The 71,361-nt window shown below is 46.2% G+C and overlaps 2 protein-coding genes across 3 annotated transcripts; both read left to right on the top strand.

The window, feature by feature from the left end:
- Positions 1 to 312: 312 nt before the first annotated feature.
- On the top strand, positions 313 to 1,215 carry LOC123371815 (vomeronasal type-1 receptor 47-like). The gene has a single exon (XM_045019672.1). The coding sequence runs from the start codon at positions 313 to 315 to the stop codon at positions 1,213 to 1,215; it is 903 nt and encodes a 300-aa protein (XP_044875607.1).
- A 13,976-nt stretch (positions 1,216 to 15,191) lies between these two features.
- On the top strand, positions 15,192 to 69,654 carry DDRGK1 (DDRGK domain containing 1). 2 transcript variants are annotated; one of them, XM_045019046.1, is made up of 9 exons: positions 15,193 to 15,411; positions 29,747 to 29,902; positions 41,112 to 41,218; positions 44,760 to 44,861; positions 57,013 to 57,135; positions 59,565 to 59,603; positions 64,429 to 64,485; positions 65,803 to 65,851; positions 67,797 to 69,654. In XM_045019046.1, exons 1-9 carry the CDS (start codon positions 15,324 to 15,326, stop codon positions 67,967 to 67,969), a joined length of 894 nt encoding a protein of 297 aa, XP_044874981.1. In that variant the 5' UTR covers positions 15,193 to 15,323; the 3' UTR covers positions 67,970 to 69,654. The 2 variants fall into 2 exon arrangements, with proteins under 2 accessions (XP_044874983.1, XP_044874981.1); XM_045019048.1 differs by lacking the exon at positions 59,565 to 59,603 and having other exon boundaries at positions 15,192 to 15,411.
- The last annotated feature ends 1,707 nt before the right edge of the window (positions 69,655 to 71,361 follow it).

The raw sequence follows: 71,361 nt of genomic DNA, 5'->3' as shown, positions 1-71,361 counted from the left end.
GAGCCTTTCATGAGAGGGACTATAAAACCGCTCGTCCATCGCCTGGGATGCGGGGGGTGGGGGGCGGGAGGAAATAGGCCTGCTGAAAAAATAGAGACTTGGTAGAATTGCTGTATTGTGAACACACTGCAGAGGGCCAGAGGCAGAGGTGATATGTTAAAGCAGCCTCGACAAGAAGGAGAAGGGAAACAGGAGAAGTTAAGAAACAAGCTGGGAAACTCAAAGTGAACTCCTCTCTCTATTGGTATTGTTAGGATGTGTAACCCTACGTATGTTGCATCCATCCTCATTTATCTAGCGGCATTTATCGGCATGATTGGCAACCTCACTGTTGTCTTTGCCTTCGTCAGTAATGCTGTCCGGCACAGAGCCCTTCTACCCTTGGACAGAATCATCGTCAACATGGCCCTGGTGAACCTCTTACTCTGCTGCTACCAGGTAATCCCTGGGCTCATCTTCTTTGTTAATGCCAAGGCTTTTGGAAAGCTGAGCTGCAAGATCCTCCTCTACACTTACCACACGCTGAGGCTGATCAGCATCTGGTCAGTGGAGAATTTAAGCTTCCTTCACCTGATCAAGATCCGAAGACCTAACCACTGCTGGTCAAAGTTTGTCTCCAGGCACCAGGGGCAGTATGTAAATAGCGTCCTTGTGGGATGTTGGATCTTTACCATCGTTTTCCATATCCCTTACCTTCAACAGGACGGAACAGCAGAGAAGACTAACAAGACCATAGAGTATCTGGCAATTACAACCTGCTTAAGTTACACAGGGACTTTCATCATGAAGTTCACCACCTATGCGTCAGTCAGTTTGGACCTCATCTTCATTGTCCTTGTGATTGTCTTAAATGGCTTCATCATCGACCTGCTCTGCAAGCACCGGAGAAAAGTCAGGGCCACGTGGACTACCGATAGCAGCTGGAACAAGCACACAGCCCAAGCCACAAAAATCTTGCTCTCGTTGCTGTCCATATATGTGGTTTGCTGGATCTCTAATGACATGGTCTGGATTGCCATCATTTCTGGGTTAATTGAAAGCGATTTTGAAAACAGTGTCCTCAATGGTGTCTATGGAATTCTGTCCTCCATATATTACTCCGCTAGCTCCTACGTTGTGGTGTTTGGCTACAGAAAGGTCAGAGAATATCTGGCTGAAGCCTGCTGGTGCCTGAAATGTGAGAAGCCCACAATCATTCAGAGCATGGAGCTGTAGCCTAGATGTGGTATGAACCAGCTGCTGGCTCCTTCATCCTCCAGAACATAAACATAGTTCTGCAACCCTGGCTTTCTTTGGACTTTACAATAGCCCTCGGACCATGCTTCTGAAATCCTGCCTTGGATAATTGCTTGAAATTCAGAAGGTTCCCATTTGCTTTCCCCGCCTCCCCACCTTTATAGCAATATTCATACTGAAGCAGTGTAAAGCAGGGTAGGGAACTATTCAGATAGCAGGCCTAACAGACACTACACAATGGATACAGCAAGGAGATCTGCCACCGAAAACACTCAGCAGAAAGCGTATTTCAAAAGGCAAGCAGCAGGTAAACATTTGCCTTCAGTCAGCTGAAAGCAAATGGAAATATGCCAATCTTTACCAACCCACAGCGGCATTGATCTTAAACAAAAGACTGAGCGCACACATGACCCATCAGGTGTTTGATGTTCATTATCTTTTACAGCTGCAAAGGTGGCAGGGGGAGAAAGTATTGTTTTTTAATATTGTCACTGTCTCCGAAGCAGTCTCTTTTCTGCAATAGATCATTGAAACAACAAATGCTCGCTGATGTTCCAAGCAGTCTCCGTGTACATGTTTAGCAAATGAAATAATTAAGGAATCTGGGAAAATTAACTGAAGAATTCTCTTCTAAACAGGTTCTTATACTGTGCGTATCAATGTAGTATCTTGAGCACCTTCTAGTATCGCATTAAGCAACATGACTAACATCTGTTATGTGTTCGTTCTCTCATCCTCTCCCCAGGTGGAGAAACGTGTGCAGTTGTGTGTCTTGTTTTGATAGGGGTTTCTTTTTGAATGGGTGGAGAGTTTTGGGGGGTAGATTTTAAGTGGTGGTTGGTTTTATAAATATACCTGTTGCTCTGTATTTATGTTAGTGAAGGCAGGTGAAAGCAATGCGCCTTGCACTTGGTGGTGAAGTCTATGATGGTCCTTAGTTTCTGGGGGAGTTTGTTCCACGGTCTCAGATTGGCCCTTGGGAAAGCTGTGTCTTCTACACAGATGAACTTGACTTTTATTGTACAGAGCATCATTGTGTCAGAGTAGTGGAGCTGTCAACCATGGTCTTCACCCCGGAGCTTTCGGGTACGTCTACACTACAATTACACCCCCATGGCTGGCCCGTGTCAGCCGACTCGCACTTGTGCAGTCTAGACGTTCGGGCTCAGGCTGGAGCCCAGGCTCTGGGAACATCCCCCCATTATGGGGGTCCCAGAGCTCGGGCTCCACGCCGAGCCCAAACATCTACACTGCAGTTTTACAGTGCCACAGCACAAGCCTCATTAGTCCAAGTCAGTGACACGGGCCAGTGCAGATGTTTAATTCTAGTGTAGACATACCCTAGGGGCAGGCCATGGAGCACCTCGAAGATAAGTGAACCTGGTATCAGATGATGCTTTTACACTTGAGAAAGCTAGTGTGCAAACTAGTAAAAAAAATTTATTTCCCCAAAGAATATAAAATGTGAAATTGCATCAAGTGTATTTTGTGCTTTTCTTCATTTCCGTGCTACATACGGACTAGAACCTTTAAATCCAAACCCTCACTCCCCTTCGCGCTCCATATCTAATCCTGGCCCTGATGTTTTATATCTGAGATGGATCCCAAACTGGAAGGGGCCTGTTTTCTGTATGTGTTTAGTCATGGTCCAAAATGGCTCAAATCTCCTGAGAAGAGGGGAATGTGTGGGGTTTCCTTCACTCAAATCCTTTCTAAAGACACCCTTCTCCAATGGTGTACCCGAGAGTCAACATACAATCACAAAATAAAAATCCACAGCTGAGTGATATTGTGGTACATCCTGTCTGCTCAGTGTCTGTCTAGATTTATGTGAGACTGCCCATGTATTTTTGTCTGAACAATTCTCATCTCTTCATAAGTAATCAAATCATAATGATAATCAGCTGATCTCTCAAGAGTTCTGCCCATTTGAGGCCAAACTTGAGAAGAGCTCACGAGCTCAGCACCATCAAATCCAAACCCGACTTGTAACCCCGCTTGGTTCTCAAACCCAAAACTTGCCCTACACCTCAATCTGGATAAAGTTCTGGATTCAAATTCTGCTGCCCCAAGACCTCTCTCCCATTCTAACCCAGTGGGGCAAAATGCCCAAAATTAAGCTTGTTGGTGGTTAACAATCTGTTTGTGCCTATGTAAACATAGGCTTATAGTAGTCATTAGTTGTGTACAGTCACAGTCTTGCCTTTGAACAGATAAGGTTCTGTCCACAGGGCTTATTTCTGTAGATGACAGTGACTTGTCCTGGGTGAACTACATGCACAATCTAAATTCACCCTTGTGCAGAATGCTAGCATGAGCCCACTTAAGCCCTCGTGCCACTCTAGGAATCTTTTACAAAAGATCAGGGGGAGGATCCTCTTTTGGAAAGTTATACCATCTTTAGGACATCTTTCTGCAGTGGGAGCTGTACCCTAACCCAGCCCAGGGTCCAGCCACATATGTTGATTTCTCTCAGACTTCTTGATTCTGGCCTGCAGATTCAAGATAGTATCAGCATCAGGGCCGGTGCAACCATTTAGGCGACCTAGGCGGTCACCTAGGGCACTAGGATTTGGGGGGCGCCATTTTCTTCAGCAGCAACCGCGGCGGCCGGATCTTCGGCCGCCCTGGTTGCTGCCGGCATTTAGGCAGAGGGAACTGGGGCAGAGGGGCGTGGGGAGGGCAGCCTGCAGCAACTAAGGGGGGGGCACGCAGGGGAACTCCCTGCCCCAGCTCACCCCTGTCCCGCCTCCTCCCCGAGCACGCCATCGCTGCTTCACTTCTCCCGCATCCCAGGCTTGCGGCACCTAAGCTGATTGGTGCCGCAAGCCTGGGAGGCGGGAGAAGTGAAGCAGCGATGGCGTGCTCGGGGAGGAGGCGGGGCAGGGGTGAGCTGGGGCGGGGGGGTGCCTCAGGGTGGGGGGTGGGGAGCTGCCACAAGGGGGGTGCCTCAGGGCAGAGGGGGGAGCTGCTGCGGGGGAGGGAGGAGTACCTCAGGGCGGAGGCGGGGGGGGCGCAAGGTGGAAGTTTCGCCTAGGGCGCGAAACATCCTTGCACCAGCCCTGATCAGCATTCTCTCCTCCTGCTACATAATTTCATCTCCACCGATCTTCTCAGCTAGGTCAGCCGCTTCTCTCTTTAAGGACCAGCATCTTGGAGTGAATAGACGTTCTGAGTGCCCTGATCACTGCTAGAAGCTCTTTTATGTCAGCATTTGTAGATGGAAGGATTTTTTCCCTTGTTTTGGAGGCCTGAGCTCCATGTTTTCTCCAGTAGGGAGTGGAGACATGACATAGCTCTTGACTTGGATGGTTTGGTGACTGGATTCTTGTGAGATGATTTCTGAGGATCATATGTTGACATTGGCGGCCGAAGTAGAGGTGAATTCTGCAGCTGCCCACTCAGTGATGGAGGATCAAACTGCCACCCCCAGCAGTGCCCCCTAGGGCCTTGTGTGATGGTGCTGCCCGTGGGAGCCAGCTGAGGTCACTCAATTAGGGTGAACGGCAAACGGAACGGGGTAGACAAACACCAAAAGCTGGTGGATATTCCAATACTTAGATTTATAAAGCCAGCACAAAACAGCTTCTAAAGTACCTCACTGGTTACTCAGAAGTCCAAATAATGCAGTCCCCTTAAAGTACCCAGCCTCCGGCCTCCATCCAAACACACATGTCAAACATATGATGATAAGTTCTGAAAATCTTATTTCATCATATAACAGAAAAGGTTCTCCTGATCCCAAAGGACCAAGCCCCAGACCCAGGTCAAATGATAACTTAGATTTTACCCAAAATACTTGCTTATAGTCAATTCTTGTTAACTAAACTAAAATTTATTTTAAAAGAAAAGAGACAGAGTGTTGGTTAAAAGATCAATATACATACAGACTTGAATTCAATTCTTGAGGTTTAGATACATAGCAGAGATGAGTTTGTAGTTGCCAAAAGTCCTTTTAGAAATAGACATTGGACTATAACCTATGGCTATGTTCAGGGTGACTCCAGACAATGATTGCAGATCTCAATTCTTATGGCTTAGGGTTTCCCCTTCTTGAAACCCAAAGCAAATCTGAGATGAAGAACTGTGTACCGGGTTTTTATATATTTCCAGCAGCCTTTTGGCCTGAGAAAACAATAGGCTTAACTTTCCTTCTCCCAAACATCATGGCAGTTAGCACAGGGTACTTTATCCATTAAACAGTTCAGATACAGGTTACCACAACCTTCAAAGAGACATATAGACAATAATACTGTTTCACTCAAGTGTCTTCCTAAATGCTAATAATCCTTTTTTGATCTGTGAATCAAAGCTATAGCAATAGACAAGACTTGTTTGCTTACATCACAAGACCTGAGCAAACATCAACCCTTCTATCTCTAACAATGCATTTATATATCCTCCTAACCAATCTTTAAAGTTCGGCCATGGGTCAGGTCCGTCTGTGAGTTAATTAACTCTTTCTGGCCCTGTGTCCCTTTCAATGAGATATTATATTACACTCATAATGTCACACCTTGTTCTTACTTTTTAATGACTTGATCCACCACTGAAAATGTACAGTAAATGTCACAGTCACCTGGTTTCAATATTCCATATGCTGTATGAATCTCTCCTAGAAGATGGCTTGAGAAGATTTCCTGTTGCTTGTGAAAGATACCAGATTGACAGCGTTGGAAATGGAAGGAGGACAGTTATGCTGGGGGACAGAATACCCCACATCTCCCTCTTGCAGGGTGCTAACTCTGTCCTTAGAAGCATCAGGTGCTGGTCTCTGTTAGAAAGGCTATTGGGCTAGACCAGGGGTTGTCAAACTTCATTGTACCACGACCCTCTTCTGACAAGGAAAATTACTACACGACTCTAGGAGGGGGGACTGAAGCCTGAGCCCTCCCCAAATCCCGCTGTCCCAGATCGGGGGGCCAAAGCCGAATCCCCAGGGCTTCAGCCCCAGGCAGGGGGCCTATAACCTGAAGCTCTCAGGCTTCGGCCCTGAGCAGTGTGGCTTGGGCTAACGCCAGCCCTAGCAACCCCATTAAAACAGGCTCATGACCCACTCTGGGGTCCCGACCCACAGTTTGAGAACCGCGGGGCTAGATGGATCTTGGGTCTGAGCCAGTCTGGCAACTCCTATGTTCCTCTAGTTTTCCACAGATCAGGTAACACACAGGCAGCTGCTGTGTAAACTTCCGCACAGTGCCGGGTTCCTGTGCCTCACTTTAGGAGCGAGGAGGTGATTCCACCTCACTGGCCAATTCAGTGCTGGCCTTCTCTGCTGAGCCACCTAACAAAGGTGCTAGGTAAAGCATTGGCAACACCATGTTCTAATTCTAGGGCCTGCTAGAGGTCAACCCGCTCCAGCTTTTCAGTATTTTTACCGTCTTTTAACCAAAAAAACCACAAGAGCAAAGCTTCCCCCGACTCCCCTCTTAAAACCAAAATAATGGGTTTGGCTCACATCCAGGCCAACGAAAGCAGCCTTCCTGCTCTCAGATCTATCTGCAAGCCCTGTGCCGTTCAAGCTGAAATGCAAACACACCTCGTGGGTAATGCAGTTTGCTTAGCTGTTGGTAAGTTTAGCCTTCTCAGTGGCAACTATGCATGCAGCAGGCAATGAGGTGCTCTCTAGAAACGGACTGATCGTTTTCTAAAGCCAGTCTTGGGCGTGGATGCAGCTCGGAGTCCAGCTTGATCTGTCCATAATATTTTTCAGGCTCTTTGCTGTAAATAGGGTAGAACCCATCTTGTTAACAGGAAAATACCTGGAAGTTGCCCCTACGTTCAAAACAGAGGCTGGATAAGCATACGCAAACCCTTGGGTGGCTTTTCCATTCATGATGAGGAACACACTCTTTCTTTCTCCCAGACTCTGACGTATGAGCTGAGGCTGTGCCACAATCCAAATCTCCACCTCATCCCTAACTTCTGGGGATCAGAAAAAAGTGGGACCCAGATACAAAGCACACCTGGCTTTGATTCTACAAAAATCATACTTGTGCTTACCTCTTACACAGATTGCAGCTCAGGTTGGCATACCCGCTGTGATGGTTTTCTGGGTACCCATCCAGGACGGCGTCACCTTGTTACTCCCTGCCTCCAGAGTGAGGGAGTCCTTCTTGTGGTAGCTGGACGTCCGTTCCCTGATGCTACGAGCCTTTCAGGCACTCATGCACTCTCCTCAGGGCTATGCCAGCCCTAACTTTGCCTTGCAGGTTAGCAATAGATGCACCCTGTGTCCCTTTGAATTGTTCCCCTTTAATATCGAATCCCTGACACTGGCTAATCTCAGAAATTCCAGCTCCTCTACCTCCAAAGGGTCAGTGTGCCCCAGTTTACGAGTTTCACTTTCAAGCACCGCTCCTGTAACCCATACAGCACTTGTGAGCACTTATAATAAACCAAAAGGTTTCTTTAAGCATAAGGATTTCACTAGCAATTAGGGAGTAGTGGAAACAAATGGTTACAACAAAAACAAAATCATAAAATACGAACCTGGGTCTACGCTCATTAACAGCTACCTCCTAGCTCTCCACCCACGGAAGTTCCATCTACTGCAGAGCTTGCTGGTTTCCCAAGAACCAAGATCCAGAGGTTCATGGAAAGCTCCCCACTCTGCCAGGGGTTTTCCCGAGGCCACGTCTTCACTACAGACCTATATCGCTATAACTAGGTTACTCGGGGATGTGAAAAATCCGCACCCCTGAGTGACGTAGTTATACCACCTAACCCCCCATGCAGATAGCGCTGTGTCGACAGGAGAGCTTCTCCCACCAACATAGCTACCACCTCTTGAGGAGGTGGATTAACAATGTCGATGGGAGAAGTTCTCCTGACGGTGTAGTTGTCTCTTCACTGAAGTATCACTGGTGCAGCTGCGCCACTGTAGTGCGGTATGTGAAGACAAGCCCTCAGTGAATGGACCTAAAGCGCTTTCTCATACATTCTTTTATACAAAAAACAGTGCTCTATTCAGAGCCAGGGCGATCTCCCACCTGCTATCATGTTCCTTATACCAAGTGGTTTTGATCATTGATGGTTTTCCATTGACTCTTTCTGGGATATGGCACGGGCAGACAATAGAACCTTGCACTACCTTGCCATTTGACTAGAGAAGCGGCTCAAACAGGACATCACCAAGATGCATTATCCCTGGTGACTAATTTTTACTCCAAGTCCATGAAGCATACTTTCACTATCAATACGTTGTTCCTTAAACATTATCCAGACCTCTCTCTTTCAATGATTATGAGTCTTGCCAAGTTAGAAGCTTTCTGTAGATACCATACATGTTACTGTTTATGGATCAATAACCTTCAAGTCATGGGTATAGTGCAGTGAGTTTGTCAGGTCTGGGGTGAGATGTTTGCAAAGAACGGGGACCCTTTGCCAGGTGGACTCTGTGGCACACCCACACTAGCTTTAATTGAACTAGTGCAGCTAAAAATAGCAGTAAAGATGCATTGGCCCAGCTTAGCAATGCTAGTACATACCCACAGTCCCAGGGGGTTTGTACAGCCCATGCCACTGCATCTTCACTGTTATTTTTAGTTGCATTAGCTAGATTAACCCAGGCGATAACGATCTCTCTACTTGCAGCATAGACATAGCCTCTGAGAGACTGCAGCGGCACATCCAAACCAATACATTCTATGGATCTGATTCTCTGCCCACTTGCAGTAGGGTAACACGACCAGCTACAAGGGAATTTATTCCTGATTTCCATTGGTGTGAATGGAAAATCAGGCCCATCTGGGTCTTGGTTGCTTCTTGCGTGTGTTGTCTGACTCAGACAGCACTGCCCTGGTTTATTTCAAATGTAGATGATTGTGCCAAGAACGAGATAACAGCTTTAATTAAGAAGGTTTTAATGGAAGCGAGTGGGTGGGCAGGTGAAATTAAAAGGGGGTTGAAAGTGACAAGGCTCTTGACTAATGCTTTCTAAAATGGGTACAACTCACATTTTGAAAAGATAAAGGAAGCTCATTACCGTGCTGTATAAACAGCTCGGAAGGCCTTACTGCTATCAAAGCACGATAATGATAATCATTAATGATACCTCGCTCTTACATAACGCTTTTCATCCTAGATCTCAAAGCACGTTGCAAAGGAGGGTAGTGTCATTATCTCCATTTTACAGATGGGGACACTGAGGCACAAAGAAATGAAGTGATTTGCCCAAGGCTGGTAGCAGCAGCTGGAATAGAAACTGGTCTCCTGAAAGATTGATAACTAAGTGCTCTGATGAAAGCCCCAGAATGTCCAGCTTAGAGATTTCACTTCTGGGCCATTTCTCCTTCACCCCCCACTAGGATAGCCCCATACAGCCCAAAAAATCCCAAGTAATTCTTAAATTGTGCTCACTGGCAATACAAACTCTATGCTTCGTCTCTGTATCATGCAAAGCTGGCATCAATGCAATGTCAGAGTTGAGACATAATACACTCAGCTCAAGAAATTCAGAAAAGTAGGGTCTCTATCACTGTTAACTCAGCTGCATTATATCCCCTGTAATATAAATATATAGCATGAAATATTATATATTGTAACGGGCTCTCCAAACTTTCCAGAGCCTGGGCCACATTGTAACAGGAAGATTGTCTCGGGGACTATCTTCCCTCCGATCAGCTATCATCCAGTCCCACCTCTCCTCCCATTTGCGATCGCATGGACCACCATTTGCGATCACATAGTCTGCCATCTGGCTTCCAATTTACCATCACCCAGCTCCACCGCCCAGGCACAATCCTACAACACCCCAGCGACTGCTACAGCAAACCCTCAGGTGGAAAAGTCATTTATGGAAATCTGTATTCTGAATTGTGTTTTGTCTTTTGTGCAACAGGTTAAGAACAATGGGTTTGATTCCTCGTTGCTGTCGATCACACCAGTGCTGAAGGGGTGGGTGAAGCGCTACCAGATCGCAATGGTTGGATTTTACCTTAGCACTGGGGAGAAGGATTGCACAAGGTAGAGGCAATAGGGAATTAGGTCCAGTGTCTCTTTTTGCTGTTTGTCACAGTTCAAGGTAACTGCACCTGTATTCCTTCTCGTGGTCCAGCCAGAGCACCCACTCTAGACTCTCATTTCCTCCGCCATCACCTGTCTTGGGCAGAGACCCGCATCTCTCCCCCCTCCTGACCGGGGTAGTTGCAGACTGCACAGCTCCCTGCCTACACTATCACCTCCCCAGCAAAGTCAGGCTGCGTAAGCCGGCCTGCTTTGCTTTTCTCCTCTCAGACAGAAAACAGTGTAATGCCCTAGTTAAGCGATCACACAGCTCTGTCTAAGTGTAAGCGGGGGAGTGGTCCCACTATTGTGGGGAACTTTCCTCGCTTCTGCACTACCCCGGTGAGGTGGGCTAGCGGAAGGATCTGAGTCCTCGCTCCTACTTCCGTTACCCAGAGGCCTCCCTGCCCTCGCAGACTCCCCTTCCACTCTCCTGTCTGGCAGGGTCCTTGTAACCCCAGCAAGGCTGGGCCCAGGATTCCTGGGGGGCTTGACCCCCAACCCTGCTGTAGTCACCTAGGACAGAGGCTAGGGTGTCCCTACTCCGGGGTACTTTCTCTGCACTGGACACTTCCCTGACCCACTGATCATTACATACAATTTAAAGCAAATACAATTTATTTAATCAGCAATTAATTTAAAAAAAGAATAAGGAAAAATGGGAAAGGTTAAAGGAAAACACATCACCCTGCTCCGTGGCAGGGAACATCACAAACAGTGTCTCTGGAACATCAGGGCAGTTCACAGTCTGTTCCTTGTAGGTCCCAGGCCTCCTTCTCAGGCCCTGGCTGTGCTGCAGGGATGCTGCGGGTTGGACACTTGCAATGGTGGTGGCCATACACCTCTGGGCTTTGGATGGTGGGACCCTTCTTCCCAGCATCAGCCCCCCGTTGGGTTAAGATCCCCCTCCCAGTATGGCCTGCAATGATCCTTGGCTGGGGGTGTCTTTCTGCACTGGACCCTTTGCCCAGGGTCCCCCCTTGGCTGGCCCCAGTTGCTCACCGCACCCAGCTCCAGACTGCTCCAGCGCCAGCTCCACTGTTCTAGCTCCGGCTCCACTCAGCCTCAGCACTGATGCTGCTGCTCTGCCTCCAGCCCTCTGGGCTGCTTCTCTGGCCCCTCTGGCTCTGTGGCTACAGCCCTGCTCCCAGCACAGGGTCTGCTCTCCCTGGGCCGTGTCTCTGGCTGACCCAGCCCTGTTCCCAGCACAGGATCTGCTCTCTCTGGGCTGTGTCTCCAGCTGGCGCAGCCCTACTCCCAGCACAGGATCTGCTCTCCCTGAGCTGTGTCTCTGGCTGGCCCAGCCCTGCTCCCAGCACAGGATCTGCTCTCCCTGGGCCGTGTCTCTGGCTGACCCAGCCCTGTTCCCAGCATAGGATCTGCTCTCTCTGGGCCGTGTCTCTGGCTGGCCCAGCCCTGCTCCCAGCACAGGATCTGCTCTCCCTGGGCCGTGTCTCTGGCTGGCCCAGCCCTGCTTCCAGCACAGGATCTGCTCTCCCTGAGCTGTGTCTCTGGTTGGCCCAGCCCTGCTCCCAGCACAGGGTCTGCTCTCCCTGAGCTGTGTCTCTGGCTGACCCAGACCTGTTCCCAGCACAGGATCTGCTCTCTCTGGGCTGTTCCCTGGCTCTGTGGCTGCAACTCTGCTCCTCAGCTCAGCTTGGGCCCCTGCTCTCTCCTTAGCTCAGTCCCATTCTGTCTGACCCAGGCAATTCCAGCTCACATGGAGGATGGGACCCCACCACCCCTGGCCTCCTGATTCCCTGGTGGTGGGGGGAGTCATTCTCCACCAGAGCCACATGGGGACTGCAGGTAACTACGGCATTAAGAGGATTATGAGAGTGAATCCTCCCCCACCACCCCAAAAATCCATCAGCATCCTTCATCCCCCATTAAAATCCTCACAAAGGTCCACCAGCAGCCACAAAACACACTTGGTTCCTTGCTGCGAGCTCAATCCCCACTTTCTTTGAAATTTAATTAGTTAGAAACCACAGCTAGTTTGGGGAGGTCCAAAATGGGAAGCGGTTGAGCACCACTGGAATACAGTCCAACAGATCTTAAAATAGCAGGAGACTTGCATTGTGTTTCCAGACAGGAAGAGACGTGCTAGCCAAACTGAACTGAAGCATCCAATGCACCTTTATTTATCTTGTGTAAATTTTATCTCCTCTTTTCCACTTGTGTTAATGTGGAACAAGAGTGACACCTAGTGGTACGAGTAGACATTCATGAGTATATAACTTAGACAGGGTCTGATCCTGGTAATGAATACACATCTGTGTAGTCCCTCCCTGTGCACGAGTAATCTTATTAACTTCACTGAAGGCTGCAGGGATTGTTCCAGTGGATGCAAATTGCTCATGTGGGTACGGCTTGCAGGGTCAGGCCCAGAATCTGGGCTATCCAAGGGTATTTGTTCTGTTTCATAAGGGTTAAAGCGAATTTGACAGTGGTTCTGCTACCGTACTGTGCCTTCTTTGCACAGTAGTCTAAAGGGCCAGAGGAAAGTACAAATGATAAATAGGCAACTACCGGATCATAAAAATAATACAAAGTTCTATAAATCTCCTGCCAAATTAAAATTTCTACTTTGATAAAATAATGAGGTAGATAAAAAAATGTGTGGAGTCCCTAGTTTCTCTCTCCTATTTAATGTTTAGTATCTTATATCCAGAGCAAACATAATTGACTAAAAATATTTGATGGATGTAGACACCGGGAAAGGAGGGCATTCATGAGGGGGATTCGAGCAGTTACAGGATGACATTCAGGAAAGGAATGATTAGGCTGAATAAAATGGAAAACATTCCGACACGGAGATCTCTTACTCATGAAATATTCTCCTAAGGGAAGTGGCAGAAGCCGCATTGCATTTGATTCCTTCACATACCGTACAGTCAAGCTGTGGAACTTATTGCCAGGGGATGTTGTGAAGGCCAAAAGTATAACTGGGTTTAAAAAAGAATTAGAGTTGTTCATGGAGGATTAGTCCATTAATGGTTATTAGCCAAGATGGTCTGGGATCCAACCCCATGCTCTGAGTGTCCTTAGCCTCTGACTGCCAGAAGCTGGGAGTGGATAACGAGATGGATCACTCGACAGTTGCCCTCTTCTGTTCATTCCCTCTGAAGCATGTGACATTGGCCACGGTCAGAAGACATGATACTGAACTAGACTGACCATTGGTCTGACCCAGTATGGCTGTTCTAATTTAAAATTAGGTTGGTTAATCATTAGCAAATATAGTGCAGGGAAGGGAAGCAATCTGCATGGGTAAGGCCTTCCAAGGACACCCCTCACAAGCTCTTCCACTAGATGGGCGTGTAGGAGCTGGACATGCCATCCACTTCCAGGAGCCGTCTGAGGTAAGCACCGCCTGGCTGGAGCCTGCACCCCATACCCCCTCCTGCACCCCAACCCCCTGCCCCAGCTCTGAGCCATCTCCTGTACCTCAAACTCCTCATCCTCAGGCCCACCCCAGAGCCCACCCCCCCCAGCTGAACACCCCCCCGCACCCAACCCCCTGCCCCAGCCTTAAGCCTCCTCCTGTACCTCAAACTCCTCTTCCCTGGCCCCACCCGTGGCCCACACACCCAGCCAGAGCCCTCACCCCCTCCGGCACCCCAACCCCAACCTCCTGCCCTAGCCTGGTGAAAGTGAGTGAGGGTGGGGGAGAGTGAGCGATGGAGGGAGGGGGAATGGAGTGAGCAGGGGCAGGGCTTCTAAGAAGGGGCAGGGCAGGGGCGGGGCCTCGGGGCAGGGGTGTTCGGTTTTGTGCAATTAGGAAGTTGGCAACCTGAGTTTAGTGTTTGGACTTTATGAAATACTTGGTAGGTTGCTGCATGCATTGATCTCATTTATTATAGCTGTATCCTACATTATAAGGTAATAGTATTTGCTCTGTAACTATAGAAGTGTTTGCTATGAAACTGGAAAAGCTCAGAGTCAGGAGAGAGACATTGCCAAGTGTGACATACTACTTTATCACGAGAGGTGGTGTCTCCTGCTAAACAAAAGAAGGCCTATAAACATCAGACATGCCATTGTGGGACATCATTGCTGATGGCTCCCCCATCACCCATGAAGAGGAGACATGCATGAACATTCATCCCAGCAGTTTGAACTCTAGGAGAAGGGACTAAAAATGCCTGACCAGAAGGAACTTTATCTCTATATGATGCTTGAACTCTGTGGGGCAAAGACACCTAAGCATAAGCAAGAGATTCCCCAGCTGGTTAGCCTGGGTTAGCCCTAAAGGACACACAGGGCTTGCTAACTATAGAAACTTCGAACTATAGAATGTAAGACTGTAACTTATTTGTGTGTATGTTTACCTGCTTTAACCTTACAAATATCTCTCACTTCTCTTGCTCAGCGAATAAATGTTTAGCTAGTTTACTATAGGAGTGGCTAGAAGCATTGTCTTTGGTTTGAGATCTACAGTGCAAAGGGGGTAAGTGACTGGTCCTTTGGGACTGGGAGTAACCTGAATATTATTGTGATTTTTGGTGTAAGGGACCATCCGCCACAAAGGCAAGACAGGTCGGAGTACCCAAAGGGGTCTGTCTGTGACTGCATGCTGAGGCTGGCTTCCTGCCTAAGGCGTTCACACTTGATGATCGCCACCCGGAGCGGGGGCGTTGGGAAAGTCAAGGAAAGCGAGCCGGGAACCAGCCTAGGAGACACCCGTTACAGCTGGTGTCCAGGCCAGCCTCTGCCATGGCCCCACCCACGCACCCCGGGCCAGGCATGGGGCCCTGCAGGCTGTGGGGCCCCTGATGCAGCCCGGGACAGCTGTCACTGCCATTGCAGGCAGCTCCTTAGCCACCCCGTGCCCGCCACGCTGTTGGAACAGGCACCGAAAGGGCCACCCCTGATTTGGGGCCCTCACTCACAGCCGCCACCCCCCCCACACACACACTTCCGGGATCGGAGGCGGAACGTACCAAGCCGCCTCACTCGCCCGCCCCCCTGAGCTGAGTCGCTGTGGAACCGGCCGCGGCGGCGTTCGGGAAGGAGGCGCCTGGCCTGAGGGGGCGTGGCCAGGCCGCCGGGCGGGGGAGGGGCAGTCACGTGGGAAGATGGACCCGGTGCTGTACGTGTTGGCCGCCGCGCTGCTGGCCGCCCTCATCGTCTTCGCCAGCCGGTTCCGGGGCCAGGCGCGGGCAGGTAAGGGGGAGGGGCAGTTCTCTCCCCGGTCCGCCCCTCGGGGGGGCCTGTCCTCACCTCGGTCTGGCGCCCAGCCCGGGGGGCGGGGCAAGCGTGTTACCTGCGGGGGCTGAGAGGAGCTGGGAGCCTCCCCCCCACCCCCGGCTGTGTCCTCCGGGGGCCCCGCCACATGCCTGGGGGCAGCCAGGCCCCTGGGGGGAACAGGTGCCTGTGGGGGAGGATGGGGGGCCTGGCCCCACTGGGGGCAGGCAGGAGGGGGCAGCCAGGCCCCTGAGGGGAACAGGTGCCTGTGGGGGAGGATGGGGGGCCTGGCCCCACTGGGGGCAGGCAGGAGGGGGCAGCCAGGCCCCTGAGGGGAACAGGTGCCTGTGGGGGAGGATGGGGGGCCTGGCCCCATTGGGGGCAGGCAGGAGGGGGCAGCCAGGCCCCTGGGGGGAACAGGTACTTCTGGGGGAGGATGGGGGGCCTGGCCCCCCTGGGGGCAGGCAGGAGGGGGCAGCCAGGCCCCTGGCTCACTGATGGGGAACCCGGGGGTGGTAGAGGCTGGGGGCATTAGGGAGGAATTTGGGGCAGGCCAGTGGTCAGGTCCCCATGAGGACGATGTAATGTGGCGTTTCCACAGCCTGCTGCGCTGTGACACTGTTGTGGGGGTGCGTTGCCTGGCACCTGGTTTATATCAGCCGCGGTGATCAGTGAAATGTGACTTTTTTTTATATTAGGGGGGCATCATTAGTGCTTCACTTCTTCGCTCTCCATTTTATTAGCGTCATTGGTATTGCCATAGCAACTGCAGGCCGTGCTCGGGAATCAGGGCCCTGGTGCTGTACACATGCACAGAACCAAGCCGGTTCCTGCCTCGAAGAGGTTATGCTCAGAGTAGCTGCTGACTGTTTTCTGCAAGAATATGCGAAGAAAAAAATCCTGGCTGGTCTTCTGCTATCAGGCTGGATGTATTGATTGAAATTGACTTTTGTGGGCATTTCTGCTGCCCCATCTGTTAGGAATATAACTTTTCCCATGGCAGACACATTTACTGATCAGTTTCCTCAAATACCCTGCTTCAGCTGTTGATCATACTGGATGCTCCAGATCCTGAAGAAAGCAGAATCTGTTTCCCCCCGGTGAAGCACTTGGGCCCCAATGGTGAAATGCTCTTTGTGGGTATTCCTCATGCCCTGGACTGTGAGATTTGGTTATATGTGGAGTCGGGCGATTCCTCAGACTGTTAGAAAGCAATTCCCACCCCAGGTCCTCTCCTAGGAGAATCTTGTGAACACAACTTAGAAAGTCTATAAAGAGGACAGAGTTCAAAGCCTTAAGTCTGGTCTACATAGAAAATTAGGTTGGCCAAATCAGGGATGTGAAAAATCCTCCTCTGAGTGGTGTAGTAAAGCCATCCAGTGTAGACAGCATTAGGTCGACAGAATGATTCTATCGTTCTAGCTCAGGGGTGGGCAAACTTTTTGGGGCGAGGGCCACATCTGGGTGAGGAAATTGTATGCAGGGCCGGGGCAGGGGGGGTGGAGTGCGGGATGTGGAGGAAGGGGCTCAGGACAAGGGATTGGGGCAGAGAAGGGGTGCAGAGTGTAAGAGGGGGCTCAGGGAAGGGGGTTGGGGTACAGGAGGGGTACGGAGTGCAGGATGGGGCTCAGGGCAGGGAGTTGGGGTGCACGGGGTGCAGGGTGCAGCAGGGAGCTCAGGGCAGGTGGTTGGAATGCACAGGAGTGCAGAAAGGGGCTCAGGGCAGGGAGTTGGGTGCAGGAGGGGTGCGAGGTACAGGCAGAGGGCTTAGGGCAGGAAGTTGGGGGGCGGGGGGCAGGAGGGGTTTGAGCTCCAGCCCGGTGCCGCTTACCTAAAGTGGCTCCGGGGTGGCAGTGGCGCACACCAGGGCCAGGGCAGGCTCCCTGCATGCCTGCCCTGTCCCCACGCCACTCCAGGAAGTGCTGCGGCCCCTGGGGGGGGGGGCAGAGGGCTCTGCATGCGCACATGGAGCCCTTTGCCTCCCGGCCCGGGGGCTGCTTCTGAGAGCAGCGCCGGGCCCGCAGCACCACCAGGGGTAATCCCGCGGGCCGGATCCAAAGCCCTGAAGGGCCGGATCCGGCCCGCGGGCCATAGTTTGCCCATCCCTGTTCTAGCTACTGCCTCTCAGGGATGGGGATTACCTACTCCGATGGGAGAAACGCTCCTGTCAGCATAGGTAGTGTCTACAGTGAAGTGCTGTAATGGCACAGCTGTGCCACTATAGCATTTCAAATATAGACAGGCCCTTAAGGTTTAACCCCCACCCCTCCCCACACACACATGACTGGCCCCTGCTTTTGGCCTTGTCTATAGCAGGAAGTTTTCACACAAAATTCCCACTGTTGCTACCACCAGGTCAGCTTGATCGGTGGTAGCATCAGGGAAGATGAGATGCTGGTAGCTAGCAGTGTTTTAGGCACCGTGTTATGCAGCCCTGCTCTGAGAAGGGGTTTGGTGACACAGCGCCTTAAAATGGTGTTGGCTGCCTGTGGATGCAATAGTGTAAAACTGCTGCGGCAGTTTCCTTGCAGCCCAAATGTCATTAGCAAAAGCCAAATGGAGCCATAAACTGTCCGGATCATAATTAAGAAGCCTCTCCCTTCACTTTTAAAATGCACTGAAGACCCAAAGTTGAGGTCTATACTAGAGACTTTTGCCAGGATAGTAATGTTAGTTAAGGTATGTAAGTGACATTTTTCTGTCAACAAAAGCACTAGTGCTTTCGCTGGTATAGCTTATGTCACTTTTTTGCTGGCATAAACTCTATCCACAACAGAAGGGTTTGCTGGTATGGCCATACCTTTTCTAGTGTAGACCTAGCCTTAGCGTTTCTTCCACAGCAGCTCAGGACCTTGCTGATACCTAAGGCAGAGCAGGCAGCTGCCTTGTCCCTACCTTAGATGTTGACACATCGGTAACTCTTGCGGGAGAAATACCACTTCCTGAACTCAAGACTTGCAAGCCAGGGTGAAGCAAGAACTGTGTTTTATCTTGGTTTTTGGTGGGGAGAGAGGAAGGGGGAACAACTTACTTGGAGCCCATGCATCTATTTATTAATGATCTGGAATCTCAAATAGCCTTTCTTTAAAAGGCGTTTGTTTCAAATCAGTTTATATTCAGAATGTTTTAATTGTGTTGAAGCTTTCTTTAATGGCATTTTGTGACACCACCTGACTTGTCTTTGTCCTCAAACAGAAATGTTTTATTATTTATATTGACTTCTGTAGCCTCAAAGAACTTTACAGAATTGCAACCCTGGGCTTGATCATGGCTTCCTTGCACACCAAAAGGTTGTTTTCAAAACCACTGGGACTCCCATGCATTTGATGGCAGGATGCAATCTGCCACAGGGGTCATTTCACTGCACTCTCTTCTTGGGTGGAAGGCAGCAGCTGTTACAATTATGTTAGTAATTCTACATCCTGCTGTGAAAGGTGCTTTAGGCCAGGCGTCTTCAGCATGGGGGCTTGCAAATAGGTTTAGGGCGTTGTGATAACCTCACAAAGAGAGTTCTGTATGTCTGAATAGAGGTCCCAAAACTTCTCTGATGTGATGAGAGGTCACAGTAAGGAAAAAGTTGAGAACCGCTGTTTTAGTCAAGTGTGTAGTGAGAACAGGTGCTCAGTGTCACTGTTTAAAGGTAACTGCATCTATATTTCTTACTCTGTGGGTGTCCTTCATGCACTTAAAGGTTTCCAGCACCCAGCCATCACCTCTCATGGATGGAGACCTGTGTCTCACTTCCTTGTGAGTAGGGGTTTTAATGCTGCACAGCTCCCTGATCTACACGGTACTAACCCCAGCAAGCCAATCTGCCATCACCTCTGCTTTGCTTTCTCTCCGAGGTATTGCCTGCATTCACAAGTTACCACACAGCTCTTTCTAAGCAAGCATGTTTATTCATAAGTAAGGCTAAGATTTAGTCATAGGCATTTTTAGTAAAAGTCATGGACAGGTCACGGGCAATAAATAAAAATTCATGGCCCTGTAACCTGTCCATGACTTGTACTATATACCCCTGACTAAATCTTTAGTGTTCTGGGAGGCTCTGGGGGTGCAGCTGCAGCTCTGGAGGAGGGGCTCTGAGGCACCTGCTGGTTCTGGTGGGGACGGGGGGTGGCTCCGGGCTGCCCACTGCTGCTCAGGGTGGGGACTCTGGGGTGCCCACTGGTTCTGGGGGGAGGCTCCGGGGCATCCGCTGGTGCTCGGGGGAGGGAGGGTGGCACGGGACCACCACTGCTGGCAGGGGACGGCCCCGCCAGCCCGTGACCGCTGCGCTGCTGCTGGGGTGAGGCGGCTCAGGACTGTCGTGTTACGAAGGTGTGGGATGGGGTGGCTGCCCCTGGGGCTGCCCGAGATGCTCAAGTGACCCCGGGGTCAACCACACCTGCCAGCTGCAGAAGTCACAGAATCCCAGAAAGTCACGGAATCAGTGACCTCTGTGACAGACTCTCGGCCTTATTCATAAGGGAAAACATTACAGTGAATGTATATAAAAACTATAAAAGAACTTACATACATGCTTAAAAGGTCACTCCCACCCCACACCCCCGCTCCAACATAGGTGTCAGGCCTTCAATCCCACAAGTGGGTTTTCCCTGTGGTTACAAGTTCTCATCAGTCTTTAGATCAGCCACCAGATTGAAGGCCCTGAGTCAGTTTAAGGTCAGGCTGTTTATCTAGATGTTCGGTTTGTTTGTTTGTTTTTTTTCCAGTGGTCTCTGAAGAATCCAGTTTAAAGCAGACTATGCACTTTCCCAGGAGGTGGTACCTCTCTGGAGGTGTTATAACCTGAATGATTTGCCTACTCATCCCTTTCTGTTCGCACTTCCCGCAAGAGCTGCGATAACCCTCCTCCTATGGAATGTGTACAGTCCCTAGCCCAGAACGATCCATGCCCTTAATGCCATATGGTCTCCCAAAGACATTGCAGAAAGCTGCCCATCTGTCACAGTCAGGACCTTGACTTTGTGTCTCCTTGGAAGAGCAGTGCCTGCAGCAGCACAGTTTTATCCTGCTGGGACACTAGTGCAGTCCCACTGAGAGTAAAGAGTGCTGCCTATTTATGAAAACCAGAAATTACCCTATATCACTTTCTAGTGTTTGGAAAATTGAAACTTGGGAGTGGGGGATCAAAGATCCTTTCTGGGCTATATCATTCTATCCATCAGAGATGGCAGACAGCGAGAAGCATCCTGCGGGTTTGCAGGATTTTTTTTTTAAAAGACATGAAAATTATGGGATATGGATGGCATTATAGGATGAGGACAGTTGCATGATGGGAACTTGTCTCGTAGCTCCCAGAATTCCCTGTGTGACTCATTTCTACCCCACAACACATTGGGTAAGTCTCCCAAAAGGCTTTGCACTGGAGAATGGCTTATGGCACACTGGGATACCTGTCTACCCATGATACACCACACCTGGCATTGACACAGACACTCCTGGTGAGTACACACCGTGCCAGCACAAGGAGCCAAGCATGCGCATGAATGAGCCGTCTACTAACTGCGGCGACTCTATGCCAACGTAACTGGTGTTAGACGGTTTGTAGTGCAGACATGGCCTTGTTCTGTATGCCAAGACTGCTATGCAGTGTCGTACACCACATTGGTAAAACTGTGTGTGCAACGTATGTATGGCTTTTTTTTAATGGTACGCCTTGGCCATGCTAATTTGTGCTACTAGCTCCTTGGATGTCACAAGCTGAATTAGTGTGTGGATAGGAGAGAGAGGGTCTTGCAGGAAGTGGTGTGGGGATGGCTTATTTGAAATATATTCATAAGGCAGTTGCTGCAGTAGTGCTTATCTCTACGCTAATGTATAAATAAAAGCAGTAGGTGGTGCTCGTTCGTCTGAGTCAGTACAGAGCTAGTGACCCAGGATACCAGTAGGGCAGTGTTGCAAAACTGTCACGAAAATCTGCCAGCCCAGGCACAATGTTGACTTGCTGACTTACCATGCTATTAAAGATGCTAATGTTATATGAGGAGAGAGCATATTTTACATGCTGATCAAAAAAAATAAAAATTCTTTGCTGTGGGCAAGTAACATTGTGTAAAGTTGTGTTAGGGAGCAGTCTTGGAGGTACCTTATTTGAAATTAGATGTAAAACTGCCGCTCTAAGCGTTTTGGGACATGAAAGAACCCCTGGCGCTCTGGGAATGGGTGCCAGGGAATGGATCACTTGAGGATTCCCTGTTCTGTTCATTCCCTCTGTGACACCGGCATTGGCCACTGTCGGAAGACAGGATACTGGGCTAGATGGACTTTGGTCCTACCCAGTATGGCCATTCTTATGTTGTATAACATTATAACCCCAATGCCTTTGCTAAATTCCAGTTTGGAAAACTGTTCTGCTTTCAGTGGGTGGTTTGTATTCTTCTTTCCTCGTTTAGCTTCGTCTAGTGTCGCTTTGCATGTTATTTGCTGTGGATCCAGGTGAAGTGATCCATATATGAACACTTCTGGTTTTAAACGGCTTTAGGCTCTTTCCGGATTTCTTGTCTTGCCCCATTCCGCTGGTGGGTTTCAGAATCCCAAATGAAGCTGATCTTGCCGCCCACACATAGGAAAATCCAGTTTCCCCCTGAACCGAACTGGAGCTATGAAAAACTTGGATAAAATTAAACATGCACATCCAAGGTATCTGTTTTCCTGTTCTGCTTTTTCATTTCTTTGTTTTGGTGTTGTCCGTTAATTGGGGCAGGTTGTTATGCATTATTATATTTTGCTCAGGGTTTATAGTGTGCTCTGTTCTGAACAAAGCTCGGATTGATAAGGCCCCATCTGGCCATCTAAATAGACAAGCAATACGGGTCAGTGACTCTGGGCATTAGTTTCCTGGTTTTTGGGTTTTTTTAAATATACTAAATACTGCTTTCTTTGCTGGATTAATACTGATAGATTTGGGGACTAGCCATGTGATTTGAGTCAAGGTGATGCGGTCACTCGGTTCACACATTTGTCCTTGTGAGGGCTGAGAGACGGGTTTGAAATGAACACGCACTTTATAAATAGATTTGTTTCTCATGAAATGTGTAACGGTCCCTGCTTCTCAGGAATTGTGTGCTGGGTATTTTTTTAGTTACACAAAATAAATGAGCACTAAAATTTCCCAACTGATGCGCTATGCGGGGATGTCTTTAAAGTTTGACAGGCATGTTGAATCCATTTAGATTAAAGGATACCAAGCCTTGAAGGGTGCGATGTTTTTTAAGAGGCTAAGAAATACCATATATGTATTTTGTATAGGGCCTCCATACGCACTGTATCCCAAAACACTTCTCAGAGTTTTTACTAATAGTTACAAAGCGCCATAATAAATATTTGTGGTATACTGTATCTCATTGAATTACTTTATAGCTCTCAGAAGCATGCTAGGCATGTCACAGAAGATAAGATGCATTCCCTGCCCTAATGAGCTTACTCTCAAAATTTTAGACGTGATACAATAAACGAGGGTGCCAAACAGAAGGAGATGAATGGGTGAGGAGGATGAGGGTTACTGCCTGAACATATGGTAGTGACTTCCTCAAGGATTTTGTAGTGAATATTCTCCTATGGTGGCACCACAATAGAAGTGAGTTTTTTTAGTATGCGTTTCACAGAGGAGGGGGTAGTGACATGGCAGAGCAGTGTGTGGAGGGCACTCTGAGCTCAATCCTGCAAGCTGCTGGCCACACTGACCCCAAGCCAACCAAGAACTTATGCACATGCTTAACTTAAGCATGTGAGTAGTCCCCTCACATGCTTAAAGTTAAGACTTCAGTGAGACCATTCTCACGGCAAAGTGAACCATGTTCTTAAGTGCTTTACTGGCTCAGGTCCAGAGTGCTCCATGCCTTTCAGGATTGAGCCTGCCATACGTAGGTGGCAGCATGCAGAAAAACATGGAGACGCTTAGGGGACAAGTGGATGAAGCTGGTCATGAAGGGTGGCATTGCTGGAGCAGCAGAGGGGATGGGATAGGATGAGATGTGTGTCTGGATGAGTAGGTAGGGGTGGAATTATATAGGTGACACAAGTATAAATTTGATGCTGTGGATACTTGACAAATCAGCCAACAGGGGACAGGAAGGTTGTGGGGGGACTGGAGAAAGCTGCATCACTCTGTTACATACTCTTCATCCGTGATTTGTAACCTTTATGAGTAGATAGGTGGACTCAAGCATGGTTGTATGTATCCTTGAAACATAATATAGGTAGCTTGTACCTCTTGCTAACTTTGATCCACCAGCACCCACTTCCGTACTTGTCTATTCTGAGGAGCATAGAATATCAGGGTTGGAAGGGACCTCAGGAGGTCATCTAGTCCAACCCCCTATTCAAAGCAGGACCAATTCCCAACTAAATCATACCAGCCAGGGCTTTGTCAAGCCTGACCTTAAAAACCTCTAAGGAAGGACATTCCACCACCTACCTAGGTAATGCATTCACCGCCTTCCTAGTGAAATTTTTTTTCCTAATATCCAACCTAAACCTTCCCCGCTGCAACTTGAGACCATTACTCCTTTTCTGTCATCTAGTACCACTGAGAACAGTCTAGATCCATCCTCTTTGTTAGCTGCTTTCAACTACCTGAAAGGGGGTTATCAGATCCCCCCTCATTCTTCTCTTCTGCAGACTAAACAATCCCAGTTCCTTCAGCCTCTCCTCATAAGTCATGTGTTCCAGCCCCCTAATCATTTTTGTTGCCCTCTGCTGGACTCTTTCCAATTTTTCCACATCCTTGTAGTGTGGGGCCCAAAACTGGACACAGTACTCCAGATGAGGCCTCACCAATGTCGAATAGAGGGGAATGATCACGTCCCTCGATCTGCTGGCCGTGCCCCTACTTATATAGCCCCAAATGCCATTAGCCTTCTTGGCAACAAGGGCACACCGTTGACTCATATCCAGCTTCTCATCCACTGTATCCCCTAGGTCCTTTTCTGCAGAACTGCTTCCTAGCCATTCGGTTCCTAGTCTGTAACAGTGAATGGGATTCTTCCGTCCTAAGTGTGGGATTCTGCACTTGTCCTTGTTGAACTTCATCAGGTTTCTTTTGGCCAATCCTCTAATTTGTCTAGGTCCCTCTGTATCCTGTCCCTACTCTCAAGCATATCTACCACTCCTCCCAGTTTAGTGTCATCTGCAAACTTGCTGAGAGTGCAGTCCACACCTTCCTCCAGATCATTAATGAAGATATTGAACAAAACCGGCCCCAGGACCGACCCTTGGGGTGTCCGCTTGAAACCGGCTGCCAACTAGGCATGGAGCCATTGATCACTACCCGTTGAGCCCAACGATCTAGCCAACTTTCTATCCTCCTTCCAGTCCATTCATCCAGCCCATACTTCTTTAACTTGCTAGCAAGAATACTGTGGGAGGCCGTATCAAAACCTTTGCTAAAGTCAAGGAATAACAAATCCACTGCTTTCCCCTCATCCACAGACCAGTTATCGCCTCCTAGAAGGCAGTTAGGTTAGTCAGGCATGACTTCCCCTTGGTGGATCCATGGTGGATCCATGGCATGACTTCCCCTTGGTGGATTCCGGATCACTTTCCTCTCCTCTAAGTGCTTCAGAATTGATTCCTTGAGGACCTGCTCCATGATTTTTCAAGGGACTGAGGTGAGGCTGACTGGCCTGTAATTCCCCAGATCCTCTTCCTTCCCTTTTTTTAAAGATAGGCACTATATTAGCCTTTTCCCAGTCATCCGGGACCTCCCCCGTTCACCATGAGTTTTCAAAGATAATGGCCAATGGCTCTGCAATCACATCCACCAACTCCTTTAGCACCCTCAGATGCAGAGCATCCGGCCCTATGGACTTGTGCTCATCCAGTTTTTCTAAATAGTCCAGAACCACTTCTTTCTCCACAGGGCTTGGCTACACTTGCAAGTTGCAGCGCTGGTAGAGGCTTTCCAGCGCTGCAATTAGTAACCGTCCACACCTGCAAGGCACATCCAGCGCTGCAACTCCCTGGCTGCAGCGCTGGCTGTACACCTGGCCAGGTTGGGGTGTAGCGATTGCAGCGCTGGTGATCCAGCGCTGCTCATCAAGTGTGGACACACACCAGCGCTTTTATTGGCCTCCAGGGAATAAGGAGATATCCCAGAAAGCTTTTAACTAAATTACTCTTTGTTTTGTTATGCAGCCTCTCTTTGTTTTGTTGTGAACTCCGATCGGAGCTCCGTTGAACTGCTTATCTAAAAAACAAACACTGATCACAGCAAACAGGAGCTATCTGTACCTGGCTGTGAACGATCAAATGAGAGGCAGGGAGTGAATGTTTGCTTGACAGAGAAACAGCGTTGGAGGCAGGCTGTTTGCAATTAAGACCAAGGGTTCGCGAACATTTTGTGATTTTTCAATCCAGGAAGCTAAACTGTTGGCTCCAAAAATCCACTCTCTCTCTCTTCCCCGCTCCCTGTCACAGTACACCACCCTCCACCCCCCTCTTTTGAAAAGCACGTTGTTGCCACTTGAATGCTGGGATAGCTGCCCATAATGCAGCACTCCCAACAGTACTGCAAATGTTGCAAATGTGGCCACACACCAGCGCTGGTAGCTGTGAGTGTGGCCACACACCAGCGCTGCTCCTACACAGCTGGATGACCAGCGCTGCAAACTACCAGCGCTGCAAACCGTAAGTGTAGCCAAGCCCACAGAGGGCTGGTCACCTCCTCCCCATACTCTGCTGCCCAGTGCAGCAGTCTGGGAGCTGACCTTGTTCGTGAAGACAGAGGCAAAAAGAGCATTGAGTACATTAGCTTTTTCCACATCCTCTGTCATAAGTTGCCTCCCTCGTTCAGTAAGGGGCCCATACTTTCATTGACTTTCTTCTTGTTGCTAACATACCTGAAGAAACCCTTCTTGTTACTCTTAACATCTCTTGCTAGCTGCAGCTCCAAGTATGATTTGGCCTTCCTGTTTTCACTTCTGCATGCCTGAGCAATATTTTTATACTCCTTCCTGGTCATTTGTCCAAGCTTCCACTTCTTGTAAGCTGCTTTTTTGCGTTTAAGATCAGCAAGGATTTCACTGTTCAGCCAAGCTGATCGCCTGCCATATTTACTATTCTTTCTACACATCGGGATGGTTTGTTTCTGCAACCTCAATAAGGATTCTTTAAAATACAGCCAGCTCTCCTGGACTCCTTTCCCCCTCATGTTATTCTCCCAGGGGATCCTGCCCATCAGTTCCCTGAGGGAGTCAAAGTCTGCTTTTCTGAAGTCCAGGGTCCATATTCTGCTGCTCTCCTTTCTTCCTTGTGTCAGGATCCTTAACTCAACCATCTCATGGTCACTGCCTCCCAGGTTCCCATCCACTTTTGCTTCCCATACTAACTCTTCCTGGTTTGTGAGCAGCAGGTCTAGAAGAGCTCTGCCCCTTGTTGGTTCCTCCAGCACTTGCACCAGGAAATTGTCCCCTACACTTTCCAGAAACGTCCTGGATTGTCTGTGCGCCGCTGTATTGCTCTCCCAGCAGATATCAGGGTTATTAAAGTCTCCCATGAGAACCAGGACCTGCGATCTAGTAACTTCTGCTAGTTGCCGGAAGAAAGCCTCGTCCACGTCATCCCCCTGGTCTGGTGGTCTATAGCAGACTCCCACCACGACATCACCCTTGTTGCTCATACTTCTAAACTTAATCCAGAGACTCTCAGGTGTTTCTGCAGTTTCATACCGGAGCTCTGAGCAGTCATACTGCTCTCTTACGTACAACGCAACTCCCCCACCTTTTCTGCCCTGCCTATCCTTCCTGAACAGTTTATAGCCATCCATGACAGTACTCCAGTCATGTGAGTTATCCCACCAAGTCTCTGTTATTCCAATCACATCATAGTTCCTTGACTGTGCCAGGACTTCCAGTTCTCCCTGCTTGTTTCCCAGGCTTCTTGCGTTTGTGTATAGGCACTTAAGATAACTCGCTGATTGTCCCGCTTTCTCAGTCTGAGACAGGAGTCCTCCCCTCTTGCGCTCTCCTGCTCGTGCGTCCTCCTGGTATCCCATTTCCCCACTTACCTTAGGCCTTTGGTCTCCTTCCCCCGGTGAACCTAGTTTAAAGCCCTCCTCACTAGGTTAGCCAGCCTGCTTGCGAAGATGCTGTTCCCTCTCTTCGTTAGGTGGAGCCCGTCTCTGCCTAGCACTCCTCTTTCTTGGAACACCATCCCGTGGTCGAAGAATCCAAAGCCTTCTCTCTGACACCACCTGCGTAGCCATTGGTTGACTTCCACAATTCGACGATCCCTACCCAGGCCTTTTCCCTACACAGGGAGGATGGACGAGAACACCACTTGTGCCTCAAACTCCTTTATCCATCTTCCCAGAGCCACGTAGTCTGCAGTGATCTGCTCAAGGTCATTCTTGGCAGTATCATTGGTGCCCACCTGGAGAAGCAGGAAGGGTTAGCAATCCGAGGGCTTGATGAGTCTCGGCAGTCTCTCCGTCACATCGTGAATCCTAGCTCCTGGCAAGCAGCAGACCTCTCGGTTTTCTCGCTCGGGGTGGCAGATAGATGACTCGGTCCCCCTAAGGAGGGAGTCCCTGACGACCACCATCCACCTCTTTCTCTTGGGAGCGGTGGTTGTGGAACCCCCATCCCTAGGACAGTGCATCTCACACCTTCCAATCGGTGGAGTCTCCTTCTGCTCCCTTCCCATAGATGTATCTAGTCCACTCTCCGCATTAGTACCTGTGGAGAGAACATGAAAACGATTGCTCACCTGTATCTCCATTGCTGGTACATGGGCGCTCCTCTTTCTTCTTCTGGAGGTCACATGCTGCCAAATTTCTTCACCGTCCCTCCGTCCCCTCTGCGCAGCCTGCTCCGATTCTTCAGAACATTGTACCCATAGAAGCATATCCTGACGTCTTTCCAGGAAATCTTCATTTCTCTTACGCAACGCAGGGTCGATAAATGTTTCTCCAGAGCTCGAACCTTCTCTTCCAATATAGAGACCAGCTTGCACTTTGTACCGACAAATTCGCTTCTGTCCCGTGGAAGAAACACAAACATGGCACCACCTGTGCAGGTTACAACAGCTTAACGCTCACCTTCCATAATTTCTTCCTTCTAAGAGCTTCCTCAGCTGTTGCAACAACTCGCAGAAGCCTGCAAGATGAAACTGCACTGAAGTCTGCATGGGAAAATGAGGCAACACTGTATGCACAGATTGTGATCTGTAGTCCTTATTTGTCTACAGAGTTTTCCAAGTGTAGCAAGAAGTGAAAAATACACACACGTTCGCAGGTTTGAACAGGCCAGATGACGTCAGGTCTGAATAGCTGAAGTGCAAAAAAACCAAAAAGATCTGAATCATCTGAAAAGAAGAAAAACACTTTTGGGTCTCACATTCTGCTTACCAGATGCGAGGAGAAAAGAATATATATTTTTAAAAAATCACTTATAGGGCTGAAAAATGGAAATTCAGCACAAAGGGTCCTTTTTTGGGGGGTAAGTTCCAAGAGCCATGGGCCCATGATAGAATGACAGAGCCGCCTCATCTAGAGCTAGTTCATGGTCACAACAGTCTTTGAAGTGCCTGTCCATAGACACTTCTTATGCCATTTTCCACTCTATTAACAGTAGTGCCTAGAGACCACAATCAACATTGGAGGGGCATTGTGTTAGGCACCCCCTCACTCCCAAGGAGACAGTCCCCGCCCCTAAGAGACTAGCGTCTAAATAAACAAGACAGATAAGAATCATCCCTGTTTTACTGGTGGGGAACTGAGACCCAGAAGGCCAGTTTTTTAAAGGCACTTAGGGCCCTGATACTCCAAAGTATTCTGACTCCTAACTTGCATTGATGGACCTTAGGTGCCTAAATACCAAAAAGTGCAGAGAGGTGTCTGGTGGGATCAATGAGAGCCTTAGATGCTTTTGAAAATCGCACTGGGCACCCAAGCACCTTTAAAAATCGAACCCAGCAAGTTTAAAGGTGGGGTTTTCCAAATGCTCAGTGTTTGCCTACCTCCTGCATAGATTAATCATGTTGATTTAGATGTAATTTGCCTATTGTTGTTTCTGCTCCTTTTCTCCCTACCTCTGCCTGATTGTCAGATCCTTGGGCCACCCTTCTTGACTGTCGGGGAAGATCCAGCATGTAGTAGGTGCTACCATACAGAAACATCATCATTATAAGGGGGCGGCGGGAAGGAATGATGTTCTCTCTGTGTGAAAGATACCTGATCTAAACATTGCAAACCACCCCAACTGCTAGTGTATCGCTAATTGCTGGCCAGCTAGCTCCTTTCACTCTTGCGATGGGATGACTGCAACAGATCAGTATTAAACCTCTGATTTAAAATGTTCCCCTTTTCCAGCTGACGAGGAACACCAGCGAAATGTGGCAGCCATGGTGGCCAGGCCTCGGCCTCACACTGATGAGCGGGGAGAAGGGATGCCCAGACGCCGAAGGAACATGGGCAGCAGGATGCTGGCCCAGAGGAGAGCACAACAGGCAGAAGATGGGATGGAAGGTAACTTCTGATTCAGCTCTGCTTTTAAAAATGGATCGGGCTAGCAGATGATCTTGGTTTGGGTTAGGTACAAGGTAAGGGTCCCAGAATGTCCTGTCCAGCTGCACTGACTGGAGACCGCATAGCCCGAAACTGACCTGACTTAGTGTCCTAATAATCTGAAGGTAAATTTACATACAAGATCTAACACATTGGAGGAAGTTGTATCACTAGAGGTCATTTGCCCATCACAGAAATGGAGCTGCTTCTCTGATGGATTGTGGCAGCTGTTCTGTGCCAGCAATGCGACGCTGTTTCTAGGAGGAAGATGAAGAATACTGGGTTTTTCCCCCCTCAGTTTGAAACTACAAGGGGAAATCAGTAGAAAGGCAGAACATAGGTAATCAGGTTAGAGTGTGACCACTTTCACTGGGGCTAACAGCTTGACCCTATGAAAAGTGCAAAGGGATCTTAGGGTACAAACAGAACTTTGGTACCTTGGTGTTTATACCCTGCCTCAGCAGCGCAAAGCATTGGTTTAGTGCTGTCTTAGGGGAAGGAACACCACCTACTAAATCACCAACTCCACTTCCTGCAGCATCTGGGTTTTCCTTGGTGGGCTCCCATCCAAATACTGGTCAGAGCACACCCTGCTAACTTGAGATTGTATCAGATTGGAACTCTGTTAGGTGTGGTTGTAGGTCAGTGTGGACAGAGTCCCGTAATTTTGTTTTGCATCTTGAGTTAGTAACCACATTATCTTAGTGTGGTTATGGTCAGGAAAGTGCCTATAAGTAACATCTTTTTATTCCCTGTAAATGCTGTTTGCTGACTTTTCTAGCCAAACTACATTTTTGTCACTCCATACTCATTAGCTCCGCAGAGCCAGTACAGCTGTGGGTGAACGAGTTGGATGCTTCTCCGGCTTGAAACATGAACAGCGTTGTTCACTGAGTTATGAACCGAAAGGACACTACTGGTGTCGAGCGAGCTTGACTCTCCAATCCTAGGTTGAGTTTGTAGGGCTCCCATCCAAATGCTGGTCAGGGTAGACCCTGCTTTGCTTGAGATTGCAGCACTGGATGATACAGTATCGTACTGGGAGGAAGGGGAATCTTGTCATTGATAAACAGAGCATATTTGATCGGCAGTCAGTGAGAGAGAACATGGCGCGGCATGATGCTTTGTCTTGGAGAGAATCACACTTTACCAGCTTTTGTTTTTAGTAGATGTTTGCATTTGCTTTGGCAGGTAAATGTGCCATCTAAGCTAATTATATTTAGCTGTGTCACACATGGGAGATTGACAGGGTCTGAACTTTGCTGTTTCTTTTGATGTGCTGGCACACTTGAAAAACAGTGAAATCTAAAAATCTTTTGATGTCTGAAGCCTGGGCCACTCCGACTTTATCCTGAGGAGCCAAATGTGAAGCTATCAAAGCACAGCTGCTTATGTTAGTTTGCACTTTAGCAGTGGAAGAATACATGTCATCAGCCCATATAAATTCTTTTGTGGCTCAGTGCACATCAAAGGCAAGTGACTTAGCCCTTATATAAAGTTGTCTTTGTATTGACATCTGTTTACTTGTTTCTACAGTCTATCATATTAAGACAACTCCTTTTTTCCCTGGGTGTCCCTTCTCTCACCTCTATCTTGTGCTGTTGGTGCACTCTCTTGAGTACCTGAGCACTGCTAATGCTTCATAGGGTATGTCCACACGACCCGTCAGATTGGCGGGTAGCGACCGATCTATCGGGGATCGATTTATCGCGTCTCATCTAGACACAATAAATCGATCCCTGAACGTGCTTCCCCGTCTACTCCGGAACTCCACCAGAGCAAGAGGCGGAAGCGGAGTCAACAAGTGAGCCGCGGCCGTTGATCCCGCGCCGTGAGGACGGGAGGTAAGTCGATCTAAGATACGTCGACTTCAGCTACACTATTCTCGTAGCTGATGTTGCGTATCTTAGACACACACACACACACACCAGTGTAGGACCAGGCCATAGAGAGACCACAGGCACCAGAAATCATATAGTGGCTGGACTTGCAACTGCTTTTTGTGGACTTGCTGCTCTCTTCTGCGGGCTGCCTTTAGATCAGTTGCAGGGCAGTAGGCATCCAGGATTTCAGTTGATGTGTGCTTAAAAATAAGCTGCTCCTCTGTCTCTTTTCTGGTTTGGGCTTGTATTATGGATCAGATGCTTTGGTCTGGCTGGGCTGAGCTTTGTGCACAGAGCACCTTTTCAGTTGCCTGGTCCTGGGGCTGGTTCGGGGCCGGCCTGGTTCCTGACACAGGTTAAAGCAGACTTAAAACTAATTACACCAGCTGCCAAAGTTCCCTTTCTCCCCAAGTACTCCTTATTTGAAAGCTGAGAACACATTGACATAGGAGTCACTGCAGTCACCAGAGGATCCCCCTATGCAGGATGATCCTTTTGGGGGGCAATATCTGGTTTGTCCTAGGAGACTGGTACAAAGTAACCCTAGCAGACCTGAGATTTGGGCCTTGTGTAATTTTTGTTCAGACACTGGATGTAGGTCGTGAAGATTTTTTCCATCTTACAATTAAATTTCCTTACTAGAATAAGACCCCTTCAAGGGAAGAAGGGTGACCCTGTACTTTTGCTGACTCCACTGAGTTGCTGTATCACTTCAAGACTGAAGCCTTCTCCTGTAGAATAAGGGAAAAGATTAATTCAGAAGATTAAATCATTGGTTCTGACCTCTTGTACAACACAGGCTATGGAACTTCCCTGAAACAACTCTTGTTTGAACTAGAGAATTCTATTTTTATTTATTTTTTTGGAAAGATAATCTTGATTTAAAAATTGCCAGTGATGAAGAGTCCACCATGACCCTTGGTAAATGCTTCCGATGATTGATTACCTTCACTGTTAAAAATGTGCACCTTATTTCCAGGCTAGCTTCACCAGCCATTGGATCTTGTTATATCTTTCTCTTCTAGATGGGAAGAGCTCATTATCTAATATCTGTTCCCCAGATAGGTACATATAGATTGTAATCAAGTCACTCCGTAACCTTCTGTTTGTTAAGCAAAAGAGATTGGGCTCCCTGGAGTCTCACCATAAGGCATGTGTCATAGGTTTGTTCCCCACTTTGAACTTTAGCGTCCAAAAGATGGGGACCTGCATGGATCCTTCTAAGCTTAAATCCTAGCTTAGATCTGGTAACACTGCCACCATCCAAAAATATAGTGTTTTGGCACACTTTCTGTTCCCCCAAACCTTTCCCGGCGGGAACCCAGATCCAAACTCCTGGGATCTTAACACAAAGGGAAATAAACCATTCCCCCTCCCAGACTTTCCCTCCCTTGGTCGTCAGGGAAAACTCCTTTGATTCAAACTCCTTGAATCTAAAACAAAGAGGGATTCACCCTCCCCCCTCCTCTCTTCCCCCCACCTATCCCTGGTGAGTCAGACTAATCCCCTGGGGTCTCAAACAAGGGAAAAATCAAACAGGTTCTTAAAAAGAAAAGCTTTTAATTAAAGAAAAAAAGAAAAGGTAAAATTTAGCTCTGTAAAATCCGGATGGAAGTTTACAGGGTACAGCTTATAAAAACTAGAGGGACTCTAGCATAAGTACAAGTACAGCAAAGAGGTAAAATATTGTTCCAGCAAACACACATTTGCAAATACAGAAATTAATCAAAAGACTAATCCGCCTTTCTAATACTCACTATACTGAATAGAAGAGAATATTTCAGGAAGCTTGGAGAGCCTGGATATACGTCTGGCCCCTCTTAGATCCAAAGAGAGAACACCCCCCAAAACAAAGAACCCAAACAAAGGCTTCCTTCCACCGAGGTTTGAAAGTATCTTGTCCCCTGATTGGTCCTCTGGTCATGTGTTTGCCAGGTTCACTGAGCTTGTTAACCCTTACGGATAAAAGAGACCTTAACCCTTAACTATCTGTTTATGACAGCATGTTTTCTAATAATTTAATTATTCTTGTGGCTCTTCTCTGAACGTTCTCCAATTTACCGCATGGTGCTAGGAACAGGATTCCTGGTGCTAGCTTCTAGTTGTCATTGCTTGATTCTTGTGTCCAGCCTGTTCAATTTGTATTTTAATCTCTATGGGTGCTTATAACAAGCTATTGAAATAAATTAGATGAAGGCTTAATTTTATTTACTGGACCTGATAGCTAGATATTGAGGGTATGCGGGGGAGGAATAGTTAATAGAGAGATGGAAAATGATTATTTGGGGAGGGGGGGGGTGTAAAATACCCACCCTTAGCAAGTAGAGCTAAATCAAATTGAAATCTCTTTTTGTGGCTGCTTCTTCCTGCAGTTGGGGTGGGGCAGGACATCTGAATAACTAGCAGATTGGCACAGAAAACAGGGCTGACACGCCTCACGCCAACGCTTTCCCCACAGAGCCTTGGCCCCCAGTGTGTAGGCAGGCTCCTTATACAAAGGTTCTGTGTGGGCTGTGGCAGGTCATGCAGGCAGGCCTGTTAGCCAAGTCTCCCACGCAGGCTCCACCTGCTGAGTAAAATTGTCAGTGGTTAGTTGACTACTTGAAGAAGGTCATTTCTTCTGAGAGTAACCATGGCTATTAATAACCTGCTCGGATCAAAACGGTGGGGCAGACTTTTGATAGAGTGATTCTCAAAATGAGTGAGCCCAGTGAGCTAATTGCTAACCTCCTTATTTCTAAACTGGCGTAGAAAATAGTCTTGGACTGGCAGGTGTTGATCTTCCAGACCACTGTGGTGGTGCTGCTGCTATTAATACTAGTTGCATAGATCTACATGGTGCTGGACAAACAGATGACCAAGCTTGAGCTCTGGGGGGGCTTTCAGTCTAAGCTGGGCATAACACAGCAAGATGGGCAACTGCTGGGGACCTTCCTGGGGCTGGCATTACACCAGTGAAGATAATGAATAAACTTACGGTTAGGTACTGAATGCTCCATGTTTATGTTTGAAATATTGATAAGTTGGGGGCATGGTAGAGTAGAGAGGAAGGATGGCCCAGTGGTTAGGGCACTAGCTTAGGGCTTGGGTGACCTGGATTCAATTCAATGCTCCACCACAGACCTCCTGTGTGAATTTGGGCCAGTCACTGAGCCTTTCTGTGCCTCAGAAAGAACAAAGCAGGAATTTCAAGTAAGAATGCGAGTTTGCGAGGCTCAGGGTTTGCATGTGAGAGTGAGTTTGCATGGCTCAGGAATGGCATTAGCTGAAACCAGCTTTGAAATCTCTTTTTAGTTGATTCAGGTGGAGGTGGCCTTTGCTGGCGCTGACTTTCACTGATTCACCAAAGCTCATATCTCTGGTGGAGTCTGATTGTTTTTAGAGTTTAATGGTTTTGCTGAAAGCCTTTATTCAGACATCAGGTTGAGTGGCAGCCCTGTACTCAAGCTGGATCTGCAAGCCCAGAGTTGTGGCTTGTTGTTGCTAAAATGCTCAGCAGTGAAGTAGTTAACTTTCTGGGCGCTTTAATTTTCTTTGGCAAGTTCAGAAAAGTATCTAACCTCCTATGGGTTTACTCAGACCTTCTGAAGCCTTGATTCCTAGTAAAATGACCAAAATCCCCCAAGAATGCACATAAAACCATATAGCGCCTTGCACAATGGGGCTGGGCCCTCTGAGTGTTACGGCAATAAGATAATTCTTATTGTTTATGCCACAGGACCCTCTGCTTATCTGGTGAATAATTGCTGTTGTTTATTAATTGTAAGACAGTCACCTCAAATGATATCAGAGCCCCATGGTGCTAGATGCTGTACAAACATGTAGTGAAAGACGCTCCCTTCCCCAAAGAGACGATAATCTAAACAGACAAGGGTGGGAGGGAAAACAGGCACAGAGAGGTGAAATGACTTTTCCAGGGTTCACAGCAGGCCAGTGGCAGAGATCTCCTGACTCTCACTCCAGTGCCCTAGCCCAAAACCATGGAATACATCAGCATTTGGGGAGCTATGGCTTCACCTCTCTGTGCTACTGTTTCTTTGCCTGCCTGCAGACTCAGGAAGACAAAACTCAGTTTGCAGTGGGTCACATCTGGAAAGTTATCCTTGTGCCTCTCTACCTGTAATCAAATCTGCAGAAACAAGTAGAGCCCCCCAGAGAAATGCTGGCACAGCAAGGTGTGCCGCTAAGCACCAGGACAATGTAGCTTTTAAAATATAAAGAAATAAAAATCCCAATTTAAACATTGCAGATTAAAACGTAGTAGTTGACATGCAGTTCCTTTACTTACCTCCTGAGACCTGGAGCTCAGCATGGTATGCTTCCTCCAGAAAGTATCAAAAGCCTATCGCTTGCTGAACAGTTTAGCTGCTTAGTTGTCAACTGCTGCGTGAAGAACACAGAAACTGCAATTTGGGCCCTTACAGAGTTTTTGTTTGTTTGTTTTATAATCAGTTTGCCTTTTAAAATGCACAGGACTGATTTGTGTAGCATTTAAATCTGCAGCTGTTAATAATGTTGACATCTGAAACAGTGCCTACATAAAATTCATCTTAATAATGCTGTGCTTTGCATTTATTTTAAATCCTATTATTGTTTTGTAATGCTCATTAAATAGTGGGTCCTATGTACACCTTTATGGGATTACTGAATTTATTCTAAGGTAGTAAATTTGGAAGTTGTGCACTATTTTAATTGGAAGGTCAACCTGCAGTGAATCGCTGACCATTTTAAAATCAAGATTGGATCTTTTTCTAGAAGATCTGCGCTAGGAATTATTTTGGGGCGATTCTCTGGCCTGTGTAATGCAGCAAGTCAGATTAGATGACCATTGACAAAGGTCCCTTCTGGCCTAGGAGTCTATCAATCTGCCTGACTACTAACTAATAAATACTTCTCACAATAGTGCCATGCATCCACGGATACCTGCCTACATTGTGAGGCATCATTAAAGTTTATAGAACAAATAGGGTGACCAGATAGCAAGTGTGAAAAATCGGAACGGGGGTGGAGGGTAATAGGAGCCTATATAAGAAAAAGCCCCAAATATCGGGACTGTCCCGATTTTATAGGGACAGTCCCGTCACCCTACTCTCAAACTCCTGTGAGGCAGGAACTGTTAGTTCTATTAATGGTTGTCGTCATTGGACTGCGCTTCTAGTTTAAGCGAAATAAAACACCATAAAAACTCTTCGGTGCACAATTCAACTTTGTACTGTGCTTCCCATATTCTTCATTAGAAAAGCACCTGTAAATAGTACGCGTTTTGACCTGAATTTGTCATCAGGCTGCATTTTTATAGCAATTTAGATTTTCTTTACGTCAGTAAATAAATTGTCGTGGTTTAGCACTGGCCATCTTTGCCCTTGAGACGTTTCAAGCCCAGACATGAGCAAAGGAGGTGTGATTTCTCAGTTATATCATATGCGCTCGTTCAGAAAAGGAATTTCAAGTGGTTCGACCCCCTTCTCAAAGGAGCCTATGGCCTTTACATGCTGCACTTGGCTGTCATTCAGCATAGACTGGTTTTGTGGCTGCAGATTAATAGCCCAGCATCTTGTCTGAGTCCTAAAATGTCTCACTGATAAATCTTTTCACTTAAGAAAAAAAGAAGCTGCTTGCCTGACTGTCATGTTAGTCATCATATTGCCCATGCTTTTCCATATGGTGGATTGATTTGTTCCCGTCAGTGGCCATGTGTAACAAAGATTCCGATGTAATCAGGGTTGCATGGATTTCTGAAGGCAATATCTTAGTTGCTTCATGTGTTCATTATCATTTGTATTGCAGTCATTTCTGGGAGCCCCAGTTGTGGATCAGTTTCCTATTGTGCTAGCACTTTACAAATATATAACAAAAAGATGGCCCCCTGCCTGAAGAGTTGATAGTCAAAGTAGTCAGAAGTGAAGCTGTGAGGCTGGATTCTGCTTCAGGATTCACCAATATAAAACAGTTTACTCCAGTGAAATTACCATTTACATTAGTGAAACAGAGCAGAATTTGGTCCCTGGTCTACAAACCCAGAGCCCAATAGCAAAAAAACAGTTGTTAGAGGAATACAAAGAAGTGCTGCTGATTCTCTCACTAAGTGCATCTGAATGCTGATGACTATATTACTAAAAGGTTATTTGAAGAAGGGGCATATCTACAGTGTGTGTAGATTAAATGCAACAAAAAAAAAATGCACAACCCCAAACCAAAAATGATCAAGAAACATTCTTAAAATTTTGCCTGTACATCTGGGGAAATTCAAAAATGTGTGACTCCTACGTCAGCAATAACTTCTGTCCCCGTTGCACACAAACACCATTGTCTGTTGCTGTTAGGGTGACCAGGTGTCCTGATTTTATAGGGACAGTCCCGATATTTCGGACTTTGTCTTATATTGGTGCCAATTACCCCCCACCCCTTGTCCCGATTTTTCACCCTTGCTGTCTGGTCCCCCTAGTTGCTGTACATGCCTGACTAGGCCGTAGTGTTGTGGTGGTAATAGCTGTGTGTGGAATCTCAAACGCGATGCTGCATTGAACATCTATTCTACCACTTTAATAATGAAGGCTGTAACTCAGCAAAGCACTTCAGCATGTACTTAAGTCCTGTTAAGCACAGACTGCGGAACGTTGTTAATTTGAAGCGCTTTGCTGAATCATGCGCCCAATAAAAATGTCTAAAGAGAGACGTGGTGCATTTCTAGCAACTGCACATTCAAAGAAATGTGCTGATGTCTTGAGGAAGTGGGTCTTGTGGGATCCCATCAGACACTTCATACTGGGGGCAGGAAAATGTTAATGGTCAGAGGTCAGGGACTGTTTTTTTGTCAGTCCCCGACAAGTGTTTAAACAGCATCTTCTCTGTCATACATTCCTAAACAACTAACATTAACATAGAAAGTATACTCACAATTAACAATTTTTTGTATACTTTACTGCAATACTACTATCCCTCTAGACTCCAAATGAGCATTTCAATTAGACTTCTTAACCAGGATAAAAATTTACTCTCTTGCTAGCCTGAGAGCCAAACACGGGTACAAATATCCCATATGCAGATAAGCCCTGAGGAGCCCATAAGAAATTTAGATCTGATGACACTAGGCAAGTCTTTTAGAGCAGGGACTGTGTTTTCTTATTTGCTTCTGGAAAGCACCAGCCATGCATGTGGTGACTCGTAGAGAGTTGTGAATTAGAAGGGTGTAATTCCATCCAGGGCGTCTGGTGATGCGTCGCTGACTTTGATATTGCCACGTGACCCAGAGCCAAATTATTTTCACACTTTGCAACAGCTTCTGAAATGTTACTATGTAAAATGTGAGTGGGCCTTGTGCTTTCTGTGCATGTGTGGGGGAAGGTGGGGGAACCCTTCTGAACATCTGGTTAGTACGATTTCACTCTTACTGAAACCTGGGCTGAGAAGTCTGCCTCGCATTTATTTCCTTCCAGAGCAAGCGAATAGGGGTATAGTTTGAGAACAATTTACAGAAAACAAATCGAGTAGGAAGCAGCAAAGAGTCCTGTGGCACCTTATAGACTAACAGATGTATTGGAGCATAAGCTTTCGTGGTGAATACCCACTTCATCAGACAGGTGATCTAGTAGAGAAGGTGTCTACTTTCAGTAGTCTGTCTATAGTAGTACGTGTTTCAGTTTGTGAAACTGGCTGTCTGATATGCCACGGGATACACATCCAAAACTGAATCCTATCAAAGGAGAAGGGTACCTGATTCCTCAGCCACCCAAACATCCCCTCTGGCAAATGCCTGAGGAAATCTGGGCCTTGCCCCATGTCCTAAAGGCCAGCAGACTTCGGCTCTGTCAGACCAGGAAGTAAATTTCATGGGGGGAAAAGGGTCCCTCATTGAGAACACACGGCAATCAAAACCCTTCACATTTCAGTGTAGGGACTGTCATAATATTGCCAATTCGAAGTATTCAAAAATCTTGAGTTGGGCCCCAAAAGTTATGATTATATATAAAATTCCATGGGTTTTTTTTCAAGATGGAAGTGTTCTGGTTTCTGAGCCATCAGGATGCACTTGGGTCACGTTTTGGGGAGTGATTTTTCCCCTGCAACCATGTAGGCTAGAAACTTTCAAAAATGAAAACTGAGATGACTCTTGGAACTTGGGCTTTGTTTAAAAAAAAATAAAACATTAAAGCAAATATTGCAAGACTGGAAGCAAAATTACAAGAGTTGACAACACTTTGGCTCAAGCAGCCCAGCTGAACTCAGAGTTTTGTAGATCAAAGTCAACACCATGGATATGCGTAATACTTCACATATAAGTAGGGTCATGAGGTCCCTCTCACAAGGATCTTGCAGTCCAGGACTCCAGTCCTGCAGTTGATTTGAGCATGTGGCCTTATATGCCATGCAGAATCCCAGTGAATCTCTCTTTGAGCGTAGGGGTTAGTCAGCTCTGCTAGTGTTACAAGATCGGGACCCAAGTTAGGCAGGTGAGTGAGTAATAAGACCAAACATGTGGCATGTGAAGAAACAAGGGGACACAATATATTTTGGGGAGGGAGTATGCTCTTCCGAAGACTGCTGCTCATTGGTCACTTGATCAGCATATGTATATGCATTTTTGCACACCTAAACATTTGCACATCTATCTTGCACATTAAATTTTCATGTTCCACAATTGCAGAAATTGGACTTGCAAATGGCCAGTTGTGTTTTAGCAGGCCATTTGCTTGTGCAGTTGCTGTGACTGTGCATGCAGGCTATTAAAGATCATGCCCCGATAAGCATTATATTTCTTGGAGGGGTTTATATTTTTTCTTTAAAGGGCAGATATGGGGGATGGTAGGCAGCATCACAGTGTAGATTACTGATGGATAAAAAACCTCTGAATGCCATCTTTAAAATTTACATAATTGTTGCACTAGGCTTGAAGGTAACAGGAAAACAAAATCCCTACAGCTGGATGTTAAATTGTAAAAGTAACTGTGTGTGATGCGTGAATTTGTTCATATGTAATGAAAATTAGTTTCACAGTGGAAAGCAGGAAATGTGGATGATAAACAGCCTTTCTTCAAAGGATCCAGTAAAGTTTACCTCTCACTTCACCATACGTGTGCCTGCCTTGTAAATCTATTTTGTGGTTTGGCAGCCTCTTGTGAATGTCTCATGTCCCCCCTCCCACCCACCTCCACACACACTCTTTTTATGGGATCTCGTCAGACCTTTGGCTGTCTTCTCATCTGCAGCTCATCTCTCTTCAGAAGCAGGGAATCCAGCTTCCTGAGAGCTCTAACTGTTCTTTGTCCCTTTCTAATGCAATGTTGCAGAGGAAGATGATGGAGATGAGGCTGCAGAATTTCAATTGTCTGGAAAAATCGGAGCAAAGAAACAGAGGAAACTAGAAGAGAAACAAGCCAGAAAAGCCCAGAGAGAGGTGAGTGTTTCCTGAAGTGTTTAAAGCACAAAGCAAAGGGCAGGTGATAGCTGACCTAGAGGAGGCAGGAGGAGTTCTTTGGTCACAAAAGCTGAGTGTTTTATCGAAAAAATACCCGTTTTGTCTCAGAAGCCCAGCCTCCTCCCCACCCCGTCATCTGGAGTTCTGACAGTTGTGATTGCACATTTTGTATTGGCCCGTTGACAACAATGACCATTTTCACTAGTCTGAGTCACACGTCCCCTTACGTATGCACCCCCGGCCCAAATTATATTAGTTTCACTGGCAGACGTTTCTGTGCCCCAAGCATACTTCAAAGTGTATTGAAATGTCTGAAGACCCTCTCCGGGGTGCCTGTCCCTGCTGCAGCACACAAGGAACCTTGCGGGCTGGCAGGCTGTTTCCAAACCCCCCAAAAAGGGAGCATAGGGCTTGCCCTTATACAGCCTCAAGTCTGTAGTAGCAGTTATGGAATGTCTGTGCAGTGCTCCATGCTCGCCTGTAGGGGGAGGGTTCCCCTTCCTCCACCAACCACTGCGCTGGTTCTCCATGCACCGCCTTGTCCACTTGTTCCTTGGGGATTGGGTGAGAATTTGGTGACATGGGCAAGCTGCGTCCTTGCAAAGCCCATTGAAGTGTGTAGGAGCTGAGCAGTCCTTAGGCCAGAATTCACCAGAGAGCAAACAAAAAACCTAGAAACCAGACATCTCTTTGCTATGAATATTCGTCTGTTTCCTAAATTCTAGCCGGGGCGGGCTGGGTCACAGAAACCCCCTTGGGATCTGCCACCTATGTGCTGGGACTACCTCTGAGCCCGTTTTCCCTGGCAGCTTGGGACTTCAGTCCCTTGCCCTGTTTGAGCCAGACACGCTTGCCTGCTGCAAACACAGATCCAAGTCTGAACCACGTCCCCCACAAGCTGCAGGCTTAACCGAAAACAGCTTAAGAAGTGCTCCAGTCTCCAGCACTCAGATACCCAGCTCCCAATGGGGTCCAAACCCCAAAGAAATCCGTAAACTCATAAATTGTTCACCCTTTAACACTGATAGAGAGAGATGCACAGCGGTTTGTCTCTTCCCGCCCCCCCCCATATTAATACTTACTCTGGGTTAATTAATAAGTAAAAAGTGATTTTATTAAATATAAAAAGTAGGATTTAAGTGGTTCCAAGTAAACAGAACAAAGTAAATTACCAAGCAAAATAAAACAAAAACACGCAAGTCTAAGCCTAATACAGTAAGAAACTAAATGCAGGTAAATCTCACCCTCAGAGATGTTCCAAAAAGCTTCTTTTACAGACTAGCCTTCCTCCTAGTCTGGGTCCAGCAATCACTCACACCTCCATAGTTACTGTCCTTTGTTCCAGTTTCTTTCAGGCATCTCTTTGGGGTGGAGAGGCTATGTCCTGAGCCAACTGAAGACCAAATGAAGGGGTTCCCCAGGGGCATATATAGTGTTTCTTGTGGGTGGAGACCCCTCTCTCCCGCTGTGTAGAACCACAGCTACAAGATGGAGTTTTGGAGTCACATGGGCAATTCACATGTCGATGCATGACTCACTTCTCTACAGGAAGTTCCCAGGAAAGCTCAGATGTGGATTGATGTCTATCAAGGTCCATTGTTAGCCGAGTACTTCCATTTACTTGAATAACCCCTTCACACTATGTTGACCAAATCTGCCTTAGGTGCTTTCTACAGCAAACACTTTAAGTTCAAGCATAGAGCCAGTGCTCATAACTTCAGATATAAAAATGATACATGTATATGAATAGGATAAATACATGCAGAAGAACATAACCTTTGCAAAGATATGTTACATGGCATATCTAGCATAAAACATATTCCAGTTATGTCATATCTACACTCATAAGCATATTTCTATAAAGCATTATGGGGTGCAACGTCACACTAGCTCTGCATATTAAATTACCAGTTGAAACACTCTGGATTTTTCAGTTTACACTTGTTTAACCGCTGTAAGTCCAGGGTAACTAATCAGCAACAGCAAACCCTCCTAAAGCACATTAGTATATGACTCAAGTTTTTATACGTTAATTTCTTTTTCCTGTTCTACTTTACTGGCCTGCAATCTCTGTAACCTGGAGTATGGTTTGCAAAAACTTGATGTAACTGCAACAGACTTTTGCGTAACAGAAAAGACGCTTGCCACAGTATAGAGTGAACAAAGTCATAATAAGAGAGTTAAACAAGTCTGTTGAGCTGAAATTGACCTCTGCACAGGATCAACACAAAGCCACTCAAATCTCACATAAGCCCTGCTTTAAGAAATAAAGTGGTGCCCAGATCTTACACACAGGGATTAAATTTACCTCTGCTTGCTGTGGTGATATGTGCTATAGATAGCTTATATCATAGCAAATACTACATGATACGTGTACAGTCTTCCATTATGATCCTGTCTTTTCTTGCTCATAACTTTAACCATTTTTGGTTTTTACTTTCCAAGCTTGATCTTTTTATGGAAAGTTTGAGCAAAATCAATTAAGTTACTTTGGAGGTAGATCAGTGATTTTCAACCTGTGGTCCACAGACCCCAGGGGACCCACAGACTAAGATTTCCAAAGTAGTCTGCACCTCCATTTGAAAATGTTTAGGGGTCTGCAGAAAAAGTTGAAAACCACTGAGTTAAATAAAGGGTGGGTGAGGGCAGAGGAGAGATCCTTTGTTCCATTTCCAAACAAGCTGATTTTCTTTTTTTTTTCCATGCAGATAACTCAAAACACCTGACAGTTAAGTTGAAACGTTCCAGGTGGCAGATTGTCAGTGAGGATGAGTCTCCTGGCTATTTAATTTAAAAAAATACAAATTAGATCAGGTATTTTCTGCAAAGGGGAGAAAGGGAAAATAAGAAATCAATATCAAGATATTTTAAGCAATAGTCTAAATCATCCATTTTGAATATTTATTTTTTTTTCTCCTTGGAGCAATGTGTGTGTATTAGGTATAGTGGCTAGTTATTTTGTGGGGGTTCTTGTGTTTTAACTTAAATTCAATCTTCCTAATAGTAATATTTCCATTCTTTATCTAGGAGAGCAGTTTTTCCATTTTTAACTGTAAAATAATTTAAATGTGCTTTCATTGTATGAATCCTTCAAAGGATGCCATTCAGATTAATAAGAACAAAATTCAAGGTACATTATAAAACAAACATTTTACATTTGCAGTTTGGTTTTTTTAGATTTAAAGTGAAGAGAAAAATCAATGGTTTTATCACAGTATTCAATAGCAAAACTACAAAAACAAGCTAATACATGCATTCAGTGGAGGTGAAAACTTCGATAAGAAAGTGATATTTTAAATTTCCATAGGGATCATTTATAAACTGAGTGGAAATACTAACATTCGAAACAAACGGAAAACCCTGATGATGATGACAAACTAGAATAGCTTCTCTTTTTTTAAAATATCAGTTGTGTATTTCTGGACACAAGAGTCCAGGAAACTGATGAGAGATAAGCGATGCTCGTAAATTATGAAACCCAAGATTGAGAGAGAATAATTTATTGCCTTTTTTTGTTTAGGCTGAAGAAGCAGAGCGTGAGGAACGGAAAAAACTCGAGTCAAAGAGAGAGGAGGAAAGGCGGAAAGAAGAGGAGAGAATACGCCTTGAAGAAGAAAGACAGGTAGGACTTGACTGAGTTTGCAGATGGAAATTCTAAAGCAAATTTTGCCCTTTGTTACATCTTTAGTACAAAGAGGGCTGTATGCAACCTTCAGCTGAGCTGAAATCCCTACTGGTGTTAGGCACTGTAACTAGGGTGACCAGATCACCCAGGTCAAATATCGGGACGCGGGGGGGGCGGGGCGGGGGCAGAGGGGGAAAAAATGGCGGCAGAGCAAAAAAAAAAAAAAAATCCCCCACCCCCGATTCCTCCTCCCTCCGCAAGCGCTGGAGGGAGGCCCGGGAGACTCAGGGGAGCACGGGGCCGGGGTGAGTGTGAGTCCAGCCTGGCCCCGAGCAGGCAGGACTCAGGCGCGGTATCTGGAGGGAGAGTACGGGGTGACCTGCGGGGCCAGGCAGCGGCTGTTCTCCCCACCTGGGCAGCAGGACTTGGGAGCAGCCGCTGCTGCAGCTCCCACTGCCGCGGGGGGAGGAAGCGGCCGCTGGCCAAGCTCGGCAGCTGCGGCTCTGGCGCCCACGAACCCCCCGAGCCCGGGCCTGCTGCGGGGACCCAGCGCGCACGCTGCGCATACCCAGCCCCTGGCCACTCGCGTCTGGGCTGGCTGCCCAGCTGGTGCAATCCTGCGGGCGGCCTCGGAGTGGGGGCAGCAGGCCCCAGCCCCCCGCATCCCGCTCGGGTCCTGCAGGGGAACGAACGGGACTGGGCTGCCGATGCCTCCGCCACGGGATTTCACCAGCTGGGCAGCCAGCCCAGACGCGACTGGCCAGGGGCTGAGCGCAGTGTGCGCGCTGCCCCGCAGCAGGCCCGGGCTCGGGGGGTTCGGGCCCGGGCACCAAAGCCGCAGCCGCCGAGCGCCACGTGCTTGGCCACTTCCTCCCCCCGCAGCAGTGGGAGCTGCAGCAGCGGCTGCTCCCGAGTCCCCTGCCCAGGTGGGGAGAACAGCCGCCACCTAGCCCCACGGGCCACCCCCCTACTCTCCCTCCAGGTACCACGCCCGAGTCCTGCCTGCTCGGGGCCAGGCCAGACTCACACTCACCCCGGCCCCGCACTCCCCTGAGTCTCCTGGGCATGGCATGCTTGGAAAGAGGCGGGGATTTGGGGAGGGAGACAATGGGGCAGTGAGGGGGCGGGGATGGGGGCGAGGATTTGGGGAAGGATCCAATGGGGGAAGGAGGGGGCGGAGTCGGGGCAGGGGAGGGCGCGAGCCCTTCGGGCTCCGGAGCCTTTGCTTGTTTGTCCAGTGTCCCGACCTAACATTGGTCGGGATGCGGGACAAACAAGCAAATATCGGGACAGTCCCGATAAAATCGGAACGTCTGGTCACCCTAACTGTAACAGGTCCTCTGCCCGGCCCTCTTCCTGGGGCCCACTCGCTGCCCCAATAAAGCACAGAGAGGCTGCTTCTTCTGCAGCACCCGTGGCTTTATTTACACATGTTCTCCCACCACCAGTCATATACTATACACAAAGCAGGCCTTACAGTCTCCTCTTCCACCCAGAGTTTGCCCTCAGCCTGGAGACTGACCTTCCTCTGGCCACTCCCCCTCCTTCTGGCTGCCAGCCAGCCTGTATAGCCCTTGAACCCTCAGGCCCGCAGGTGCAGCCGTTCTAAAGGCCAGGCACCAGACTTCTCCCCAGCCCCAATCTATTTCCCCCTGATTGCGGCTGGCTGAGCAGGGGCTAATTACGTGCCTTTGCACCAGCACCCTGCTACAGGCACTAACAGACAAGCCTGTGACTTTTGTTGCATAATTATTTGTATTATGATAGTGCCTAGAGGTCCAAACCAAAATCAGGGCCCTGTTGTGTTAAATGCTTGACAGACGCAGAGACAGTCCTTGCTCTCACAAGCTTACAGTCGAAATAGACAAGACAGACAAAGGGGAAGTGACTAAGCCCCAAGGTCACACAGCCGGCCAGTGGCTAGAACTCTCATCTTCTGATTCCCAGTCCTGTTGTCTGTCCACTACTCCACACCGGCTGCTTTTGTGGTATAACTGTGCCATTAAAGAGTTGTACGGTCGATTTGCTGTGACAGTGAATGCTGACTTAGACAGCCATCCAAGGGACCAACAGGAAAATGCTTGGCCACGAGGGAGTATACTTAATGAAAGAGGTCCTATCAAATTATAATGGGAACTTTGGTGAGGTACTCCAGATTGGTCTCTTAGGGGAGGAGGCTGGTTATCAGAAAGGCTTCTTAGCCCAGCGTTCACTGTAACTTTAAATCCATGTCGTGTAGGCAGTGACAGACTCACCAAAGCTGGCAGGCTAGACTGCAGCAGCGCCTCCTGGGGTATTGCAGTGTGAATACTTATTTCGGAAATCTTTAAAAATGAATATTAGTGGGTGAAGTAAAAGCGATTAGGAAAAGCAGATACTGGGCATACGTCAAAGCTTCTGTTAAAGTATCCCTTCAGCTAGGGGGTTGGAAGGCAGGCAGTTCTTCCGAGTCGTCTCTCAGCAGCAAGGACCACTGTGGTGACAGCTAGTGGCCAAGAACAAGCTTCATATTCTCTCAGGCACTTGAGCAAGCCGTACAGAGGCTTCAGGGCATGCATCCAGGGGTGAGTCTGTCAGATGTCATGCAGCATCATGCCTTGCATTCGCACCTACCAAAGGGACCAGACTATACCCTCTGAGTCAATCGACTGGCATACTGGGACGAGGATGCTGATTTGTGTCTTCCTGCTTGCAGTAAGCCAGTTTATTTTAGTTGCTCAAAATAGGGGTTGTGTATGTTGATATCAGAAAAGATGAGTCACTTTGCCTTTTAACATGCTGTGTTGAATGCACAGAACATAGAGTGTAGGAAGTCTTTTAAAAGTGTGTTAGTTTCCTTATGTAAAGTTTGGGATAACAAACAGAGGACTCCTAAAATGCTCTCATTTTTCTGCCTAAACAGAATGTTTCCGCTCTGGTTATCCATTGAAAAATTCCTTCCTCGCTTCTGAGCTACTCTGATGTGCCGGTACATCAGTGGAAAGCTTCTGGGCTGTTAGTGTTTTATGAATGATGAGAGCGTCATCCAGACTTATTGTAGCAGGGATTAAGAGAGCAAAAAAAACCCAAGTGTTTTAGAAGGGTTTCTATATATATATTCTTGTATTTCAGGGAATAAACAACCTCTAACTCATGGGGCTCAGGAAGAAACATTCTCAGTGAGCAGGTTATCCAATAGCAACCCACTCCACAGTTTCTTGCACCTTCCTTGGAAACAGGTGATACTGGTCACTGACAGAGATGTGACACTGGACTAGACAGAGCATTGGTCTGATTCAAACAAAACCTTCTGATTTCAAAATCTGTCAACCAACGCAACCACCGCAGCAGGTGGATTTCTTACCGGGAAGGCAGTTTGTTCAGTATGTGCAAGGTCTCTGAGAACAAGCTTCCTTAGCGAGGACAGAGGCGGTGACAAGGGGTATATTGCTTTCCTATGTTTTCCTATGGCTTCCTTTGCTCCCAGTGGCAATACCTTTAACTGGTATTAGCATGAAAGCTGCTTAATAGAGTCCAGTCAACCAGTGTAGAGGAGCTGAGTGGTAGGTAGTGTGGAACTTTACACAATGATCTCTTCATATAGACTTTGCCACATTAAAAGGAAAAGACCAAAGCAGTCTTTGCAAAATTCTACTCACCCAAAGTGAATCAAATACCATTATTTTTTTTTCATTGTCGTTGTTCATAGTTAAGTGAGAGGGAAAAGATTTTTGTGTCTGGGCTGGGGTGGGTTTTTTTGGCAGCTTTGCAAGGCTAGGGAAAAAGAAGATGAATAAAGACTCTCAGGCTCCTGAAAATCCCAGCCTAAACAGAACTACTATGGTTTTAGTCATCTGTTATTTAGAACAGTATCTTAATGGATCCTTTCAGCACTTTCCTTCAATAGCTTGTAACTTTAGTGGGAACAACAGGTCTACCCACTAGGCTGGCGTGTCAAGAGTATTCTACTGCCTTATGAAACTCACACGGTTTTTAAGCAAATGAATTCCATTTCATCTGAGAGAGAACAGTAGCTAAATAACCACCAAATGCTCTGAACTCATCCACAAAGCAAGCTACTCTGGCCACATGTAGCCCATGAGTTGAGTTGGACATCTGTTATAATAGCTGCTCTTCCCGGTTTTGACTCTTCTCTGAATCTTTAGCAAGGAGTGGGACCATTCTAGCACCCTGGCTTTTTACCCAAGACTTGTTAATCAAAAGCTCCTGCTCCAGTCAGTGGACAGAGTACTGTTTACAGGGAGGATCACCATAACAGGAATTTAACCTGTTAGTATAGGAGAATGTAAGACACTGGCTTCCTCACCAGCCTGAAGAATTATCACCCACGCCACGCTAGTCTTCGGCTCTTGGTTCTGGGCTCCACTTATTGTCCAAATGGCCACAGACCCTCAAAAGACAAACAAAACCCCCAGCTGGGTCTTTCTACCCAGCCGTGATGTCCAGGGCTTACCATCTGGAGTCTTCCTCTCTCAGGGACTGCTGCGGGAGGCTGTTGCTTCCTGCAGTCCCCCCTCAAGGGAGCCGATTGCTAGCCTTTATAGCCACTCCCTTCACAGCTAAGTCTGATAATTGACCAGGCCAGGCTGGCCCTTACAGAGGCAGGTCCACCCTCTTACAGCGAGAATAAAAGGAGTTAACAAATTGGGTAACTGTATGCCCAAGTGCACGTGTTGTGCTAACAGAGAGAGGTGTTCCCTGCACAACACTGTAGCTTTCGGGTCCTTTTACAGACTTGGCCTATGACATCAAAGGTCAAAATATTAACCTGTTTGACCCCTTTATCTTTCACAAGGGCCAAGGAGAGACGATGCTGTTTGCAGACTGCCTAAGCTAGAATGTGCCATTCGTACTTCCCTTTTATTTAAAAAAAAAAAAAAAAAAAAGGTGGAGGGGGAATTATTGCCTACCAGAAACTTAATGTCTGAAACCAAGTCTTGTGGGCAGCACACCACACTGTTCCTACCCACCTATATCAATTAGAAAATGGAAAGGCCAAATTACTAAAGGTTTATGCAACCAGAGAGATTGATTAGTCACGAGTTAAAAAAGGGAGAGAGGGCAGTTATGGTGCTTTGTATCTCCAGCTGTGCATTCAGTTTGAGGCAGGTGCTCTTGGTACGGACGCTTCTGTTGCAGAGTCATAATCCCAAAAAGCACAGTGAATTCAGAATTAAGAGTTTAGCTAAGAAATTGTACTGAGTCTTCCTGATGTCCTGATCCTTGCCTCAGATCCATCCAGTTACTCCTGCAATTCAAGGTAACTCAGCCATCTGTCCTTAGGGTTTTTGTGTTTTTCTTCTCATCGATTTCAGGGAAGATGTTTAGGAGCAGGGATGAAGGCAAGTAGCAGTCATGGATGTGAAGGGGAACGTATTTTGTACATAGTGTTAATAACTGTTTCATGTAATATAAATTCTAACATATGAACCCACTATTTTTTCACATGGACACTGTACATGCCAGAGGAGCACCATGATTTATACATGCAAGAGAAGTTTTTTAAAGGCTATTTTCCAAAGGAATTAACAAACGAGCAGTAAAACTCAGTGAGCTAGTTGAGTTACCCTTAGAATTTTTTCCTTTTGTGTGCATCTTGTAGAGAGTTACCAAAAGAGATTTCCTTTCCCTAAGAGTTGACATTCACTTCCTGTAGGGGATGCTGTTCTTTCGGCCTGCCTAGAGAAGTTAGCTACACCCAAAACGTACAGATAGATTCTCTCCAGTGATCCAGACAGTTTGATGGCCCAGGAAAGTTTGTCAAAAGTTAGAGTGATTCCTGATTGGGTTACTGTACTTACAGTTTACAAGATCCAGTCACTGGATTGACTTGATTATAGATGCCCTGCAAAGTATTCACTTATAATCTCATCTTGTCTATTAACCCACTGCTCTGAGTGGTTTGAGACAGGCAGTTTAATGAAAATGGAGAATCTTGAAGATAAGTGAAATCCCAGAATCGCTCTGATTTACCTTTAATAGGCGGATGGATAAATGCCGTCCATTCCTTCTGGGTAACTTTTTTCACAGCATTGCATAAAGCTTAGCTGTAAACGGAAACTGCTCTTTAATAGGAGTCGTGGGCACTGAAATCTCAAACTTTGTGAGAAAATGAACTCACTGGTGCTATTTTAAATGTAATTATTTATATATATAAAAATAAAATGTGGTTGCCCCTTAGCTGCAATGTTGCAAACTAGAGAATATATTTTTAAATTTTCTAAGTTTCCTTTCCAGTGTTCTGGTGACCTGATTGGCTCCGTCTGTGAAAAAGCTCCTTTATGATTGGTATTGGCTTCAGCGGTGTCTTACCCTGGGGATTTCCCTTTTACTCTTGGAGTTTTTTGGTGGTGAAATGGTTTACCGACCGACACCTTATCAATGAGAACTAACTTCCTCTGATGTTGCAAAACAGCGCCCTTCGTGAGTAATCTGCAAAGCTTTTGTGTAAAGAGCTTGCGTTTCTGTGCACAGCGATTTTGTATATTTTGCTCCCTACAGCACCAGCAAATCTACAGTAGTTTGAAAAATCGCATACAGCGTGTGTGACTGAGACAGACATGTAACTTCATGCCTGTCCTGTAACGAAATATTATATTGGAACAGGATGTGCTGCCTGAAAGCAAATTCCCTTTGAAACATGGCTTGCTGTAATAGAAAAAGAACCCCTCTTCCATTGAGCTAGTTTTGTGTATTTAAAAAAATGTACCACTGCAGGATTGGGGTGTTCGAATCAGTGCTGCAAATAATAAACCATGTCCATATTGCACAGATAAGGCTTTGGTCAAAATTTCTGGATGGCTAACGTTAGGCTTCTAATGTCATATTTCAGCACCTAAATAAAAATAGCCTGATTTTTTTTCCCCCAAGTTGCAGCTGCTCCCACTGGGGTTTTGGGGCACTCAGTGCTTCTGTAAATTAGGCCATTTAGATTTAGTCTCCTAATTTAATATTGAAGACCCTAATTTGAAGCACCCAGCTTTGGAAATTTTGGCCTGTATTTTTAGCCTGTGTAGGGCTGCTAGTGATATCTGCAAACCACTTAAATGTTGCCCATATGCTTTATTTTGTCAGTATAAACTTTAATTTAAAAAAGCGCAGCCTTCTTGTACAGTTGTGGTGGGAGGATGTATTAAATTCACATGCATCTACGGAGTTCACTTGGACACTCACAAGCTAAAACTGCAATGCGGTTTCAGTTTGTGGCTATTTTCAAGCATTCATAAATTTCTGAAAATTTCCCATGCTTAATGTTGGCAGGAAGGTAAAGTTACTTAGAACGTTTGAACAAAATTCCTTTTGAGCAGGTCCCATTATTAGAGTTAGGAGTGAAAATGTGAAATACAGAGGAACTCGGTTTGGGTTTCAAAAATATTGCCCGACTCCTAACCTGTGCTCCCTGCTGATCCCCTTCCATCTCCCTTCCAATCCTGTACCATCAGGATGATAGACTAGATGATCATTAGTAACACCGAGTCCTTTTCATCCATAGATCTCAGTGCTTTTCAAGAGATCAGTACCATTATCCCTGTTTTGCAATTGGGGAAACCGAGGCAAAAAGCGAGCGGGAAATGACTTGTCTGAGATCTCTTAGCAGGCCAGTGGCAGAGCCAGGAATTGAATCTAGGTCTTCCAAGTCCCATCCAGTTCTCTGCCCACTTGAGCATGTTGCCCTGTGGCTTCATTTCAATTTAGATGGTTTGCTGAAGAAGGGCCTAAGTTGAGAGCTCTGGTTTGAAGTCTGCTTCACTGGATGATGTCCCTCTTGCTGCCTCACTACCCAGTTACCATCATCATCCAGCTAATCCTCTTGGGGCCAGGATCCTCCTGGCATGTACAGCACGGGGTGATGTATATAGCACCGCAGAACTGTGCAGCGCCTCACAGGCCTGTAAGAGGCCAGAGGTCAGATTCTGTTCTCCCGTGTTGGTTATAAATCCAGATGGACCCACTGACTTCAGGGGAGTTCTTCTGGTTTGATACCGGGTATAAGAGCAGGGTCTGGCCCGACATCCCTTACCCCCCCAATCAGACTTCTAAAGCAATGGAAACAATAGACCAAAATGGATTTGAAGAGGGGAGAAAGGAGTGTGGATGAGGAGAGAGAGTAAACAATGGGAAGAGAATATACAGCAAAGTCAGCTTGTCGGCTGGCAGAGTTTGGGTGGAAGAAGAGCATGCAGTGAGCAACGGCTGTGCAGAACAAATCAAGGTAGAAAACAGTGAGTGTTTGAGGAAAAAACATTGCAAACACTCCAGAGATTCAGTGGGAAGGTGCTACACCCGGCTGAGACCACGGAGATGCTGCAGAAAAATCCCTGATGCCATTAGCCCCATCCTAGTAAAGTGTTTAGTGGGTCCTGGCAGATGCACAGCATGTGACGCCACATAGGACTGGTACGACAGCAGGAAATGTGGATTTTGCCAAGTGTTTAGAAGGGAGGTGGTTTACAGTCTCTGAGGGAGTGTGAATTTATACCAGGATCTGAGAGACTTCCTTCGAGGGTGAAAAGGATTGAAATGCTTCATAAGAAGGCTAGGAATTGATCAGAAGAAATACTTTACATTTGTAGAGAGCCCAAACATGGTGTCATGTTGAGGCTGAAGAGGAGTAAGATGCGACTGCTTCACAGCAGAAAAAAACACCGCCAAGGTAAGCAGCGGCAGTTACCAAATTTCCTTAGTGCTGGGGTTTTCCCACTCCCCGCCCATCCTTTAAGGGAGGTGGCCTGTCTGTTCTCTCTCCTGCACGCTCCCTGCAGCCTCACTTGAGAGCAATAGATCTGAGATCAGGCCGAAATAAATGACATAACCGTACTTTGCTTTTTTCCAGGGGTTTAATTTCGCTTTCCTCCCTGAAACGTTTTCATTGGTTGCCCTCGTGTTTTTGAAATCCTTGGGAGTGAGGCAGGCAGCACCATATATGGCCACTAAACCAAGTAGTTAAGGACTGATCTTAGCGCTATTTCATAACGTGGACCATTTCTACAGGTGGATAGATTCTCCTGTTGACACCTCCCCGTCTAGTCCCAGGGCCGCCCAGAGGATTCAGGGGGTCTGGGGTCTTCGGCTGTGGGGAGGCCCCCACTGCCGAAATGCTGCTGAAGACCTGGAGCGGAAGAAGCTCCGGGGGCCCGGGCCCCGCAAGAGTTTTCCGGGGCCCCCAGAGCAAGTGAAGGACCCCACTCCAGGGGCCACGAAAAACTCTCGTGGGGGCCCCTGCAGGGCCCAGGGCCTGGGGAAAATTGCCCCACTTGCCCCCCTCGGGCAGCCCTGTCTAGTCCTGAGTCCACGCTTTCCCCACAGCAGCTGTAGTGCTTTTGATAGGAAAGAAGGATATAAAGACAGCAGTAAGAGAGGCAGGTGAAAATAAATGTGTGTTAATGTAATAGACAAAGCGGCTTTGCTATATTTTTTTCCCCCACATCTCCCATCTCAGTTGTTTGTTGCCTCTGTCAGTGAATTTATTGGTATACAAGCTCCTCTCTTCTCTCTTTACAGTTTGGGTCTGTCCTCAGGTTTGATCATGGTTGAATTTACACCAAAGAAATGCATGAAGCAGCTGAGCAGGGAGATGTTGGGTTCTTGTTTTGTTCAGTTCAGTTGTTCAACAAAGCCTCTGGAAATCCTGAGTGTCCTGCACTAGGCTAAAACTAACGAGCATGCCGGCTTGAAGGCTGGCGGCTGCTGCACTGTTGTTACCGAAGGCGCTGCCCAGACCCCCTGGAAATGCTCTGCTGATCACAGTATGTGAGCTGTAGGGCTGAGAAGTAAATGTAGGTCAGCTTGTAATGAGTGACCAAGGCAAAAAGACATGGGACCAAGAATGGCGCACATTGTCAATCCCCTCGCACTGAGGGGTTTTCTGCAGTGTGCTGGATGTGGAAATACTGACACTAACATCGTGGCAGGTTTTAGTCCTACTGAAATCAAAGGCGCAGCTCTTTAGACATGTGAGAGAGAGACTGGGTTGGTTGGTTTGCTTGTCAGCCTCTTTTAGAAACAGGAAAATGATGTCTGACGGTTGTAAATGGGCCAGTTATCTTTTGATTTCTGCAGAACAACCACCTGGAAATTTTGAAGGACTCTTCAACTCTTATCACTTCCCTTCGAAAGTGATGTCAGGTTTTTTGTGCTTCAAAATTCTACATAGTGTTTGAGTTGCACGGATGTAATAGGGACAGAGCTGTGAAGGACTTTGATGTGTCTCAGTGATCCTAGATCAAATTGGCTCAGTTTACTAGTGAAGAAGAGCTCTGAGAGCCAGGCTAGGGGTTTTTTCAGGCTCATGCGCTGCTGCTAATAAAGATTCTGCAACAAGATCTTAGTTAATAACCTGTTTGGTGAGGCAGGACCCAGAAAATAATCCCACTCCTTCTCGAAAGCTGTGTTAAATCTGCAGCAATAAAAAGCAGTAAAATCTTTCCCATTTGACTCTGAATGCACAAAAGGATCAGATCTGGTAAGAAATTAGATGCTTTTTTTTTCCCCCCCCCAGTCACTTTTTCACCATAATTACTCTTCAGGGCCACACTCCCACAAGTTTCAGAGGGGTAGCTGTGTTGGTCTGTATCAGCAAAAGCAACGAGGAGTCCTTGTGGCACCTTAGACACTAACAAATTTATTTGGGCATAAGCTTTCATGGGCTATAATCCACTTCATCAGATCCCTGGAGTGGAAAATACAGTAGGCAGGTATAAATACACAGCACATGAAAAGATGGAAGTTGCCTTACCAAGTGGGGGGTCAGTGCTAATGACGCCAATTCAGTTAGGGTGGTTGTGTCCCACAAAGGACTCTGCTGGGAGTCTGATCGGGCAGTGCTGAGACCTATAATAATTTTTTTGGCTGTCTCTACTACAGCGCAGATGTTTTTCTTGTGCCGTGTTCTAAGGGCCCGATCCTGTCTCTTGTAGGGTCTGACTCTGAACAGTGTCCCTTAATACATGTGCTAATGGATTATACCTCACGATAGGACCTCTTTTTCTGTGTACATTTTATTGATGCAATTGTTCAATTTCCCTCCATTTAAGGAAGCACCTGCTATATAATACCAGTGTCAAAGAAATGCTGCATCATTATTTCAGTGTGGAATGGAGAAAACTGGCCATTAGCAACAGGCATGCATCGAATTTTGCTTCAAAAATAGCCTAATATGGTGGTAGTATTTCCTCCTGAGAGCACTAAGGAAAAATGCATGGAAAGCAGCAAAATGGTGTGCTCTGAGCACGAAACCCCTGCAGTCCCATCCTGGCTGTGCCCCGGATTTTGCTGGGCAGCCTAGAGCGAGTCACTTAACATGCGTGCCTCTGTTTTCCTGTCTCGTTAAATGGTTGTGATGCCCCCAGCACAGGGCGGTTAGGAGATTTAATTACTGATTGTGCACCGCTTTGAAGATTTAAAATGCTTTACAAGGCACAAGTAGTATTAGCGCCTACAAATGATTGAAAGGCACCAGAATGTGTAGTTTTTAGCTAACTAGAGTGAACTGCTCACAGAGGAACTTTATTTTTCTCTCCTTATAGCCAACTCTTAAGTTCTGTTCATAAACCAGGCAGTTAATACAGCTCCTTGTATCTTTTACATATAACCAGTTGAGTAGTCTGCCATAAAAAAAACACACATTTTTTTTAAAACCTTGTAATAGGCCTGATTCTTCATTCTCACACTGGTGGCAAACAAGTAACTCCACTGACTTCAGTCGTTACTCCTGTTTTACACCGGTGTAAGTGAGAGCAGGATCAGGGTCAGTAACTGAAAATGGATAAGTTGCATCAATGTATGGTTTGGGGGCAGGGACTTCCTGTAGCTTGCACTGCAGAAGAAATGTGCTCATGCAAATTGAGGAAGCAGTTCGCTATATAAAAGTGTCTCTCTCCCCTTCATCAGATCTTTTCCGACCCAGCCCAGGAACGGCTGACTTGACTGAGACAATTACTGTATTAAAAGAAGGGCAGAGGCAGAACTGCTTTTGAAATTAATGATGCGATCAAGGGAGGGTTTCAGAGTTTCAGTTTTCAGAAAATCCTTCTTTTCCTGGCCTGTCCCAGTGAATCTGATTGGCACCCAAGTGATCAAGTAAGCAGGGTCTCCGTTAAACTAAACCTGGTTTAGGGAGGAATGATTTGAGCACTTCATTTTTCTGCAGGAAGAGGAACAAAAGAAAGCAAAAGAAGAAAAGGAGCAGAGAGAGCATGAAGAGTACCTCAAGCTGAAGGAGAGTTTTGTAGTTGAAGAGGAGGGTGTCGAAGAAGCAATGACCGAGGAAGAGGTATGTTGTGCTGTCACTGTAGCCAGAATTCCTGGTTTTCCGTCTAGCTTCCTGAGACGGAATAGATTCAACTGTTTACATTGCCCTGGTTGCATTTTATCCCCTTATTGTTTTAAAAATCAAAACAGAAAAAAACCCATCCAAGCCATTCTGAATGAAGTCCTGGGTGAGTTACTTCTAAAAATGCCACTTGGATGGTGTGTGCTGAGTGCACATAAGGATTTTTTTTGCCTTTAAATGACAGATCTTGTGTATAGTAAATGTGAACCTAGAGCATTATAGGAGAACATTAGAGTTCTTTATAGCCACCTTTAGATTTAGAGAGAGATGCAAAGGGGCAAATTGAGCTCACGTGGAAAGGAATGCAAACCCCCAGTGGGGTTCCGCCTGCTTACAGCATTAGCCTAGGGGTTCTGGAATCCAAATGCCTTCCTAGGGTTAGAAACCCTGCAACACAAGCGCAGAAAGTGCTGCTAGAAAGGCAGGTAACAGTGGAAGAGAGCAATTCCGAAGGCAGAGGTTGATGCCAAAATAGCTGCCAAGTATGTTTTAAATCCAGCTTCAATATCTAAGGAGCTGAATTATCACTAAATCAGGGGAATGAAACTGAACTAAAGCTGATTTTAAACATAATTTATTAAGTGAAGCATTAAAGTGCCCATCTCTCTGGTGTTTCTGGTTGTGTGGTGTTAGATCTGTACACTCTGCAATGGAAGTGACTGTTGCTAATTCCTTACCCTCTGCATAGGACTGTAGCACTCTATGATGGTTGCATATAAGCATGTCTTTTGGATGCTGCTGATAAAATGTGGTATTTCACATTGTGGTACCTGAATTTTTTTCTTAATGCTGCCACTGTGGAAGGCAAGATTCTCATTCATAATCTATCAGAGACTAAATGGTTTGCTTTGTTTTAATGTTAAGTGCTATGAAACAATGACGGGAATGGAGATCTCGCGCTCCAGATGTTTGCAGCTGAATGCATTTGATGTTAGCATGACATTTTTTTAAGTGTCAAAAATTCTTACGCTGCTGCAACCCCAGTTTGTTCAGTGGGGTGGCATCGGTGTAAAATCAGATTGGTATTGATTTTTTTTTCTTTCCCTCTGTCCAGCCACCCACTCCAAACCAAAGGCGCATTCCTCATCATGGCTCTAAATTAGGACTAGTAGAAGTCATGCCACGTTAGTGATGGTGGAATAGATTTTCAGAGGTTCAAAGGGCAGTTTGGTGCCAAGCTCCTGCTGAATGTTAGTTTGACTAGGGTGCCTAACTTCTATCTGTTCCTTTGTAAATCTACCCTTACTGTGCCATTGGCATTTCTGTGCTTATGATCAGCTCCCTTTAAACAGGAGTATATAACTTGGTCACATTAATTTGCGCACTCCCCCCCCCTCCCCCCCCCCCGAACAATGGAATCTGTGGTGTATAAAATCCTAGACCAGGATGGCTATTGTATGTAAATGGGAGCAGAAAGGGACTTTACTTGCTTAAGATGGAGGTTGGGGCCTTGTTCTCAACATGTTTTTTTTATAAAGTACATATTTCAAATGTCTGTTAAACAAAGACATTCCAAGATACACATTCCAAGTGCTAACGTGGCTGGAAGGCTGTAGGCTTTCTGCCCTGTGCTTTATGAGGCATCCAGTATCCTGCTGCAGTCACATGCTCTGTCACTGGTTATTGGTTACCAGTCAATTATTGGTTACCAGCATCCTCAAGCTTGCGTGTCTAGAATTAGGCACCTAAATCTGTAGGTAGGCGACTAATATAAATGACTTAATAATTTCCAGAGGTTCTGAGCCTCGGCATCTTCCATTGACTTGAATGCAAATTTTGTTTGTGCAGGGCCTTTGATGATCAGGCAACTTTTATTTAGATGCCTAACTGTTGATTTAGATGCCTAATTTTAGGCATCCAAGTTTAAAAGAAATTGGCTCCAGTTTCTCTTGTGTGATGAATAGTCCAGCCTAAATTCTGCCCTTAGATGCATCTGAGCGGCTTCACATTGATATCACTCCACACCCTGCCCTTCACACATCCAGAGGGCAAGGTCTGGTCCTCGGTGTTTGTTACTTACTAGAAGGTGCAGAAAGTAACTTGGTCTCAACGTGAATGTGACACACCACCATAGTCATAAAGAAGACAGAAATTGGATATTTCCACTCTAGTTGGACAGGTATAAAATATATATTTAATTTTAAATACAGACACCTTGAGCCTTGTTTTGATTTCAGATAAATCAGTGCAAATTCGTAGATGATGTTAACTCCAGTTTTACACTGGTGCAACAAATGAGAATCGGTCTCTCGTACAGTGCCTTATATGATTGTCTGTTTTACAATCCTTGTTTCTCCATCAATATGCAGACACATTTGATTTGATTTCTGTTCATTTGAATTAATAACTGTTTTCCTTGCTGTATCCAGTCCCATAGCTTTCTAACGGAATTTATCAACTACATTAAGGTAAGCTACCATTCCTCTTTCTTTATATCCAGTGTGTGTTCCTTTTAGTTATTATGAAAACATTTTATTGGCGGAGAACTGTATAAAGAAGGAAACCCTTTTGTTAATATCTAGGTGGATATTTAATAAAACAAGTATGGACTTGAACAACAATGTGTGTTTGCTCTTGCAGCTCACAAATGTGTGAATAGTTGCTGGAGTAGTTCCTCCTTCTCCTTTTATCTTGTAGCCATATTTTGGCACTTATATGCACATCTATGGCTATTGTATCCCAGTCACTGTAGTCCACACGTGCTCCCAGGAGTTGAAGTGGTACCTTGGATACTTAAAGTAAAACTCCGGAAATGTTGACATAGAATTTTACTCTCCTGTTTGCTTTGGGATAGTGTTCTAGATAGTCCAGTTTAAGCAGATCACTTTAGGAACATGTAATTTCCTTTTAGAAGTTATCAATAACTAAGCATTTCATTCCACCTTTAAAAGACCTTCATAGTGTAATCTGGACTTGACAGCAATGACGTCTGTCTTAGGGTCTGTCTACCCTGCAGTTGGAGCAAAAGTACACGCGCCATAGCAGCATTGATCTAGCTCAAGGACCAGTAGCAGTGAAGCCGCAGCAGCAGGGGCTGGCTGCCGTGTAAGTACCCAGCACGGGCTTGTACAGCCCACGCTGTTGCTGCATCTTCACTGCTCTTTGTACTCATGCTCACTAGATCAGCGCTAGCTCGGGTGCTGAATTCCACCTCTGACTGCACTGTAGACATACCCTAGTCCTTGTAGTAAAATTTCTGAGTCTTGAATAGAAAAGTTACTATATTTTTTTTAAAAAAAATTACCTAGCCAGTTTCTCGGTGCCCGATCCTGGTGGTTGCCCTCAACTCTCATAGTGGTGAGTGGTAGTTGAGGACACTCCATACCATGCAAGATTCGGCCCTGAGTTTGCGAATGTTGAACGCACAGTAATGATTTTATTTATTTATTTATTTATTTTAAAGTTTAATTCACTGGTTCCATTGCAGTTTAGTTCCCCTCCCCCCACCGCCGAGTGAGAATGAGGATTGCTGAATTTATGTGATGTCTGTTGTACCACGTGCATTTTTTTTTTGATCCTCTTGAAACACAAGCACCGTAAAGGTCACATAAACCTCTCACTTGATTTCCTCTCTAACTTCTCTACCCTTGAGATGCGTGGCAGTGTCTTAACCTTTACTGAGGTGTTGTAGAAAAGATCACTCTCAGGGTGTCTTAGGATTCCTTTTAATAGCATTGGGGAGCTTCATTTTTAAAGTTTGGGGTATTTGTGGTGATTCGCGCTTTCCAATTAAAATAGAAGCCTCAACTTACATTTTAACTGCCATTTACATTGTCTGTCTGAAACCAGAGAAACAATAACAGTGTGTGACTCTGAGACCTGAAAGCTAAGATGCTTGGTTCATGTGAAACCATAAACTCAGCAAGTGGGACATAAGCACATACGAAAGGCCCTGATTCAGAAAAACATCCCAATTGAGGAAGGCACTTAAGCACGTGCGTTGCTGAATAGGAATGGACAGCAGGATTGGGAGCAATATTGTCTTTAACATTTTTAACTTTCTCTTTAGCTTGAAAATATACTTAGTTTAGAGAAGACACGGGCAGCATGCAATCCCTCCTACCTGGATATGTTGTTGCTTTTTCAGAAGGAATGACTTCTCTGCTGAAACAGTGCTAATCCGGCAGCATCAGTCTGAAAGCGTCTGTCACGTGCTCTTAAAGAGCAGCCGATGCCTCAAAAAAAAAATTGTAATTTAACCTTTCTGTTGAGGAAGCTGTTCTGCCGGTGTCTGTTTTTGAGTGGAGGCAGCTTGCTTCATATTTTATTCTTAGGGAGGTTTTACATGAAATGTAGACTCTCTTCGGTTTGTTTTTTGGGGTTGGGTTTTAGTGATTAAGATTGGATTTACAATGGACCCAAAGGGAGTGAGGCACCCAGATCCCATTGAAATTAGATGAAGGTTGAGTGGCTAATTCCCTCAGGCTCCTTTCAAAATCCCTTGGTTATTAAATTCATCTGCAGCTCCTAAAGTCTCGGGGGGGGGGGTGAGAGAGAGAGAGATCAGTGCCAAATCATTTCCATTCCCCAGCAACCGACTGTGATGTTACAAACTGGGGTTCTGGCTTTTGAAAGGGACACAGTAGAGCAACAGAAAAGCTGCTGGGTTTGAACCTGGTGCCAGAGCTGTGCAGGCCACTTCACGAAAAGGAGGACTCTGTGGACCCAACTGGTACCTTGCAAATTAATTGGCAGTTGTTTGAAAGCTGCAGGGAGGCTCGGATCATGGGCAGTATTCCCACTGGAGAAGGATGAGCGGGCGAAGTGCTGGTGAGGCAGCCTAAAATGCAAAGAGAAACATACACCTGCACCTCCGACTGTGCCTTGGCCCATGAAACCATTTCCACTTGGACTTCCCATTTCAAACCTCTGAGCAGCTTCCGGTGGCTGCCAGTTTGTTTTTAAAAAAGAACCTGTTGCAAAAATACCAAAAGAGGCTGCGGGATAAATCCTGAGTGCACGTAGGCACTCGCGCTCTCTCTCGCTCAAAATCCTGCTCCCCTTGCTCACATGAATCCTCCCCTTGGTTACGGTGGGATTCATTGCGTAAATAACCGGAGCCGGATTTGGCCCTAAATTACAGTTTCTGGCCCCAGTTCAGCAAAGTACTTAAGCACATGCCGGCCTATTGAAATGGATGGAACTTCAGCATGTGTTTTTGGAAGTGAAGGACATGCTGAAGTGCTCTGCCGTGAATCAGGCCTCGAGCTTCAGTGACTGTATTTCTGCAAAAGAGAACCTCGATTTCCTAGAATACCAGCCATGAAGCGATTTAACCTGGAAAGCTTCCAGTAAACTCTTTCAGTAGTTAGGGGATGTCTGTTTTTAAGGGAAGATTTAAATCCTCTTTTCTCATTTAGTAAGAGGTCGGGGCTTGGTTTTTTGGTTTGTTTTTTGTTTTTGTTTTTTTTGCCCCCTATCCTTTAAAATGAAGATGTGATGATCCATAGCAGTTCCCAGCTCTGAGAACTGAATTCCATAGACTGGTTTCAGTTCTGTATCTTCAGTCCATGGTAGTCAGTTCTCTAGCTTGGCTGTATCTAACTTCACAACTAGTAAGTCTGTGTGGTTTTTTTTGTTTTTCTTAATGAGAGAGGGCATGACTGTATACAACCTGTTTATTTCCCAGATGTCCATTCAGGTTAGAGTTGCTGTATCCTTAAATAAGTCAAAATATAAACGTTATCATTCTGAAACTGTTCTGTCCAATTTAAACGTAATACTTGCATCTGAAATTATAAAGCGCCCCAAGATATTGCCGTCCCACCATACTGGAAGGAATAGTGGCCTGGAACTAAAAGAGAATGATACTTAGCACCTCTATACCCCTTTATATTTAGAAAAAAGAACAGGAGTACTTGTGGCACCTTAAAGACTAACAAATTTATTTTAGCATGAGCTTTCGTGAGCTGCAGCTCACTTCTTCGGATGCATAGAATGGAACACACAGACAGATATTTATACATACAGAGAACATGAAAAGGTGGAAGTATGCATACCAACAGGAAGAGTCTAATCAATTGAGATGAGCTATCGTCAGCAGGAGGAAAAAAAACCTTTTGAAGTGATAATTAAGATGGCCCATAGAAGGTGTGAGGAGAACTTAACATAGGGAAATAGATTCAATTAGTGTAATGACCCAACCATTCCCAGTCTCTGTTTAGGCCACAGTTAATTGTATCTAGTTTGCATATTAATTCAAGTTCAGCAGTTTCTCTTTGGAGTCTGTTTTTGAAGTTTTTTTGTTGCAGATACAGACTAACACGGCTGCTACTCTGAAACCTGTCTTTATATTTAGAGTTCCTTACAAGCATTAATGCATCTTTACAGTGTATTTAGATAAATGAGATATTAACCCCTTTCTACTGATAGGGAAACCATGGCATGGAATGGTTGAATTCCCATTTCACCAGTGCATTGTACGACTCCAGTCTTCTTCTGTGTAACTCCCTCTGGTTACGTCAGTGTAAGTCTAGAGTAAAGCAGCAGTGAATCATATACTAAATGACTTGGCTAAAGTCACACACGAAGTTCGGGCTAAAGCCAATTAGAAAATTCGAGAGTTCTTTGCTCCCAGTTCTGTCCTCAGTCCATATCGCACTGCCCCTCTGACCGAGCACTAGGAGTACATCTCTAACTATGAGAAACTAGATAAGGGATTAACTTGCTAAAGAAGGTCATTAAGGCAACAACACTAGTGTTGCAGGGGGCTGGCGGGAGGAGCAGACAAACCGCCCAAGAGCTTAGTACACCAGGAGGTCTGGCCCAGTTCTCCTTTTTTTTTTTTTAAAACGTAATTTGCAACATCCCAAACTGAAGTGAAAAGGAATAGCTTTGTGCAAACTGAAAGCTTACGTTAATACTGGTGGGGAAAGATACAGGTTGCAGGAAGAAGAGTCAGGCTCCTTTTTATGAATAGCTGCATGTCAGTGGTCCAAAATGTTTCTGCTGATCTTACCTCTCTAAGAGTTTGGTCATAACAGATCTTTAGAAACACATGCAGTGCTTCATCCGCAGGTGGAAAAGAGCCTCGAATTTCTCCGTAAGCAAAACTGATTTAAATAAATGATTCAACTCAGTTGTTTCCCAAGCAGGAGAGTTTGCTAGGAATTGCAAACTTGAATTCTAGTTTCTCTCCCACTAGGGTGCATCTTGCATATTTCTGTGGCCAAACAGATAAAAAGCGAGTCCCCATTCTCATCAGCGGCTTATAACTCTTCTTTGTTTCCATAGAATGCAAAGGTGGTTCTTCTGGAAGACCTGGCTTCCCATTTGGGGTTAAGAACCCAGGTAAGCATTACAAGTAATACACCAACACTAATAATGGGCGTGTGGGCAAATTGGGACATTTCCATGTGAATCTTGGTGATCCTACTGAAAATACTTGGGTTTTGACTGAAGTGCAACAGAAGGAGCACCCTAGCGGAATTCATTGGAAGAGCCATCCAGCCAATAACTTCATTAGCCAATGAGTCCTTGCCGTGAAGGAGCATGCTCAGAATGTCTTGTACCCCAGCACTTCTTGTTGGCCTCTGGAGCTGTATCCGGCACACGCTTGCATGCTCTCTGCTGGGATACTTTGGGCTACAGAGTCACATAAAATATAGCTACAAGCACGGTCATTGTTGGATAGGGTGGAAGCTGCCCAGGTGAGTGGGGAAAATTACAACATTGGCCATACTGTTTCATGTACAGTAAAAGAACAGATAGTAGTTATTTTTGTCCCTACACTCATTTTTTTGCTGGCATTTCCCCCACACAGTGCCCCCTTCCCCAATTTAGAGCCCGCTAAATTCTTTTTAAATGGTTACATGTTTTTAGGCTGTGTTTTCTTATTAAAAACAAGCAACCTCACCCCTGCAAAAACTATAAAGAACCTTCCAAGGGAAATCTTGACCTTACATTGTACCTTTTGGCCTTCTGTCCTCCATTTCTCTTTCTTCTCTCCTCCCCCCAACCCAACCTCCCCCAGTCTACATTTGTGTCTCTTCCTGTTCTGCCTTGGCTCTGTCTGCAGTTTGGGGAGGGGCCATGTATTTGATTTGATTCTGGACACGCCGAGGACACTTCAGCTGCTCTATAAATAATAAAAACCCTTGGAGTTACCCCACGGATAAATTGGGCATGTTACCTTTTGGGCCAGTGGAGAACACAGCAGACTTTGAGCAGAACAAATATATTTTCATTACTGTATTTGGGCCAGGTCCTCAGCTGGTGTACATAGGCATAGTTGCATGGTCTGGCCCTTTTGTTTCTGTATACAGACACCCTTCTTTGTTAATGCTCAAGAGGTCTCTCTGCAATCCCCTTCCATGAAATATCTGAATGCGAGAGGTATGATTAACATAAGTTTGCAAGAACAGCCTCTTGTGGGGAGAGAGCTATTTGCATACACCGGGTTACAGAGGCTGACCGCATCCTGGCTAAGACAAAACCTTGGCCCGATAACAGGCTGATCAGTTGCATTTGTGTAGAAATGCTGATATGCATGTTTCTCCTAAATATTCTGCACTCAAGAATAAGACATGAAGCACAATCTCTCTGATATGCCTGGAAACATGAGATCTCTCTTCTTTTAACTGGTTCTTTTTCCCACCCCTCCAACAGGATGCAATTAATAGAGTACAAGACCTGATGGCAGATGGGACTCTAACAGGTGACAGTGGAAACGTTATGGGTTTCTGTTGAGTTGTTTAATGTGTTAATAGATGATGCAGGAAATGCATAGGACCCCTAAGCCAGGTAGTAAGAAAATGCTTTCTATTTAATTGATCCTGTAATCACCAAAAACTCCTACTTGGCTTGATCAATAGATATGTTAATTACCCTAATTTCAGCTTTGAAACGTGGTGGTTTAAAATGGACTGCCATCCTGGAGAGCCGCTCTGGCATTTTTGTACCTGATTGTTGTTGCGGTATAGAATTAAAATAATACACCTTCACCCCCCGGCAGAGTCTCCACATCAAGGCCTGTGTATCATTTCAGTTCTGCTGAAGCACTTGAGCTGCCTACAGGCATTGCTGGGCTGCACAGGTGTGAATTTCATTCTCGCTGAGAGCTCAATTATTTTTGCAAAGAGAAAAGTCTTGGCGGAATCGTGTAGGGGTTTTTGGGTAGTTTGCAAACCTGTTTTTAGAAAACATAACACCTAGAGCCCAGAACAGGGACTGTCACAGGGCACTAGTCTAGGGGTGCATCCAGGCTATCCCAGTGCACTTGATACAGTTCTGGGGGCCTTTAAAATGGGGAGTGGTAGTTGTGGATCACATGCCTGCCCTTAGTCATGTGCCCTACAGGAAATTGCATATATCGCTTCCTGCCTCTTGACAGGAGAGAGGGGTCAGGAAAGGAAGTGGGCGGTGGCTCTCCACACCTGTCAGTAGGAGGCTAAGAGGGAAACAGCAGCAGAGAGCAGGAGCTGATTTGGGAAAAGCCTCTCCAGGGGTCTGGGAAGCAGCGGAGGCAAGGACTAGACAAGACTGTTAGGGTTGCTTTAAATCTTATTTCTAAGTTAATAAAGAAAAACCTGAAGCGCCAAATAACCAAAACAAAACAAAAAAAAAACCCCGGAACTGTGCAGCTGTTGAGATTAGGATTTCCCTTTCCTCAGCTGGTGGAGTAGCCTACGAACTCGACTGAGACACTGCCAGCCTGGAATCTAATCCCTTTGTAAAAATTAAATTCAAATAGTTTCTAGTTCTACAAGTGTCCATGAGAGCTTCGGCCAGTGCTTGTCCTCGTATCCCTATTTTTAAGTTGGTGTCCCCTGAATAGATACAATTATGGTAATAGCAAGTGTTGTTCATTCCTGTCATCATTTGATGGCTAGGAAAAGGTATTGTCTGCGTTCAAGGGAGCTAAATTATCTGAAGGACTTGAAGAGGGTTTGCTACAGGGGGCTTTTAGTATTGGCAACTTGGGCTACAGTTGTTAATGTGTTACTGTCTTCTTGCAATAAATACTAGCAGTACACTCCTTTGGTTTTATTATTTATATGTGTTCTGCTGCCTCTCAGCCCAACCGAGACTATTCTCCTGTGAGCCCCGGTCATGGGCCAGAACCCCGATGTGCTAGGTGCTGTACAAACAGAACAAAATGACGTTCCTTGCCGCAAATTGTTACAATCAGAGTATAAAACAAGAGACAACAGGTGGATACAGGCAGATAAGGGGTGCAAGGAAAAAAAGAAACAATATTGATCAGATTGACAGGCTCTGGTCTTGGCACACCAGCAGCCTAAATGTTAAGTTCTTTGTAGGAATTGCAGCAAAGGAATTCTACCACCTAAGAAACACTCCCTGCCCCCAAGTCCCAGCTATCAAAATAGACGAGACAGACCAAGTAGGCGAAGGCACAGAAGTGTGTTTCCCAAGGTCACCAGCAGGCCAATGGCAGAGTTAGGAACAGAAGAACCCAAGTCTCCTTATTCCTAGACCAGTGCCCCTGTCTGCTGGACCACAATGCCTTACTAAATCTGGAATTTAGTTTGTGTGCTGTAAATGTAGTCCCTGAATTAACCAAAGGTGTGGGATCATTAATGTCTATTGGGGAAACGTAGTTAGCTTTGAAGTATTGACTCCAGATCACGTTTGTCTTCTAGGTGTGATTGATGACCGAGGAAAGTTCATCTATATCACTCCAGAGGAGATGACCGCCGTGGCTCAGTTTATCAAACAGAGAGGACGAGTCTCCATTGCAGAACTGGCCCAAGCAAGCAATTCCCTCATCAACCTCCAACCTGAGAGCAGAGCTGTCACTCAGAGCACGGCGTGATAATGCATTTCACAGTGTGGGAAGATACTGCAGTAGAGTAAATTAATAACATGCAAGTCATTAAAAAAAATTCCTGTCTATTCATAACCGTGAAAAAGAGATGTGGTGATTACTTTTAAACATGAACTGCAAGACATTATCCAATGTTTTGCTTCTCAATTGATTAGAGTAGATAATCAGAATAAAATGGAGCCACGTCTTCCTTTTTTTCCCCCAGAGGACACTAAAAAAGAATCCAGGGCTAAACGACACACTCTGGTGCATCTGTGGCTCTGTGATTTCATTGACTGCCCTGTGGACGCATTAGAGGGTGGAATTTAGCCCCAAGTGTACATAAAAGCGCAGACAAACTTTTCAGTTTACTCTGAAAGCTCAGAGCCCTGTGTGGCTGTGAGCTGGACGAGCTTGCTGGGTAATTGTATGCGCCCTACCAATGAGACCATTTTGCTTCCAAATCCCGCGTCCGTGTCACATACAGTTGCTTTTGAAACTGCAGTTGGCATTACCCAGGCTAGCTATCCAGCTGTACCGTGTTATACGCCTCGTTTTAAGGTTTTTTTTCTGGGCGTGCTGGATACAGGCTGAAACAATAGATCTATGCAGATGACATTTTCAGATTTTACTGTATTATCTAGAATTGATGTAGAAGATAAAAAGAAAACTATATTAGAAGTTTCCCTCTGTTCTGGTTGTAACGATAACTCTTAATATAGCACTTCACAGGTTCAAAGAACTTCAGATGTTCTCTTGCTTAAAAGCCTTTGCCAGGGAAATCCCTCTGTTTGTTTTCTTGTTTACATAATGCCCAAAGTGTGGCAGGCACAAAGTGCACTCTTGGGTCTGCAACCAGAAAGAGACAAACACACAGAGCAAAATGAACATCGCCAGCTTACTGTACAGATCAGTCCTAATTATGGTCAACCTTGTGTACCCTGTTATATCCTGACCTGCCTTCCATGCGAATGCAGATGCCCAGTCAGTGAGACTGCACGTTCCAGACATGTAACTACTAAATGTTTGGGTGTTGTGGATTGTTTTAAAAAAATAACACAAGGGGGGAGACTAACTTCCAGGACTTTCGAAGTGCAATTGTTGCACCCAAGAGAATATTTCTAAGAGACTGTTGCATCGTTGTAGCTTGAAATGTTTTATTGGGAGGTGGGGGGGATTTATTGCTTATGTGAGAATAATTTGCTATATAGTCAGATGCGTTCTTTGCTAATTATCTTTCTTCAGCTATAAACACATTGTACTTGTGACTCTGACATACAGTAATTAGGCACTGGGTTTTGTCCTTACAAAATTTCTTTTTAGGTCAAGGTAGAACTGAGCTGAATGGAAATCTTGCTGTTCTGATTCGCTGTAAATGCAATGATGTAGCAATAACAGAAACATTTCATTTGCGTGTTGTTAACAACACCATTCCTGCCAAACCTACCAGCTATGGAAGGCAACGTTCAGCTGTAATGCTGCCTCATGTACCTGATATGAATGCTGACGTGTTTCACCACCGCGCAGAGGCAGGTAGTCACCAGCAGATACATTGGATGATTTAAGGCTTTTCAAAGTGTCCGAATTATTCAGAGTTGGGTTGGGGTTTATGCTGCCGCTATATCTTTTGTTTTGTCCTGTCCTGATATGGACTGTTTTCCTAGTAAAATAAATACAGTGGGAAGAATTGCAAACTTTTGAGTGTGTGTGAGGTTTTTTTAAAAACAACTTTAAAATCAACTCACAAGTTAAGAGAGTGAGTAACAGAAATCAGGTCAGATTTTAATACAGCAAAGTAACTCCATTCAATCCAGTAGTTACTCGAAATGTACATGCAGTTACTCAGGATGTAACAAATCAAAATCACGTCCATTGTTCAGTGCAAGCTTCCTTCTGCAGCTCTGCCTGTGTAACTTGTCTAATGGAAAGAGGCCTGTCTTTCTTGTCCGGAATGTCTTTGGAGCAATGTCTGCCAGTCAGAGTGGTTTTGTGAGGTGCACCATCTTCAGAGCCTTCACAAATATTACCTAATTAATCTCTTAGATCCCTCATATGTTTGGTATTGTAGTTTCCTTGCACGTCTTTACCCAGAGGGAAATGCTCTGATGGAGTGTTTTGGGGCTGAGAAAGCCGTGGCAGTTGTAGCACAGCACGGTCAGGAGCAAACATCTAAGATCATGTCTATTCAAATGCTAAAATTACTTCCGAGGAGAGCAGATCTAAGCAGGGCTTTGGAGCTGTGCTCTGGCTCCGCTCCAGCTCCGCGCAAAAACCTGCAGCTCCACTTCTCTGCGCTCCAGCTCTGGGCTCCGCTCCAAAGCCCTGGATCTAAGAGCTGAGAGGTTTATTTGTTTAGGATGAAATGCATTCCACCATGGAGTGTCCTGGCAAGGTTCTCTGTACCAGCTCACCCTCTCTTTAACCTCTTACTGTGGGGCTTACTTGGTGCCCGGGCTTGCTGCGTGAACTTTGCTCTTTCCCTGTTGTTTCCTAACACGTTGAACAAGCGTGTGGTTGGTCTGTGTACTCGGCTGTGATGCATGCCACAGGGCCAGGTGCTTCAAACTCCTCTGAAAAGCCATTTTTTCAGAGCCACTAAATTCATTGCTCTGACTTTTTTCCACTACTTCCCTGCTAGTATTTATGGCACGTGCATGACCAGTGGACATCCTTGTCTGCATTCAGTGGCACAGAGCATAAACAAGTTTGGCCCTGAAGTAATGAAGGAATTTGAAGGTCTATCTGTTATAAATTATACATATTTGATCTAACACCACCCCGTTAGATCAAAGGCTGAGCAAGGCTCTAGATTGCCTTTACAAATGGGTTTAGTTTTGGATTGCAGCACAATCAGCTTTGTCAGCTCAAAGAGGTGTATTGGTGACCTACTGACCTACTTTGCAGGGCTGCTAACCTTCACCAAGACCTACGGGTGAGTCTGTGCAGTCTCCCAACCGAGGCTGTGCCTGGAGTCCAAGTTCTGTCCTGTGCTCCACAGACTACGTACAGAACGAGAGCAAAATAACAAAAATGGAGCTAGGCACCCGTCTGAGTTCTGTGCCCAGAACACCCCACCGCAGAGAGATGTAGGAGGAATGGGGGTCTTGGGGTTGAGGTGCTGGACTATGACTCAGGAGGCCTGGGTTTGATTCCTAGCTCCCAGACTGTGAGTGCCTCTTTAATCTGTGTCCCCACTATCCATAGGCTATTTTGGCTCTTCGGGAGCTTGGTTCGAGATTGGGAAGCAATCCTGGCTGGTTTGGTACTAAGGAGCTCTAGAGGAAAATCTCATTCATAATTTCCCTTCTCCAGGGAGAAGGGGAGCCCCTCTGTCAGGGATTCTGGCGGCTGTATTCAGAGGAGACAAAGGAAGGGGTGTCTGGGGATGGTGCCAGCCTGGG

Source organism: Mauremys mutica, chromosome 5, assembly GCF_020497125.1.
Source record: "Mauremys mutica isolate MM-2020 ecotype Southern chromosome 5, ASM2049712v1, whole genome shotgun sequence".
In the NCBI taxonomy this organism is placed as follows: Eukaryota; Metazoa; Chordata; order Testudines; family Geoemydidae; genus Mauremys; species Mauremys mutica.
This window is presented reverse-complemented; position numbering and strand designations above follow the sequence as displayed.

Coding starts and splice junctions, on each gene's coding strand:
- LOC123371815 (XM_045019672.1), top strand. CDS start 313: ATGATTGGCAACCTCACTGTTGTCTTTGCCTTCGTCAGTAATGCTGTC.
- DDRGK1 (XM_045019046.1), top strand. CDS start 15,324: ATGGACCCGGTGCTGTACGTGTTGGCCGCCGCGCTGCTGGCCGCCCTC. Junction 59,604..64,428: donor AATTTATCAACTACATTAAG/GTAAGCTACCAT, acceptor TTGTTTCCATAG/AATGCAAAGGTGGTTCTTCT. Junction 64,486..65,802: donor ATTTGGGGTTAAGAACCCAG/GTAAGCATTACA, acceptor CCCCTCCAACAG/GATGCAATTAATAGAGTACA.